The sequence below is a fragment of the Gossypium arboreum genome, chromosome 12, assembly GCF_025698485.1.
Source record: "Gossypium arboreum isolate Shixiya-1 chromosome 12, ASM2569848v2, whole genome shotgun sequence".
NCBI lineage: Eukaryota > Viridiplantae > Streptophyta > Magnoliopsida > Malvales > Malvaceae > Gossypium > Gossypium arboreum.
In genome coordinates, this window is record NC_069081.1 from 28,808,912 (window position 1) to 28,881,000 (window position 72,089).

At 37.5% G+C, this 72,089-nt stretch overlaps 1 long non-coding RNA gene and 2 other non-coding genes across 3 annotated transcripts; 1 reads left to right on the top strand and 2 right to left on the bottom strand.

The window, feature by feature from the left end:
* Positions 1-3,408: 3,408 nt before the first annotated feature.
* On the bottom strand, positions 3,409-3,515 carry LOC128286049 (small nucleolar RNA R71). Its single transcript, XR_008276596.1, has one exon. It is a non-coding gene; the product is annotated as a small nucleolar RNA R71 (small nucleolar RNA).
* Positions 3,516-19,344: 15,829 nt separating this feature from the next.
* LOC128285194 (uncharacterized) lies at positions 19,345-21,700 on the bottom strand. The gene is made up of 3 exons (XR_008275633.1): positions 21,637-21,700; positions 21,087-21,170; positions 19,345-19,711 (listed from the first exon to the last, which is right to left on the bottom strand). It is a non-coding gene; the product is annotated as an uncharacterized LOC128285194 (long non-coding RNA).
* A 37,598-nt stretch (positions 21,701-59,298) lies between these two features.
* LOC128286336 (small nucleolar RNA R71) lies at positions 59,299-59,405 on the top strand. Its single transcript, XR_008276879.1, has one exon. It is a non-coding gene; the product is annotated as a small nucleolar RNA R71 (small nucleolar RNA).
* Positions 59,406-72,089: the final 12,684 nt, after the last annotated feature.

Sequence of the window (72,089 nt, forward strand, 5' to 3'; positions counted from 1 at the left end):
GAGTGTAGAAGCTGGCTAGATAGGATCACTTGACTGCATATCTATACTGTTACTATCACTGAGATGGGCTCAGGCCCAAACTGATACTCATATTGTAATGGGCTAAGGCCCCAACTGAGACTAAACCTTTATTGAACTGGGCTTAGGCCCAGACATATGTGCCCACTGTTTGGTTTTTTCATATGGGATTACACACTGAGTTTTCATAACTCACCCATTTAATTATCTGTACAAGTAATCCCCAGTCGCAGGCAGATCGATGCTGCGAGCGACTCAAAGGTTGCCACACAACCGTACATACCTTTATGTTTGATTTATAAATTATAAGTAGTTTTATTTTGGGTAATTTTTATTGTAATAAGGCCTCTTTGAATTTTATTCTTAATTTGGGATTTTTATTTGCTTTCATTTATAACTACTAGCACTAAGAAAAGACGCGGGTTTTTAAAAAGATAAATGTTCTTCAAAAATACCACAAATACGCAACCTATTTTAAGAGCTTCCCCAAAAAATAACGTTTTATAAATTAATGATGTTTTAATATGATTAACTTTTTTCCAAACGACTTGCATTTTGAAAAATGAATGAGAGATCTAAAAAACATTGTTAAGATCACAAGAAGGTTAAATATAGATCGCATTTTTCAATGATATCTCACTTTACGAAAATACCCTTCAATGTGACATCACCATATTCAATCATAACGTCCAGGCCGAGTTTGGGGTGTTACAACATCACTGGCCTTATACTCTATTACCTCGTAGAACCAATAGTTTAACAAATTCAATTCTCAATTACTCTTAAATTCTGAAACACGGAAAGGAAACATATTGTCAAAAATATGAACCAATCAAACCGAAAATGATATGTGGTGCCAAAACACAACCACGCATTCAAAGCTTTCTATGAAATCTGACAACGTCAAACACAAGCAATTCCATTACTCTGTTAAACGAGATTTCTGTACATGCTGAAATAATTTACAGATCTCATCAATTACTCAACCATAAACCCACATAACACTTCTATTTTCTAGAGACAAGAATTGTCTCGATAAGAATTCTATAGTAATCTTTCTCAACTCCATTCTAGTACCAACACTGGCTGAAGTAGTACTGAAGACACTCGATATTCGGCTTTAGCTATGGTATTACTCCAAATATTCTTGCACAAAATCAGAGATGTCGAGTCCCAAACTCGACCACTAATATATTATTTCTATAAGTTTTCTTGCAACATTTCTGCATAGGTTCTGGGTTTTCTGTTACACAAGTCTTTACTCTAATATAATACCATTCATCAGGTCTGGCCTGAAATTTACAACCAGATGTCAACCCTCACGGTACTCGTTTAGCTTACAATTCGCTAACACTTTTCTCAACTGCACAGGTGATAAACAATAATTTATAGAAATTTTTACCCCATGTTTAATGCATTTTATGGATGATTTTCCATTAGAATTGGTGAATTCGATGCTCCTAATGCTTTAATTTCATGTTTTACACTTAGGAGAGCGAAAGGAATGAGAAACGGGCCAAAAACGGAGAAAATAGGCCAAAGTACAAAATCAACACTACTGGACCTCTTCACATGGGCGGACACACACGGTAGTGTCAATTTAAGCGTGCTCGAGCACGACTGAGTAATCGCACTGCAGGCGTGTCCTGCTGAGCCCAAGTTGAGTCCAATTCGGAAAAGGCTAATTTTGAGGGCTTTTAAGCATTCCAAAGCCTATAAATACACCCTAGAGGAGGAAGAAAAGACATACAGAGTAGGGGGTAAGGAATTACTCCAAGAAAGCCGATTGATTCATCTCAGAAGTTGGATTCATCATCAACACTGAAGATCTCTCCTCAATTCCCCTTCAGGAGTTTTGGGTTTTCTTTATGTTTTGTATTCTTTATTATTCTGAGATGTTTTCTTATTTAGTTATGAACTAAATCCCCTAAATACCTAGGGGGAATGAAACCTAAGACGAATCTTGTTATTATTTTCTGAATTGTATGATAAATATTTGACTTGTTCTTAATTATGTGTTCTTAATTCTTGTTTTGATATCCCAGGATACCGATTCAAGATAAGCTCTTATTCAGAGGAGGAATAGATCCTGTTTAAGAGTACATTTGTCATAATTAAGTGGAGTTGATTGCGCGCCTAGACATAGGGTGACAAGATTTGGCCGGATTAGCGTGAAACCTAATACGGGGATCCATAGATCGAGTTAATGCAACCCTAGAGTGTTAATTAGAGAAAAGTCTTGGTTATTCAATCTAGGGATTACACGTTATTAGTCTTGAATAGGGATAATAACATAACTTAGGAATCTCTACGGAACAAGTTAAATGAATAAATCGTCCGATTCGGAGCCAGAATAATAAGTACAGTCTAGGTGGATTTTTCATTAGGTATTGTCTTCATTCAATCGATTTTTCCAAAAGCAATTCCCCAATTCCATTCTCTGTATGTTCTTAGTTTAGATAATTAGTTAGTTAAAACAAAACCTCTTTATTCTTAGGCTAGATAATAAAAGACGGTCATTACTAGTACTTTTAGTTCCTTTGGGTTCGACAATCCGGTCTTGCTAAAACTATACTCTTGTTCGATAGGTACCTTTGGCCTACATCGCGATAATAGTTAGTTCAAGAACGAGTAATTATAAATATTTAAAACCTATCACGAAATCACGCGATCAAGTTTTTGGCGCCGTTGCCGGGAAACTGAAATATTAGGATCACTCAATTTTTATTACTTTAGCCATTTATTTTTCGTGCACTTTAATTATTATTATTATTTATTAATTTACTTTTTCCTTCTCTTGGCAAGTTTTTATAGTTTATGACTAGAAGAAATCCGTCAAGACCATTACTTTTTGACGAAGAAATCAATCGTACAGTTCGCAGAAATCAAAGAGAAATAAGGCGAAGCTTAAGATATACAGAGAACGAGCAAGAAGATGATACTCAACCCCCAACCGAAGAGATTGTTGAAAACGAAGGCAATCAGCTACCTCTTGCAATTGCAGTTAATCAAAATCCTACTCCACGCACTATGTACAATTATGCTAAACCTTCTTTAACAGGAACTGAATCGAGCATAGTTAAACCTGCTGTAGCTGCAAATACTTTTGAATTAAAACCTAACACTATTCAAATGATACAACAATTTGTTCAGTTTGATGGTTTGCAGGATGAGGATCCCAACACCCATTTAGCCAACTTCTTAGAACTATGCAATACATTTAAAATTAATGGTGTCTCTGATGATGCCATTCGTCTTCAGTTATTCCCTTTTTCATTGAGGAACAAAGCTAAACAGTGGTTGAACTCATTACCACGAGGGTCAATTACTACTTGGGAACAAATGACCGAAAATTTTTTACTAAAATATTTTCCGCCAGCTAAAACGGCTAAATTACGTAATGATATCTCTTCTTTTGTGCAGATGGATTTAGAAACACTCTACGATGCATGGGAGAGATACAAGGATCTTTTGAGAAGGTGCCCTCACCATGGGTTACAGCTTTGGCTAAAGGTTCAAACGTTCCATAATGGCCTGAATCCTTCGACTCGACAAATGGTTGACGCAACTGCTGGCGGAACCATCAATAATAAAACACCTGAAGGTGCCTATGAGTTTATAGAGGAGATGCACTGAATAACTATCAATGGCAAGTCATGAGGACAAAGCCAATGAAAACAGCCGGCGTTTATAATGTCGACTCGGTCACCATGCTCTCTAATCAGGTAGAACTCTTAAATAAAAAGAATGATGGTTTTCTTAGTTCTTCACAGGTTCACCCAGTAATGCAGTGCGAAGCAAGTGGAGGTGGAACAAGCCATTCGGAATACCAACCTTTTGGCTACAACATGGATAACGAGCAATTAAACTACATGGGTAATAATCCTCAACCTCAAAACAATCCATATAGTAACACTTACAATGCAGGTTGGAGGAACCACCCCAATTTCTCGTGGAGCGGTCAAGGAAATCAAATACCACAACCACCTTTAGGCTACCAACAACCACCCTACCAACAGGAAGAAAAGCCGAACCTTGAAGAGATGCTCTCAAAGTTTATTTCGGTGTCAGAAATGCGTTTCCAGAACACCGAGACAACACTTAAAAATCAACAAGCGTCGATCCAAGGGCTCAAAACTCAGATAGGCTAGCTTTCCAAACTAATTTCCGAATGACCTCAAAGTAGCTTGCCAAGTAATACTAAACCCAACCCAAGGGAACAACTAAACGCAATTAATATTCAAGATGAAGAAGGAGTTGTTGAGCCTGAACTAGAACCGAGGGAAGAAACTGTGGTAAGCAAAGGTCAAGGTAAGGTAGATAACAATAAAAATAAAACGGTGAATGTCGAATATAAACCTCGTGTGCTATACCCCAACGCGACAAGGAAAGACCGCTCAAATGAACAATTTGGTAAATTCCTTAAACTCTTAAAAAAATTACATATTAACTTACCATTTATTGAAGCCCTATCGCAGATGCCAAATGTAATGAATTTTTTAAAGGAACTTTTAGCAAATAAGCGGAAGTTGGACGAGGCATCGCACGTGGAGCTAAATGCAGTTTGCTTAGCTATTCTCCAAAATAGACTACCGAACAAACTAAAAGATCCAGGGAGTTTTACGATTCCTTGCTTAATTGGTAGTTTAGATGTTAATAATGCATTAGCTGATTTAGGGGCTAGTATTAACGTCATACCCTATAAATTTTTAAGCAATTAGGTCTCGGGAAACCCAAACAAACTAGGATGAGCATTCAATTAGCATATAAAACTATAAGGTTCCCTAAGGGTATTATTGAAGATGTACTAGTTAAAATCGATACATTTATATTTCCCGTTGACTTTATTATTCTAGATATAGAGGAGGATAGCAACACTCCTTCAATTCTGGGAAGGCCCTTTTTAGCAACTGCTAAAACGATTATTGATGTTGGCATAGGTGAACTCACACTATGTGTAGGAGACGAAACAATCACCCTTCAAGTTTGCAATTCTGGCAACACATCGGGAATTGAAGGTGATCGTTTAACCCATTCTCCTAGAACTGACAATATGGTACAACCTACTCTACAGGAAATGAGTTTGAAGGAAGCACACGAGTCATTCTCAAGCAATAGTAGAGGACCTGTTCATGAAGATCAGAGATTACATATCGAGGAACTCGATGAATGGCGGACGCATAAACCAAGAACAGCCGACAAACCAAATCTACGACAGAACGAGCTCAATACCTTTCCAAATCAACTTAAGATTGGAGATAGGGTCTTATTAGATGTCGCAGATCCCCACATTATTGCTACCACACCAAATGAAGAAATCCCTCTTACGGTACTTAGTATCTTTTCATTAGGTACGGTCGAGGTAAGGCACCCCAAGTTCAGCACTTTTAAGGTAAACAACACCCGTTTAAAACCTTATTTTAATGAGATTGATGACAGGAATGAGGAGTATAAACTCCTCAAAACCACCATGATTATTCAACGGAAAGGTAAGTAAAACTTAGACTATAAGTAAGTGCTTCTCGGGAGGCAACCCGAGCTGTAACACCCCGTACCCGAGTCCGTTACCGGAATCAGACACAAGGTGCACACAGACTTAACTACTTTCGCAGTCCATTTAGAAATTTCCAGACAAGCTGGTTACTGCATCACTGTCGCCTTAAAAATCATATCTTGAGTTTCAAAGCTCGAAAATCAGTTTCGTAATTTTTCCCTGAAACTAGACTCATATTTCCATCTACAGATTTTTTTCTAGAATTTTTGGTCAAGCCAATTGGTACATTTTATTAGTCAAAGACTCCCATGTTACAGGGATCGACTACACTGACATTCGTGCGTTACGAATTGGATATCTCCCTGTACAGGGCTTCAATACTGATGCCGTTTGTTTCTTTAGAAACTAGACTCAGAGAGGAATCTATACATATATGGAATGACTCCTAATTATCTCTGGTTAATTTACAATGAATTTCCAAAGTCAGAACAGGGAATCCAGAAACCGTTCTGGCCCTGTTTCACGAGAACTTTAATATCTCTTAACATATAACTCATATAACCGTTTCGTTTCTTCCATATGAAAGTAGATTCATCAAGGTTCATTTACATAATTTATTAACTATTTAATTCCATTCCTAAAAATTTTAATGATTTTTCAAATCCACACCACTGCTGCTGTCAGCATCTGTTTCAAGGTAAACTTTGCCTATTTCGCGGTTTCCATGGACCAACTAGAGTTTTGTCATACATAGGTCCACATATAATCATATTTAGCCATTCCAATGGCTGATCATTTGCCCAACACTTCCATTCAGTCCATAGTCACATCATGAAACCATACATATATACATAAACACAAATGGTCTAATGCCATACTTCACTTTTACGAGCCATTTTCGCATGGCTGTACACACGTACATCACACAACGTACTTGAAAACAGCAAAGGGTAGTCCTATACATGCCATACCCAAAGTTCAACTAAAGAGTACCAAAAAGGGCTTTGATAGTGTGGATGACTTCGACTTCGATGATCCCGAATCCGATAGCTAACGAGCAAAATCTATAAAACAGAGAGCCAAAGCAGCACGGGTAAGCATTTTAATGCTTAGTAAGTCTCAAGTAATGAAATCAGCTTTGACTAAAGTATTACATTCACATAGCTAAATGAATCACTTTATTAATACACATTCTCATAATCATACTTACTTCACATTACCGACCCTTATGTTTATACACAAAAGAACAACTTAGCCAAAGGCGGTAGCTCGTTTATCAAGCGGCGAATACTTACTTGTAAGGACTCAACTAATTCAAGCACATACGAACATACCTCATTGCTGGAATTTTCACAAGTGTATAAACTGAAACTTTTACAGCAAGATTGCTCACTTCGAATCACGTACCTTGAGATTTAACCGGATACAACCACAAGCACAATTGCCTTGGTCTTAACCCGGATTTGGTGATTTGCACAATTGCCTTGGTCTTAGCCGGATATAACAACTAGCACGAATGCCTTGGTCTTAGCCCGGATATAACAACTTCGCACGAATGCCTTGGTCTTAGCCCGGATATAATCACTAGCATAAATGCCTTGGGACTTAGCCGGGTATCATTCAAATGCTCATGTACACATATATCAATAATCACGACACATCCATATTTCATTTTCAGTTACTAAGGCTCAAACACAAAATATTTATCAAACCTTTACAATTTCCTACTCAATAGCCACACACACAAGGAGCATGATTTCAATATAATTCAAGTAGGGTCATTACTCAAGACTTACCTCGGATGTTGTCGAGCGATTTGACGGCTATTCAACTACTTTTTCCTTCCCTTTATCGGATTTAGCTCCTCTTTGCTCTTGAGCTTAATTTAACAAATAAATTGATTTAATCATTTGAGCATCGAAAGAGGAATTCAAGGTATTTAGCCCACATATTTTCATTAGACATTAAAGTCACATAGGTACGGAAATCATGAATCAACTCAACACATTAGTTAGTACTCTCCTTAGCCGAATTTTCTAAGCCAAGAATAGGCATCAATATGTTTGCCTCTAACCGAATGCATGCACACCAATTCCCTCATGTGGCGAATATGCATGTCCATGTTGAGGCCAATTATACACTTAATACCACACACAAAAAAAACAGCATACATTCTACTAACTAATGCATTCCATATTGTAACTCAATACACATCTATCATTTCCCTCATAACCGAAGCATCATCATAAGTAAGTATATACCTTGAGATAGTATATATGTTATACCAATACATCATGTGCAAACATATATACATATATATATGCTAGAGGCGAATCTCAAGTTGATTGTAACTAAACATGAACATAAATCCAAAACACGAATCTTACTTTCCATGCAATGAGCATAAATCACACTTATGGATGTACCATGGCGAATACATCTCAACACCATAATTTTGGTCATGATTAAGCAAAGAACTTAATGTCTTACTCCAAAACACTAAAAAGAAAGTCCAAGAGCCATCAATCCACCATCACATATACCATTAGCAAGCTTCATATTTAACATGCAATGGCATTAACACAAAATCCTCCTTGGCCAAATACCATCCCCATGATATAACAAAGATTTGAATCATGGGCTAATAAGAACATCAAGCTAGTAACTAAAAACATGCATGAATCTCATGGCACAACCTCAAACATACCTTAATCTTGATGCAAGTATAGCCAAACCCTTCCTAATCCTCTTCCAAACCAAGCATGAAGCAAAACTCCTTCCTTATCCTTAGTATTTTCGGCCAAAAAGGAGTGAAAAAAAGGATGAACAATTTTTTTTTCTTTTCTTTCCTTCAACTCACGGCAAGGGGAGGGGGAGAAGCCTTCACACACATTTTTTATTCCTTTTTTTTATTACCATACAACTTATTTTATTTATTCCAACATAACCCACTTACCAAACATGTTTCATGACATGTTTTGCCCATAATTCCTTGTCATGGCTGGCCACTAGCTATTGGGGGAATTTGACATGCAAGTCCATTGTTTTGCATGCATGCTTTAATTAGTCATCACACATTTCCCCATCATACTTTCAAAGTTTACTACTAGGTCCTTTCTAGTGAAATTCACATTTATAACTCTAAATCAAAACATCAAAAATGTCACACATGAGTTAACACACATTATAGGCAATAAAATAAATATTAAATTATTTTTATGCCTCGGTTTTGTGGTCCCAAAACCACATTCCGACTAGGGTCAATTTTGGGCTATCACACGAGCACTAACTATATTAACTTCTTTAAAAATTTAGTCTTCAACATCTAAATGAAGCTCTCGAATACAGGTTTTCCACAGAGACACGGCCAAGGACACGGGCGTGCTTATGGTCGTGTGAATACAAGGTAAGGATTTGCCCAAACACGGGCTACGATAAAACGTCATAGTCGTGTGACATGGCTGTGGTCGAGCCTGCCAAAATAACACGGGCATACGACACACCCGTGTGGAAGACCCATGATTGAAACTAAGAAACTAGCACGGGCGTGCGACATGCCCATGTCTAACACCAGTGGTCAAACCTAATAGATTGACACGGGCGTGGGGGAAGTGAACAACACCAGACACGGCCATGCGACAGAGCAGTGTGCACCTACACGCCCAATGAAAACGGGCGTGTACTAAATGTCAGACGTGCCCAAATTTGAAATTCGCGAATCACACGGGCTAAAATTGGGGAACACGGGCGTGTGCCCTGGCCGTGTGGCCTAAAGTCTATAATTACCCTGCACTATTCACTTTCTTCCCCATTCAAAAACCCTAACCATAGCCTCTGCAACTCCACAGGACCTCCCTGCCACACCCGTGTGCCGCTTCCCACTTTATTTTTGACGTTCAATCTCTTTCTCTTAGCGTTTATTTACTCATTTCACTTCTATTTTACTTATTTCTAATGCTTATTATCAACATAATCTTCATATCTTTTGAACTATTTTTCATTTTTCTATCATTTAATTTGCATTCTTAGGTTAGTTATCATACATTTCGTGTTAAATCAAGTTATTAGGAACACCTCATACCCATGACATTACTATGCTTATTCTCATGCTATTACCATGCCAATATCTATCATTTAATTTGCATTCCTAGGTTAGTTATCATACATTACGTGTTAAATTAAGATTAAGAAAACCTCATACCCATTACATTTCTATTCTCATTCTCATTGTTATTGTGGTTGAGTTTGCTTCATATTAGTAATCTTGGTTGAAATAATTAGTTCAAATTCATGCCTTTTACTTCTTCGGATTCATTTACCTATTATTATTATTCTTTATATTACAGGATTTTAATGTCGTCTTCACGAGGAAAGAAAACCATCGTACCTTCCTCGAAGAAGAGGAAGGGAGCGTCATCTTCTGCGGGTCCAACCACGGAAATTTGTAACCCTCTCCTGCAGTTCCCCCGAGGGCCTCAAGAATAGCTTTTCCAAATACTTCAGGCCTGACCCTTAATTGCGGGCCGCTGCATCGACTGGGCTACTGTAGAACAAGTTCAGATGGCTGATGCGATTCAGGCCCTCCTAACCACTGACCCTTGGGAGTTGTTCTTTGGGATCATTGAACCAACATACCTCGAGCTCACGATGGAACTATGCTCAACATTCCATCTTCAGACTGTAATGACAAATTACGATGATCCCGGCACGGTCCAGTTTTGCCTAGGCGAGTTAGTCCGCCAGCTAAGCGTCCCAGAGTTCGGTGCTACACTAGGCTTATATACAGAGGAGTTCAAGGAGGAAAATGAACTACATGCTCTCACTCGCCAGATACATTTTCACCCTCGAAGTGCTGGCACACTTTGGCCCCTGGCGTAGCCTCCTACAATCCTAGCCGCTCCAAGGCATCAGTTCTCCCACCATCCCTGAGGTACCTACATGTCATTTTAGCTCACACGATTACAGGGAGGCAAGAAAGCACTTGCGTCGTCAACACTCACGATGCCTACTTCTTATGGTGTATGTCGCACGGGCACGTCATCGACCTTGCCTATTTCATCGCCCTTGCGATTCAGCACCAGACGGAGCGGCATAGGAAGGTGGTCATCTCCATTGGCCCCGATATGACTCAAATGGAGCGACACTTCGGGCTCCTCAACACCGTGGCCCAAGAATCATCCCTCACCCTCATTGACTAGATGTCTCCACAAGGTATCTCGAGCATGCTTAGCATGAAGATGATCGAGAGGCGCCGAGGAATCTACCCTCCCCAATTTGTCTCGCCCAATCTACCGAAGAGGAGGCCTACGAGGACATTCATGATGATGTTCCCCCACAGCACGAGGACCCACTGACTCAGCCACCACCACCCTCTCGTCCAGTTCATGCGGTGGCTTCATATGCTGACATCTCTGGGCGCCTCACTCGATTCGAGCAGCAGTGTTTTCAACGATTTGACAACATTGATGCTACTCTACAGCAGTTTTGTCATCACCTCCACATCTCATCGCCAGTCCCACCTCACGAACCATCCAGCGATGAAGATGTTTAAAAACATTTATTTATTATTTTATGTTTTTAATTTTTATTAAAACTACTTTTTATTTTTATTAGATTTTAGAAATTATATTTTTAATTATTAATTTGGTTATTTCTTTTGAGTAATTTTTCTTCCTAATATCCCCTAAAAAGTTCCTGATTTTATCACAATTATATAGAGCTCTTAAGCTCATCATCACATAGGAACTAAAACTCCACCGGGAAAGGTTCTCCACGACTGCCGTGTCCTGCTCGCCCATGACCATAGCTACCACTAGAGATAATATCCTTCTGGCGCAGGACTTATGGCCTAATGAACCTCTACGACCGCCGGAGTATCCTCATCCACTCTCGAACCGATTACTCTCCAGAACTCCAGTTCGAGGAATTCATCATACAGGAAGTTTCACTTCTCTCCCTATCTTAATTTTATACTCTAATATCTATCTTTGTACATTGAGGGCAATGTATATCTTAAGTGTGGGGGGTATTTATTTCATTATCAGAAAAATCCCTGAATGACTGCCTTGTTCTCTTAAAAAGCTCTCATATCATATTTAGGATAAATTTTGATTGATTTATGATTTTGATTGATATATCTTGAATTAAAACATAGACATTTATGCATTGATTGTTTAAACTTTAAGACATAAGAGAATCAAGCATGATAAATTGATTTTCAAGAAATTAAAATTTTAGGTTGTTTCCCCAAAATTTAGGTATTACTTTGAGTTGGGATTCACAAGTTTTAAACATCAAAAAGCCATAATTTTTCTGAGATTTTTGAGCCTTTTGAGCATCTATTAATTCTTTCGTGATCACTTTTATTATTGCTTTGAGTGCGTCAGGAGTGAACTATTATTCTAGAACTTGCTTGATTATTCATATTGAGACCGCACCATTTGATTTGATATGTCAAAATGATTAAGGCACTTAGGATTAACCCACTCATGCCATGAAAAGCCTACCTCCACAATTAACCCCTAGTGAACCCCCTTGAGCCTAACAAGCCATTTCTTGTATTACCCTTGATATTAACCTTTAACCCATTATTTTTTAAATCCCCTAAATTAATTTAAGCCCCATTTTTGTCGAGATTTGAATTGAAATAGTTACTTAGCTATGTTTTATTCTACTCTGTAATTTAATGTGTTCTTAAAAAAAAACATGTATACATATTATTAGTGATCTTCTGTTTGTAAGCTTCAGAAGTTAAATTCCTTAGTCTGAGAAGAAGCTCTATTGTACGCAAGTGATGATTAACTCTTTTTCTAGTTAGGTAATTTTTCAATTCAATCTCGATTCTAACCCTTTCTTTCAGCTTGTGACCACACCCCCTAACCAAACCTCATTACAACCCTCTAAAGACCTTTTTGATTGATGTATCATCTTAAATTATAGTGGTGGAGATCTAATTTTCATGCAAGCCTATGGTAATGACTTTTCATTATTGACTATTGAGTGCTTCATTTATTGTCCTTAAACACCTCGAGTGATTTGAGTGAATCTGTAGAACCCTGTGATATTCTAAATCAAAGGTAATTACTTAAATGAGGAGAGACACCTATGTTCGCATGATTAAATACTCAACTTGGAATGTTTGAAACTTTTATATTCTTTTAGTTGAATTCTCAATGTATGATTACCTATTGATTATTCTGAGATATTATCGAAGGAAATTATAAGTTGAGAAGAATTTATTTTGATTATGAGTTGAGAATTTTGCTTGAGGACAAGCAAATTCTTAAGTGTGGGGGTATTTGATAAACTGTAAATTATACATATTTTTACCCCATGTTTAACGCATTTTATGGATGATTATCCATTAGAACTAGTGAATTCGATGCTCCTAATGCTTTAATTTCATGTTTTACACTTAGGAGAGCATAGGAGAGCGAAAGGAACGAGAAACGGGCCAAAAATGAAGAAAATGGGCCAAAGTACGAAATCAACACGGCCTGGACCTCCTCACATGGGCAGACCACACGACCGTGTCAATTTGGCTAGAAGTAATCACACAAGGGTGTGTCCCTGCCAAGCCCAAGTTGAGTCCAATTCGAAAAAGGCTAATTTTGAGGGCTTTTAGGCATTCCAAAGCCTATAAATACACCCTAGACGAGGAAGAAAAGACACACAGAGTAAGGGTAAGGAATTACTCCAAGAAAGCCGACTGATTCATCTCAGAAGCTTGATTCATCATCAAGACTGAAGATCTCTCCTCAATTCCCCTTCAAGAGATTTGGGTTTTCTTTATGTTTTGTATTCTTTATTATTCTGAGATGTTTTCTTATTTAGTTATGAACTAAATCCCCTAAATACCTAAGGAGAATGAAACCTAAAATGAATCTTGTTATTATTTTCTAAATTGTATGATAAATATTTGACTTGTTCTTAATTATGTGTTCTTAATTCTTGTTTTGATATCCCAGGATATCGATTCAAGATAAGCTCTTATTCAGAGGAGGAATAGACCCTGTTTAAGAGTACATTTGTCATAATTAAGCGGAGTTGATTGCGCGCCTAGACATAGGGTGACAAGATTTTGCCAGATTAGGGTGAAACCTAATACGGGGATCCATAGATCGTGTTAATGCAACCCTAGAGTGTTAATTAGAGAAAAGTCTCGGTTATTCAATCTAGAGATTAGACGTTATTAGTCTTGAATAGGGATAATAACATAACTTAGGGATATCTACAAAACAAGTTAAATGAATAAATCGTCTGATTCGGAGCCAGAATAACAAGTACAGTCTAGGTGGATTTTTCTTTAGGTATTGTCTTCATTCAATCGATTTTTCCAAAAGCAATTCCCTAATTCCATTCTCTGTGCATTCTTGGTTTAGATAATTAGTTAATTGAAACAAAAACCTCTTTATTCTTAGGCTAGATAATAAAAAGATAGTCATTACTAGTACTTTTAGTTCCTTTGGGTTCGACAATCTGGTCTTGCTAAAACTATACTACTATTCGATAGGTACACTTGTCTACATCGCGATAATAGTTAGTTCAAGAACGAGTAATTATAAATATTTAAAACCTATCACGAAATCATGCGATCAACAGGCTTGCAATGAAATTTTACTTTTTAGTCTTGAATTCGGCTAAGACCGATCTTGTCAACAAACAAATTCAACCGTGTAACCATCTTTCTCAAAGTAAACGGGGTTTTCTTAACCAAACACTTGTAACTGCTTTTAACCTTTCTCAAAGATCAACAACGACTAACTTGAAATCTTTCAATAGCTCAAGTCACTTATGCTACCATAGACTCAGATCTCTATACATGACATTGGATATTTTAATCTATCATATTGTCTTATAGTCTCAAAACACATTATAATCTACTTAATGACACATCATTGAAAAATTGAGAACTCTCTGCCTGAGTTAAGCTGAACTAAATTTAATACCTCGGTTAACAACACTTCCAACCATTTAAAACTATGCTATCATATAATAGACCTTTTTAATTTCTGATGAAAGCGATAACTTTTCAATTCAAACAATTTTAACTCATGTCATGGTCTTCTAAAATATGCATTTTTTTATTCAGACTACCCGTCTTTTTACCATGAAAAAAAGAAATTTTGTTTCCAGACCTGAAAATAGACTCGGACATAAATATCTCATTTAACCTTTCAAGCAAGTAATCCGCACAGATTGAATAACCGAATCACCCTCAATCAGAAATCACTAATAGTTCGAGAAATCCCTTCTTGCTAATAATAGAATAAGTCGAACATACAGCCCATTTATGATTCTTTTATAGCACAAATCAAAATTCACTATGAACTGGTTTCGTTTAACCAGACCATATGGTCTCTTGCTAATCCCAATAGAAATCAAGATTACCAGTAAATGAAATTCATTACACAATCTGGACTTGAGCTACCACAATCTATACGCTGGCAAATTTCAACCCTTTCTTTGTATTTTTTCTTTAAAAAAACTAGAAAATGTCACATCAATATCACCTTATTTTCGTGATCAGGCTAAAGACATAATCATAATAAACACTTTTAACTCTGACCCAAGAATATCCCATACAATGAACCATGTTCGACACATATTAACGATAGACATTTACTTCCAAGATATGAAGACATACATAATTTATGAAATCATAGTCCAGATGAAATAAATGACAAATATCTTAACGATCCCTTAGAGAAAAGAAATCCAAAAGAGGATACTACACAAACTCACTGGAATCAAATGCAACAAGGACCACATCCTATTCATACATATGTACCAAAACAGAGTACCATCCAGAAGAAACAGGATCATAGCTTCACGTACATTTCCCTCATTAACTATTTCTGTCATAAAAAATCTCATATTATTCTTTTCACTAAAGAAGATTAGTTCTGAAAAGATCTCAATCATTACATTTTCTCGACCTTGTACCTGAGTAATTCGATTTACCAAAGTAAATTTCTTCTCTAACTGTGACTGTGCAATACTCAAATAATCTTTTTGTCAACCTAACACTTTTCTAGCTCTTGCTTACTTATCAACTCATTCTCAATCTCTAATCATATTTATAGTTATTCCTCCACTGAACTCTTTGGTTTCACACTTGTGAGTTTATTCAACACAAATTTCATGAAATTCTATTACAAAACACCACTCTAATAAGGGGGTGAGGTCGTAGGGCCTCTGACTCAACTCTTATACACATATGTATATAACACAACTTTCATCATCATAGCAACATCACCAAAATCATATCATTCATTTCAGAAAAACTGACATTCATATTCGTTTTACGCCAACTTCCTAGTTATCTCATTTAAACAAGTACACTTATGCATGCACTCTATGAATTCTGAGTAACTTTACTTATCCCATTCATTTCATCAAACAAGTCATGTACATAACATCATACGAGAGCCAACAAACATGGATAAGTATATTCCAATCTATACTTTCATCTCGCACATCATCGTATGCATATCATTACAAACATGTAAATCAATGCAAGCAATTTAACACTTATACTCAGACTATGTGAACTTGCCAACCATATTCATTCAAATAAGTATACATGAACATTCATTCTACCTGCATTTTTAGTAAGTTATCTAAACACAAGCATTCACTTGAACAAAACAATCATATACACCATGGGATTGTCAATTAACCATAGATAAGCTCATTATGCCATGTACACATTCTATTTCATGTTTCTCACATCATAATCATAGACATATACATTTCACGAATTCTTGCTCCTACCTTTCTGAGTTTTAACTCTTCATAACTGCAGTTTATTGAATACTTTAGTATTATTATCTACATGATTGGGTGTAGCTCGGTTGGAGAGTACCTTGCCCACACAAGATAGTTCTCATTCGCGTAAGAAGACATCACACTATCACAAACTTGTGGCATGTATAACTAGACTCTTACATGTGCTAGGTTAGTCCGAGAACCGAGTAAACCATAGCTCTGATGCCACTAAATGCAACACCCCTTACCTGTGTCTAACGCTAGAACAGGGTATGATGCAGTACCGGACTTAATCATTCACAAACATGCAAAAACCATGCTACAAAATTTTTTTAATTCAGAACTTTTCATACACATGCATCATGTCCCATACACAGGCCTACAAAGCCCTAAACATAGATTGAAAGTAGTTAGGGACTAAACCGAGAACCTTAAAAGGTTTTGGGAAAGCTTAGAAATGTTTTCCATGACACAAGCTCACACGCCCGTATGGACATAGGAACACGCCCGTGTGCCTTCGACATGCCCGTGTCCTCAGGCTGTGTAACTCTCTTACTACGACGTCAGTGAATAATTTGAACCACACGGCCAAGCCACACGCATGTGTGCTAAGGCCGTGTCCCTTACACGATTGAGACATACGGCCGTGTCTCAACCCGTGTGGCCAACACTTAGGATATTTTCAAAGCCTTTATGTTACCTTTAATCTTTCACATCTTTATACACACCGAGGACACATATCATGACACCATTTAATGATTTAGCATCTCATATTACACACATTCGTAACATGAACACCAACCATATAAGGCCAACAAGCATAACTACATTATCTTATCACAAGAATTAGAACATAGCATAGATAGATAGGTTCACAAACCATAATCAATATGAGACACACCTCTTGGCCATATACCAATAAATCAATATAGACAAATACATTAGACTAATCATAATAACACGTCATAAAAACCTAGTCCCTATACATGCCACTCACTTAAAATGCTTAACAAATATCAATATGCCAAAGGTGATGGCTTAATAGTGTGATGCTGCCTCCGACGACCTCCAATCCCAAGCTAACCTGAAAACACTAAAGAAAAGAAAGGAAGGGAGTACGCTTTATATCTTAGTAAGACCGTATGAAAATAATAAGCAATTTATCAACTTGCTTCTCAAGGTAATACAACCATATTTGTACTTTTATTTAAGTTCAGGTTAAGCTCTTTTCTCAAGTCATAGTCATTAAATTATTTATATCTGGAGCTATGGAACTCAAAATTAAGTTCTGCTAATTTTTCATAAAAGTAGACTCATATATCTTCTTACCGTAAAATTTTCAGAATTTTTGATCTAGCCAATAAGTACAATTTATTCTTTAAAGTCACCCCTATTTTGCTGTCCAACAGTTCCGACTCCTATTCACTAAAAACTAATTATCTCACCATACGAGATTCGGATGATGTTTTTGTTTATTTATTTTGAAAATAAACTCATTAAGGATTCTAAGAATATAAATTATGATCCATAACTATTTATTTATAATTTTAATGATTTTCCCAAATTGGAACAAGGGATTTCAAAATAATTCTGACTCTGTCTTACAAAATTTCAAATATCTCATAATATGAAATTCTCTTTCATGCACCATTTCTTCTATGTAAAACTAGACTTATTAAGATTTAATTTCATATTTTATTCAGGCTCTAACTCAATTTCCAAAATTTATGGTGGATTTTCATATTCGGACTGTTGTTGTTGTCCAAAACTGTTTTAGTGTAAATTAATGATACTAAGTTTATCACACCTTATTAATTCATTTTCACCACATTGGGAAAAATACATATTTATACATCATATGTATAGACCTATAATCAAAATGTCATCACAAAATCATTCTCTTAAGCATGAATTTCCCATATACATCTTCAACAAATGTGCATCATAAATCGAAATCATTTCTCATGAGCTTGGCATACATACCTGTGTTACTCAACATGCTCATATTCATTCCTTACTAATCATACAACATGAATTGAGTTCACATCTCATCAGTTTCATGTAAGTACCTGTACCACTCACCACATGGTCATAAGTTTTCCCATTTCAATATCAATCATACATCTTCCATTGAACCATTTTGAATACTACAGGATATTCATTAGCTCCAGACATGGGATACAATGCCGATGCCATGTCCCAGACATGGTCTTACGCTAGCTAGCACATCAAAGTCGATGCCATGTTCTAGACATGTCTTACACTAACTTTCATATCTCGAGGCCGACACCTGTCCCAGACAAGTCTTACACTGGCTCTCATCTATCAGTGTCAATGCCATGTCCCAGATAGGTCTTACACTAACACACAACAAGCTGACGTCATGTCCCAGACAGGTCTTACACTAGCTTGTGTATCTCGAGGCCAATGCTTGTCTCAAGCATGTCTTACACTGGCTTGTATATCTCGAGGCCGATGCATGTCCCAGACATGTCTTACTGTAACACCCCTCGCCCGCATCCGACGCCTGGACGGGGTTCGAGGTGCTACCTGACTTTTACTAACACTTCCATCCTAAACAGGGCCATGAAATCTCAAATAATTAAAAACTTTTCTTTTCTCATGCAATCTGTCCTTTATGCGAGCTTACGAGGCCCAATACATGCATTCGAGGTGGTTCGGGACCCAACCGAGAACTCATGAAAAACTTAGGAAATCTCTTGATCAAGGCTCCACACGCCCGTGTAGGTATAGAACACACGCCCGGGTGCTAAGAACACGCCCGTGTCCCGAACCCATGTCCAAAACCTGGACAAATACAAGGCTATTTTCCAAGCCATTTTGTCACACTCACAACACATGCACGCATACTTATACAACAGCATACAACATGGCAAAATTAGGCACTTAAACCTTCCTAACATGACATGACCATGGTAATTTCACATGCAACCATTACAACAAGTTTTTCTTTCATCTTTACCATATTAATGCTATAGCTATCAACATGTCATCAAACCTCATGTCCATCACAAAGCATGCATAATCATATCCATAAACCATTCATGAAGCATTATTAACTATTTACCAATCACTTAATCCTGCATTAGTTATTAGCTCATCAATGAATCTCAATTCAATCTCTAGGCATACATGTTGTAAGCCACATCACAAGAGATAATAACATACATACATAAGAATAATCATATGGGCCCATAACGATATTAGTCGACATAGGCCAATTTACATGACTAATACTACCTTAATAACAAGCCATTGCCTTTGGCTAAATCATAATATTACATACTCACATTAAAACCCTATACATGCCATAGACTAGAATCACTTGAGTTTACTTACGCCGATAGCGTTAACTCAACAGTGTGATAATATCTCTGACGGCCTCCAACCCGAGCTAACCTGGAAACTCTAGAAAACATGGGAAAGAAGGGGGGGTAAGCTTTCGCTTAGTAAGTTCATATGAAAATAATAAGCAACTCATTAACTTGTTTTATCAATGTTTACAACATATTCTCAAGTTCACTGTAAGCTGTCTTCCTGAGCAATAGTCACTAAATTATTTATATCTAGAGCTATGAAACTCCAAATTAAGTTATGTTAATTTTTCCTGAAACTAGACTCATTTATCTTTCTTTCATAAAATTTCCAGAATTTTTGACTTAGCCAATTAGTACAGTTTATTCCTCAAGTTTGCTCCTGATTCACTATCTGACAGTTTCAACCCTTCTGTACTAAAGTTCAATTATCTCATAGTACAGGATTTGAATAATGTTCTCGTCTATTTATCTTGAAACTATACTCACATGTATACTTACTAATTTTTTTCTAGAATTTTTGGTCAAGCCATTTAGTACAGTTTATTAGTTAAAGTCTCCCTTGTTTCAGGGTATGACCACTCTGACCCTTGTGCACTACGAACCAAATTTCTCCCTGTACAGACTTCCAATGACCATGTCGTTTGTTTCCCTTAAAAATAGACTCAATAAGGAATCCATGCATGTAAGGTATAATTTTTTTACAATTTATTATGAATTTCTAAAGTTAGAAGAGGGGATCTCGAATTCATTCAGACCCTGTTTTACAAGAATTCAAATATCACACAATATAGAATTCTTTTTCTTCCCTTGTTTCTTTCATGTGAAAACAGACTCATTAAGCTTTAATCTCATATTTTATTCTGCCTCTAACTAATTTTCCACTATTTTTAGTGTATTTTCAAAGTTACACTACTGCAGTAACTCAAATCTGTCAAGGCTAAGTTACTCATTCATGATCATTGTTCACAAAATTAATACAACATCATTTCATCCATCATGGTAAGAACACATATTATGCATCATAGATCATCACATATCAAGGCATTCTCATACTCTTAATATACATACTTGCACAACTCGTAACATAAAGTGTATACTCACCAATGACTTACCTCATTGGGACCATCATCAACTCTTTCCTTGGATTACCCGTTGAACACTTGGAATACTAATTGGATACTCGGAAAAGCCTTTGCACATAAGTGCCTCAATTGTAGCTAAAGCTACCTCATATCTCATGACATTTCAATGCTCACTCTCGAGCTAGTCATCTAGACTCATAATTCCTAGTGACATGTCACTCGTATCCTATTCTATTCCTAAGGTTCAAACGGGATTTTCCTCGTCTATTAAGGCTTTGTCTTATCATATTTCTATTAATCACATACACTTAATATATGTACAATTCATGTAAGGATAACATTTAAATACATGTATAGCATGGTATTGTTTACATACAAACTTACCTCGATACCACAAAGGTGAAAAGGACATAATCATCCCTTAATCGATTTCTTTCCGTTCTAGGTCCAAATCTCGATTTCCTTGATCTATAATATCACATTTAGCCTACCAATCAGTCACAATATTCATATGGGTCTAAAAATCATATTTTACAAATTTTCATTTTGACCCTAAACTTTTGCATATTTGCACTTTTCCCCAATACTGTAAAATAATTTTTATCACATTTCTTTACTCCTTGAGTCTAGATGAACCATTTTCATAACTATAGCAACTCATAATTTCAACTATTTTACACATTACAACTCATTTTACAACTTAGCAATCTAGCCCTTTTTAAGGTGTTTTCATGCAATTTCTTTCACAAAAGTTGTTTATTAGACAACTAGGACTCATAATCTTCCATAAAAACACAGCAAACAACACATTTACTCTCATGGAAAAACCCTAGACTCTTCATCATTTTGCAAAATAGTCCCCTCTTATGAAAGCTCATGCTTTAGGGGTTCCAAAATGTAAAAATCATCAAGCAAAGACATTAAAATCACTTACAAGCAAGGGAAATATGTTGCTGAAATTTTCCAGCTTCAAAACCCTTTCTTTGCTGCATATTTCGTGAAGGAGAAGAGAAAATGATAGCTTTTCCTTTTGATTTGTTAATAATAAAACTAGTCAAAATTGGTGACCAAATTTCACCTAATTTTGACTTTTCAACAATTTTGTCTCCCATGGCCGGCCATCACACTTTCAATGGCCTAATTTCACTTTAAAGACCCCCAATTTAAGATACAAGGCAATTTAACACACCGTTAGGTATTAAACACAACTTTTACCTTTTACGCAATTTAGTCCTTTTTCAAAATTGGACTAGAAATTGCTAAAATTAACTTACCAAAATTTACATGCACTTATAAAATTATATTATAACACATAAAATAATACTAAAATAATTTTATCTAGCCTCAAAATAGTGGTTCCGAAACCACTGTTCCGACTAGGCCCAAAATCGGGCTGTTACACTTACACTGGCCCTCATAATGTGGCTGATGCATGTCTCAGACATGTCTTACACTAGCACACATATCACCCAATGTCATGGCATGAATGTCCCAAATCTATTCCTAATGTTCAACCGAAAGTCTTTATTACATTAATTCTCATATTTCACATTCCCAACACAACTCAACAATTCATGCCAAACAAATTGTATAATACATAATAACAGTTAATTTGCATTATTTACGTACAACTTACTTGTTTCAATGGAATGTCATATTCCATCAAATTTCCAATGGATTTAATCATCACAAAAATGTTATTAATGTTTGGCATCACTTTCTCATACATAACCCCATCCACATATAATTAAATGTGTGACAACCCAAAATTGACCCTAGTCGGAATGTGGTTTCGGGACCACAAAACCGAGGCATAAAATAATTAAAATTTATTTTGATGCCTATATATATGTGTGCTCATGTATGACATTTTATGATGATTGATTTAGTGTTATAAAGGTGAATTCCACTAGAAAGGACTTAGTAGTGAACTTTGAAAGTACGATAGGGAAATGTGTGATGACTAATTAAAGCATGCATGCAAAATAATGGACTTGCATGTCAAATTCCCCTTTACAAGTGATGGCGGCCATGACAAAGAGATATGGGCTAAACATGTCATGAAACATGTTTTGTTGGGCATTAGGAAGAAATAATAAACAAATAAGCATGGGTAAGAAAAGAATGAAAAAAAATGTGTGAGAGAGTAGCATTCCCCCATTGCCGTGCAACCAAGAAGAGAAAACAAAAATTTGTTCATCCTTGTTCTCTCCTTTTTGGCCGAAAATACTAAGAGGGGGAAGAGATTTTTGCTTCATTTCCTTTGTTTAGAAGAGATCTAGAAGGATACTTGGCTAAACATGCATCAAGATTGAGGTATGTATGAGGTTGTGTCATGAGATTCATGCATGTTTTAGTTGCCAACTTGATGTTCATGTTAGCCATGGTTCAAATCCTTGTTATGCCATGGAAGTGGTATTTGGTCAAGGCTGGTATTGTGATAAAGCCATTGCATGTTGAGTGTGAAGCTTGATGATGATGCATGCAATGATGGATTGTCTACTCTTGAAATTTCTTTGTAGCCATCTTGAGTAAGACTTTGAGTTTTCTTTTGTTTAACCATGATTGAACATGAAAGGGCATGATTGTGATGTATTCGCCATGATGCATTCATGAGCATGGTTCATGCTTCTTGCATGTTAGTTAAAATTTGTGTTTTGGATGGCTATATGGACACCTTGAAATTTGGCCATGCTCATATATGTATATATATGTTTGCACATGATGTTTTGGTTATGAAGTAAGTGATGAATATGTTTGTTTAAAGAAGAAGATGTTGAAGAATGTTTGTGAAATTGCAAGCACATTCTACCTAGCACACATATGAGTGCTTGATGCTATATTATAAGTTTTGAGCTACAATATGCAAAGCATTAACTAGTAAAATGCATGCTGTTTTTGTGTGGTATTAAGTGCATAATTGGCCTCAACATGGACATGTATATTCGGCCTTAGGGAGCCTATTGATGGCCTTAGCTTTTCCTTGATGCTCGAATGAATTGTATTGAATTGCTTGATGTAGTATAAAATGTGCATGACCATTGTGTATTCAAGCTAAAGGGTGGCCATATGACCATTTAAACTCCTTGTCATATTCGCCATAAGCTAGCACAATGAGGTTTTAATAAATTGAATTTGTTTGAATTAGCTCAAGAGCTTAGAGGGCCACAATTGGACAAGGGGAAGGAAAAAGTGATCGAATAGCCGTAAAAGCCGTTCGACAACATCCGAGGTAAGTCCTCAAGAAGTGACCCTACTTGAATTATGTGAAATGAAATATGGATGTGTATTGATTATTGATTTATGTGTGTATGAGTATTTGAATGATACCCGGGCTAAGTCCCAAGGCGATTATGCTTGTGATTATATTTGCGTTTGAGCCTTAGTAACGAAAATGAAATATGAATGTCTAATGATTATTGATGCATGTGTGCATGAGCAATTGAATGATATCCGGCTAAGTCCCAAGACATTTATGCTGGAAATTATATCCGGTTAAGACCAAGGCAATTGTGCTAGTGGCTACATCCGGCTAAGACCAAGGCATTCGTGCGAGTCATTCTATCCGGCTAAGACCAAGGCATTCGTGCACGTGGTTATATCCGGTTGTATTCCGAAGAAGCTTGGGCTGGAGGTGAGTGTTGGTTGCTGTAATAAATTCAATTAGTACGCTCGAAAGGCCCAAAGAATAAGGTATGTTTCTATGTGCATTGGAAAGTCGACATGTTTGAGCAACATTCGCTCAATCGACTAACAATTTCAGCTATTGAATAGGTTGATACCTTGTGAAAGTATATAATGATGAAGTGGGAAGTAAGAATGATTATGTGAATGTGTATTAATGAAATGATGCATTTGGCAATGTGAATGTATTGCTTTAATTAAAGCTGATTTTATTCCTTGAGACTTACTAAGCATAAAATGCTTACCCGTTGCTTTGGCTCTGTTTTATAGATTTTGCTCGATAGCAATCGGATTTGGGATCATTAAAGTCAAGTCATCCACACTATCAACGCCTCCATTTTGGTATAAATTTTGGTTGAACTTTGAAATGGCATGTATAGGACTACCCTTTGTCGGTTTAAATATCTTTGTGATGTATATGTGTTCGGCCATGCGAAAATGGCTCGTAAAAGTGAAGTACGAACTTAGACTATTTGCGGTTTGTATATATATATATGGTGTCATGATGTGATTATGGATTGAAGTGGAATGTTGGTCACATGATCAGCCATTGGTATGGTTAAAATGATCATATGTGAACCTATGTATGGCAAGACTAGTTGGTTCATGGAGACTACAAAATAGGTAAGACCTACCTTCAAAACAGATGCTGCCAGCTGCAGTGACGTGAATGAGAAAAATCACCAAAATTTGTAGGGATGGTATTAAATAGTGAATAAGCTATGTAAATGAACCTTGATGAGTCTATTTTCATATGGAAGAAACGAAATGGTCATAGGAGTTACATGTTAAGAGATATTAAAGCTATTGTGAGACAGGGCCAGAATGGTTTCTGGGTCCCCTGTCGCAACTTTAAAAATTTACTATAAATTATCCAGAAATAATTAGGAGTCATGCCTTATATGTACAGATTCCATTTTTAGTCTAGTTTCATTGGAAACAAACGGAACCAGTATTAAAGCCCTGTGCAGAGAGATATTAGAGTTGTAACGCGCGAAGGTCAAAGCAGTCGATCCCTGTAACATGGGTAACTTTAACTAATAAACTGTACCAATTGGCCTAACCAAAAATTCTAGAAATAAATCCATGGATGGATATATGAGTCTAAATTCAGGAAAAAATTACGAAACCAGTTTCCGAGTTTTGGAACTCGAGATATGATTTTTAAGGCGACAGTGATGCAGTTTTCCAGCCTGACTGGAAATGTCAAATTGGTGGGCAAAATATGTGGACTTGGCTTGTTAACCCTCGTGTCCCGACACGGCGATGGTCTCGGGTTCGGGTGTTACAATTTTATTGGTATCGAGCCACGGTTTAGTCGATTCTAGGACTACCGTGATGTGTTTGGGGTCTAGCTATACATGCCATTAAATGATGAATCGATAGTGTGGTGATTTCGACAATTTGACTTTGTGTTTGTTTATAGCAATGGATCCCGATCCCAACCGAAAGCGATAGCTGATGATGTGGAGAGTGTGGCGCTTGCTCCCGCAAAGGGACAGCGCCGGCGGACTCTCAACCTATGGCCAACAATCCGAATGATGAGGCTAGGCAAGCCTTTTATAGTGTGATGAACGAATGGTTTAACCAATACATTCGAACTAACACTACTGTTCCACAACCTCCATTCCCGACAAATGCAACCCCAAGACCTACAATACCTCCGTGATGACCAAATAAGGTCAAGTAAGCCCCCAGTCGATAGGATTCGAAAACATGGGGCCACTGAATTTAAAGCTACGGATGATGATGATGCTGAGCGAGCCGAATTTTGGTTGGATAACACGATTCGGGTGCTCGATGAGCTATCTTGTACACCCGATGAGTGCTTAAAGTGTACCATCTCCTTGCTACGTGAGTCCGCCTACTATTGGTGGAGTACTCTGACTTCTGTGGTACCTAGAGAGCAAGTGACTTGGGAATTCTTTCAAACCGAGTTCCGAAAAAAGTATATCAGTCAGAGATTCATCGACCAAAAGCGAAGGAATTTCTTGATCTTAAGCAAGGTTCTATGTCGCCATCGACTATGAACGAAAATTTGTGAGGCTTAGCCGACACGCGAGAATGCATTTCGTCCGAGGCTATTATGTGTAAACGCTTCGAGGATGGGCTGAATGATGATATAAGGATGTTCGTTGGCATTCTCGAAATACGAGAGTTCGTAGTACTTGTTGAGCGAGCTTGTAAAGTCAAGAGCTTAGAAAGGAGAAACAAAAGTTGATGTGGGAACCAGAGAATTCGAAGAGGTCCTCGGAAAGTCTCTTCAACAGCATCAAGAGATTTCGAGATGATGTGAGCGGTTTAGAGGCGTTTGGGCTTTTCTAGACGAGGACTAATCGACCCTGTGACCACACGAGTCACTTCGATCGCCGATGGTGGAAATGATCGCCAGAGAAGGGGCGGAGTGTCTACATTGTGGCAAATGGCATTCGGGGAGCTGTTGGTTTCGTGATCGCTCCTGCTATAAGTGTGGATCGGCCGACCACTTTATGAAGGATTGCCCGAGGATGCTTGAACAGAATGTAAGTCAGAGTGGAAACCCGGTGCTACCATCGCTCGAGGTAGGCCACCTAGAAATATGGGCAATGTTAGTGGCGGTCAGAGAGGATCTAGAGATGCTACCATCAGATCCGAGGCTCGGGCTCCTGCTAGGACTTATGCCATACGCGCACGCGAGGATGCTGCCTCTCCAGATGTCATTACCGGTACTTTCACTCTTTTCAATACTAATGTGATTTCTTTGATTGACCACGGTTCTACTCATTCTTATATATGTGAAACCTTAGCATCCAAGAAGACTTTGCCTATTGAGTCTCTCGAGTTTGTAATTCGGTGTCAAACCCTTGGGTCATTACGTGCTTGTCAACAAAGTGTGCAAGAAAAGTCCCCTAGTGTTCCGAGGTTCTTGTTTTCCGGCGGACTTGATGCTTTTGCCGTTCGATGAATTGACGTTATTCTTGGTTTGGATTGGTTGACCATGCACGATGCGGTTGTAAATTGCAAAAGCAAGACTATCGATTTGAGGTGCGCGAATAATGAGATAATTCGGGTTGAGTCTACGGACTTAAAGGGTTGCCATTGTAATATCGCAATGTTGGCCCGAAAATATGTAAGAAAAGGGTGCGGCGTACCTTGCGACGTGCTCGATGACAAAGAATCGAAAAGAAACACGAATCTGTGCCGTGGTTTGTGAATACCGGATGTTTTCCCGAAGAATTGCGGGTTTACCACTTGTTCGGAAATAGAATTTGGCATCGAATTGGTACCGGTACCACTCAATTTCGATAGCTCCGTATCGTATGGCACCAACGGAATTAAAGGAGTTGAAAGCTCGGTTGCAAGAATTGGTGGATAGAGGTTTTGCTCGCCCGAGTTTTTCGCCTTAGGGTGCGCCGGTGTTGTTCGTGAAAAGAAGGATGGAACCATGCGGTGTAGATCGACTATCGTCGACTTAATAAAGCGACGATAAAGAACAAATATCCGTTACCACGTATCGATGACTTGTTCGATCAACTCAAGGAGCTTCAGTGTTCTCGAAAATAGATTTGAGATCGGGCTATTATCAATTGCGAATCCGAGATTCGGACGTACCCAAGGCGCCTTGAGCGAGATATGGTCACTATGAGTTCCTAGTGATGCCGTTTGGGCTCACTAATGCCCCTGCGGTATTTATGGATTTAATGAATCGGATCTTCAGACCATATTTGGATCGATTCGTAGTCGTGTTCATTGATGACATCTTGGTCTATTCAAGAAATGAGACCGAACATGCTGAACACCTGCGGTTAGTGCTGCAAATTTTACGGGATAAGCAATTATATGCTAAGTTCAGCAAGTGTGAGTTCTGGTTAAGAGAGGTTAGCTTCTTGGGTCATGTGGTATCTGCGACGGTATTCGAGTCGATCGAATAAAATTTCAGCCATACTTAATTGGAAGCCTCCAGAAATATTCGAGGTTGAGCTTTTTGGGGCTTCTGGTTATTACCGACGATTTGTAAAAGGTTTTTCAACGATAGCCACGCCGATGACGAAGCTACTCCAAAAGGATGTTAAGTTCGAATGGACGGAGAAATGTCAGAAAAGTTTCGATCAACTGAAAACTTATTTGACTGAAGCCCCAATTCTAGTGCAACCCGAATCTGGCAAAGAGTTTGTCATCTATAGTGACGCCTCCCTCCTTGGGTTAGGTTGCGTATTGATGCAAGAAGGTCGAGTTGTGGCCTATGCGTCGAGGCAATTAAAGCCACACGAGAAAAATTATCCGACCCATGATCTCGAATTAGCTGCCATCGTATTCGCCTTAAAGATTTGGCGACATTACTTATTTGGTGAGAAGTGCCATGTGTACTCGGATCACAAAAGTCTCAAATATTTGATGACCCAAAGAGACTTAAATCTGCGACAAAGACGTTGGCTCGAACTGTTAAAGGATTATGAGCTGGTCATTGACTATCACCCCGGAAAGGCGAATGTGGTTGCGGATGCCTTGAGTCGTAAATCATTATTCACTTTACGAGCGATGAATGTGCACTTGTGCATTCGATCCGACGGTGTGTTAGTGGCTGAATTGAAAGCCAAACCATTATTGACACATCAAATTCGAGAAGCTCAGAAAGTCGACGACGAGTTGGCTGCAAAACGGGCTGAGTGTGTTCCGAACAAGGACTCGGAGTTTCAAATCGATGATGACGATTGTTTGAGGTTCAAAAGCCGTCTGTGTGTTCCAAAGAATTCGGAACTCATTTCGATAATTCTGAATGAAGCCCATTGTAGCCGAATGGCAATCCACCCGGGGAGTACGAAGATGTACAACGATTTGAAACGTCGATTTTGGTGGCATGGTATGAAACGAGACATCTCTGACTTTGTTTCGAGATGTTTAATATGTCAACAAGTGAAAGCGGAACATCAAGTGCCTTGAGATTACTTGACCAATCACGATACCCGAGTGGAAATGGGATCGAGTCACAATGGACTTTGTATCCGGACTGCCATTGTCAGCAAGTAAGAAGGATGCGGTTTGGGTCGTGGTAGATAGATTGACTAAGTCGGCTCACTTTGTCCCCGTACGTATGGATTTTTCAATGGACAAATTAGCCGAATTGTACGTTTCTCAGATTGTGAGATTACACGGGGTGCCTATTTCCATCGTGTCGAATAGAGATCCGAGATTTACCTCGCGATTTTGGAAAAAGTTGCAAGAAGCTTTGGGTACCAAGTTGCATTTCAGCACCGCCTTTCACCCCCAAACCGATGGTCAATCCGAGCGGATAATTCAGATACTTGAGGATATGTTGAGATGTTGCGTCCTTGAGTTTAATGGTTCATGGGAACGGTATTTGCCGTTGATTGAATTCGCTTACAACAACAGCTTTCAATCAAGTATTAAGATGGCACCTACGAGGCTTTCTACGGTCGTAAATACCGTACACCATTGTTTTGGTGAGCTTGGTGAAAGCAAGATTTTCGGGGTGGATTTGATTAGAGATGCTGAACAGAAAGTGAAAGTAATCCGTGAAAGTCTGAAGATAGCCTCCGATCGTCAGAAGTCGTACGCGGATCTGAAGCGTAAGGATATCGAGTATCAGGTGGGAGATAAAGTGTTTCTCAAGGTATCGCCTTGGAAAAGATACTCGATTTGGCCGTAAGGGCAAGTTGAGCCCGAGGTTCATTGGGCCATATGAGATATCCGGCGAGTCGGTCGATCGCATATCGTTTGATTTTGCCCCCGAACTCGAAAGGGTTCACGATGTCTTTCATGTTTCGATGCTTCGACGCTATAGATCCGATCCATCGCACGTGATTAGTCCATCAGAAATTGAAATTCAAGCCAATATGAGTTATGAGGAAGAACCGATTCGTATCCTATCACGGGAAGTGAAAGAGTTGCGAAACAAGCGGGTTCCGCTAGTGAAAGTGTTATGGCTCAAGCACGGGATAGAAGAAGCTACTTGGGAGACTGAGAACTCTCTGAAAGAGCGATATCCAAACCTATTTACCGGTAAGATTTTTGGGGACGAAAATTTCTTAAGTGGGGGAGAGTTGTGACAGCCCAAAATTGACCCTAGTCGGAATGTGGTTTCGGGACCACAAAACCGAGGCATAAAAATAATTAAAAATTTATTTTGATGCCTATAATATGTGTGTGCTCATGTATGACATTTTATGATGATTGATTTAGTGTTATAAAGGTGAATTCCACTAGAAAGGACTTAGTAGTGAACTTTGAAAGTACGATAGGGAAATGTGTGATGACTAATTAAAGCATGCATGCAAAATAATGGACTTGCATGTCAAATTCCCTTTACAAGTGATGGCCGGCCATGACAAAGAGATATGGGCTAAACATGTCATGAAACATGTTTTGTTGGGCATTAGGGAGAAATAATAAACAAATAAGCATGGGTAAGAAAAGAATGAAAAAAAATGTGTGTGAGAGAGTAGCATTCCCCCATTGCCGTGCAACCAAGAAGAGAAAACAAAAAAATTTGTTCATCCTTGTTCTCTCCTTTTGGCCGAAAATACTAAGAGGGGAAGAGATTTTGCTTCATTTCCTTTGTTTAGAAGAGATCTAGAAGGATATTTGGCTAAACTTGCATCAAGATTGAGGTATGTATGAGGTTGTGTCATGAGATTCATGCATGTTTTAGTTGCCAACTTGATGTTCATGTTAGCCATGGTTCAAATCCTTGTTATGCCATGGAAGTGGTATTTGGTCAAGGTTGGTATTGTGATAAAGCCATTGCATGTTAAGTGTGAAGCTTGATGATGATGCATGCAATGATGGATTGTCTACTCTTGAAATTTCTTTGTAGCCATCTTGAGTAAGACTTTGAGTTTTCTTTTGTTTAACCATGATTGAAGATGAAAGGGCATGATTGTGATGTATTCGCCATGATGCATTCATGAGCATGGTTCATGCTTCTTGCATGTTAGTTAAAATTTGTGTTTTGGATGGCTATATGGACACCTTGAAATTCGCCATGCTCATATATGTATATATATGTTTGCACATGATGTTTTGGTTATGAAGTAAGTGATGAATATGTTTGTTTAAAGAAGAAGATGTTGAAGAATGTTTGTGAAATTGCAAGCACATTCGGCCTAGCACACATATGAGTGCTTGATGCTATATTATAAGTTTTGAGCTACAATATGCAAAGCATTAACTAGTAAAATGCATGCTGTTTTGTGTGGTATTAAGTGCATAATTGGCCTCAACATGGACATGTATATTCGGCCTTAGGGAGCCTATTGATGGCCTTAGCTTTTCCTTGATGCTCGAATGAATTGTATTGAATTGCTTGATGTAGTATAAAATGTGCATGACCATTGTGTATTCAAGCTAAAGGGTGGCCATATGACCATTTAAACTCCTTGTCATATTCGCCATAAGCTAGCACAATGAGGTTTTAATAAATTGAATTTGTTTGAATTAGCTCAAGAGCTTAGAGGGCCACAATTGGACAAGGGAAGGCAAAAGTGATCGAATAGCCGTAAAAGCCGTTCGACAACATCCGAGGTAAGTCCTCAAGAAGTGACCCTACTTGAATTATGTGAAATGAAATATGGATGTGTATTGATTATTGATTTATGTGTGTATGAGTATTTGAATGATACCCGGGCTAAGTCCGAAGGCGATTATGCTTGTGATTATATTTGCGTTTGAGCCTTAGTAACGAAAATGAAATATGAATGTCTAATGATTATTGATGCATGTGTGCATGAGCAATTGAATGATATCCGGGCTAAGTCCCGAAGACATTTATGCTGGAAATTATATCCGGTTAAGACCAAGGCAATTGTGCTAGTGGCTACATCCGGCTAAGACCAAGGCATTCGTGCGAGTCATTCTATCCGGCTAAGACCAAGGCATTCGTGCGTGGTTATATCCGGTTGTATTCAAGAAGCTTGGGCTGGAGGTGAGTGTTGGTTGCTGTAATAAATTCAATTAGTACGCTCGAAAGGCCCAAAGAATAAGGTATGTTTCTATGTGCATTGGAAAGTCGACATGTTTGAGCAACATTCGCTCAATCGACTAACAATTTCAGCTATTGAATAGGTTGATACCTTGTGAAAGTATATAATGATGAAGTGGGAAGTAAGAATGATTATGTGAATGTGTATTAATGAAATGATGCATTTGGCAATGTGAATGTATTGCTTTAATTAAAGCTGATTTTATTCCTTGAGACTTACTAAGCATAAAAATGCTTACCCGTTGCTTTGGCTCTCTGTTTTATAGATTTTGCTCGATAGCAATCGGATTTGGGATCATTAAAGTCAAGTCATCCACACTATCAACGCCTCCATTTTGGTATAAATTTTGGTTGAACTTTGAAATGGCATGTATAGGACTACCCTTTGTCGGTTTAAATATCTTGTGATGTATATGTGTTCGCCATGCGAAAATGGCTCGTAAAAGTGAAGTACGAACTTAGACTATTTGCGGTTTGTATATATATATATGGTGTCATGATGTGATTATGGATTGGAAGTGGGAATGTTGGTCACATGATCAGCCATTGGTATGGTTAAAATGATCATATGTGAACCTATGTATGGCAAGACTAGTTGGTTCATGGAGACTACAAAATAGGTAAGACCTACCTTCAAAACAGATGCTGCCAGCTGCAGTGACGTGAATGTGAAAAATCACCAAAATTTGTAGGGATGGTATTAAATAGTGAATAAGCTATGTAAATGAACCTTGATGAGTCTATTTTCATATGGAAGAAACGAAATGGTCATAGGAGTTACATGTTAAGAGATATTAAAGCTATTGTGAGACAGGGCCAGAATGGTTTCTGGGTCCCCTGTCGCAACTTTAAAAATTTACTATAAATTATCCAGAAAGAATTAGGAGTCATGACTTATATGTACAAATTCCATTTTGAGTCTAGTTTCATTAGAAACAAACGGCACCAGTATTAAAGCCCTGTGCAGAGAGATATTAAAGTTGTAATGCGCGAAGGTCAAAGCAGTCGATCCCTGTAACATGGGTAACTTTAACTAATAAACTGTACCAATTGGCCTGACCAAAAATTCTAGAAATAAATCCATGGATGGATATATGAGTCTAAATTCAGGTAAAATTTACGAAACCAGTTTCCGAGTTTTGGAACTCGAGATATGATTTTTAAGGCGACGGTGACGCAGTTTTCCAGCCTGACTGGAAATGTCAAATTGGTGGGCAAAATATGTGGACTTGGCTTGTTAACCCCTCGTGTCCGACACCGGCGATGGTCTCGGGTTCGGGGTGTTACAAAATGCAATCATAGCAAAATAGATTTCAAGTATATTACAATAACATGGATAACATGTTTATTTAGTCACACGGACTTACCTCGAATGCAATTTCAGCTAATTACACCATTTTAGTCCATAACCTCGTACTTTTCGATTTAAGCCCGAATCTTGATTTTCTTCATCTATATAAAATTCACTACTTTAATCATCATATTAACCAATACATTCTATAATTTATACTTTGGAAAAATGATCATTTTTCCCCTAGACTTTCACAAAAAGTACGATTTTACCCCTAGGCTCGTAAATCGATTTTTATCAAATTTCCTCCCTTACCAAGCCTAGCCAAATTCTCTTTATAACTATAACAGCTCACAATTTCAATTATTTCAGACATTTACAACTTATTTTACAAACTTTACAAAATAGCCCTTTTTAGGTGTTTTCTTGCAAACTCCTTTCACAAAAGTTGTTTATTACACAACCATGAATCATTTTCTTCCATAAAAATTCAGCAAACAACATGAGTATTCACATGGAAAAGCCCTAGACTTTCATCCATTTTGCAAAATAGTCCCCTCATTAGCTATATTATGCTACAAGGGTCTTAAAAGTACAAAAATTATCAAGAAAGGCCATCAAAATCACTTACTTGCAAGGGTGAAGAGTGGCTGATATTTTTTAGCTTTCAAAACCCCCTTTTTACCGGTATTTTTGGTGGGGAAGAAGAAAGATGAAAAGATGATAGCTTTTATTTTATTTTATTTTATTTCTAGTCAAAATTAAGTTACCAACTTCAGCTAATTTTGACTTTTCTACTTTCTTTCTCTCTATGGCCGGCCAAGCACCTTTTTAGGGTCTATTTGCACTTTAAACATCCCAAATTTTCGTTCTCTAGCTATTTAACATATTTAGCTAACAAAACATAACTTTTTCCGTTCATGTGATTTAGTCCTTTTTCGCAATTAAGCTCACAAACGCTAAAATTAATTCACCAAAATTTTCATGCACTCATATAATCATGCTATAACACAAGAAATAATATTAAAATAATTTCTCGACCTTGAATTTGTGGTTCCGAAACCACTGTTCCTACTAAGCCTTATTTCGGGATGTTACATAAGCAATGACCTAAAACATATGCCTATGATGTTTGATGACATTGTAATGAATGGTAACTTGGTGTTAAAGAGTGATATAATCAAAACAGAATAAACCATTACCAAACATAACCATATCCAAACTTAGAAGTTAAGCAATATTCGTATGGCTCAAATTATACATACCAAGGTTGAAAAAAATACATATTAGCCTATACATGCCATAAGTTCAAAAATAGACTTTTAAAAGTACCGAAGGTTGACGATAGTGTGGATAACTTCGATAACGATCCCTGAGTTCGTAACTTACAACCAAAATCTATAAAACAGAGTAAGCTAACTAAACTTAGTAAGCCTTAAGGAAATTAAACAACTCAAATGATTAAATCAAACATTTCAAACAAGCCGAATTGTATCATTAATGTTATACTATAACACAAAGAAGTTACCTTGGCCGAATGTTCAAGGTCAATTATAACACCACGTAAATACTTACCTATATAACTGAATATACAAGGTCCAATATATCATCTCATAAATACTTACATGTATGGCTGAATACATAAGGTTCATTATATCATCACATATGGCCGAATATACAAGTTAGATAGAACATCACATGTAGCCAAATTTACAAATTCAATACATCATCACATATGGCCGAATATACAAGTTAGATATAACATCACATATGTACATACCTATGTGGCCGAATATATATACAAGGTTATTTAGCTCAATTTTACTTGTTCACTTTCCATAACAACTTGAAATCTTATAAGCATAGACCTAAAAATAATTCACCGGCATAAAACCTGGTAGGCATAAGCCTGAATCACACACCGGCACAAGGCCTGCTAGACCCAAGGTCTGATATTTATTCACCGGCACTAAGGCTGCTAGGCACAAAGCCCGATCAAATTCACCGGCACAAGGCTTGCTAGGCTTAAAGCCCGAATATCATAATTATAAAATCATTTCATAACAGTTCATATAGTGAATCGTCCAAATATTCCATGTAATTCATACAACTTTTAGAGGTTTTAACTCAGTCGAATAAAACTCAACCACATTAATTCATTGTTAAACCACATTCAGCTATTGTACTATACAACTATAAAATTTGAATCATCATAGTAAACCATTATATATTCGAATTAAACTATGTTTAATTACTTAAAGACTTATCTCGGATATCGACAAACGTTAAAAATCAGCTATTCAATTATTTTTGCTTTTCCCCGATCCAAGTCTGATTTTTTTGTTCCTGATCTATATAATTCCAAAATAAACTTAATTAAACACAATTTCATTCAATTTAACCCAACAACACATAAATGGGTAAATTATCATTTTACCCGTGATATTACATACTTTTACAAATTAATCCTAATTACACAAAACACAAAATACACAAAATCTCACCACATTATAGTTAGGCCGAATCTTCCTTATGTTCATACTAATCCATATATTTCATTTATTTTGCATTTTAGTTCTTCAATTTATTATTTTTGCAATTTAGTCCTAATAATTCAAAATCATCAAAAACTCCAACACAAAACATATTAAACCAAAACATATCTTTCATAATTTATCATCAAACATCACAAAACACAATTATTCATCAATGGCATAACTCAAAATGTTCACCAAAATAAAAAATTCAAGCATGGGTCGGGTAGTACTCGAAGCAACGATCTCAAAAACGCAAAAATTATCAAAAACTAAGCTAGATACATACCTTAATCAAGCTTGTTAATGGCCGAACATCACAAAACTATATTTTCTTTCTTTCTTTCTTTCTCAAGTTTCGGTAAAAACAAGAATTATGCATGCTTATTTAATTTTTATGTTTTATTATAACTTATTATAATAACCATTTAACTTAAATAACCTTTGTAAAAAAATAAAAAACCATGATTTTTTATAAGGCTACTACCGTCCAATGCATATTATCATGGGCAATTTGCAACATAAATACTCCATATTAAAAAGCCACTAACAATTCAGCCTTTATGATTTAAACTATCAAGTTTTCATTTTACACGATTAAGCCCTTTTATTTAATTAAGCACGCAAACAATCAAATTTTTATACGAAACTTTCACACATGCTAATTCACATATAATAAATACAGTAAATAATATTTAAATATTTTTCTGAATCAGATTCGTGGTCCCGAAATCACCGTTCCAATTAGGGTCTAAATCGGATTGTTACATACTGGTCACTAAGTTCATGCACATATATGAATGCATTGATCCTGGATCTATTAATGTAATCACAGAAGTATCATAAAGAGTGAAAGTACTAGTAATAACATCTGGAGACGAAGCTTCTTCCCGTTCACGAATAGCACAGGCTCTGGTAGGTGCGCGAGCCTCAGATCTAATAGTTGTATCTTTAGTTCCCCTTTGGCTACCACTCACACTACCTGCATTTCTGGGTGCTCTACCTCAAACTATATTGCCACTCGGCCTCAGATCTTGCACAATCTCTTGCTCTACAGACTCAAGACATTCACGGATAAAGTGATCTAAGGATCCACATCTAAAGCAAGCTCGGTCATTCAATCTACAACTTCCCGGATGTCTTTTACCACAGTGTCTACACTCAGGTCGATCAGATCGGACATTTCCCACACTTGCAATAGAAGTAGCTGGAGCTCTGAAACTTGAATGTGATCTAGTACGATCTCTGCTCGAATATCCCAAATTACCCTTTGAGCGGCTAAAATCATCTCAAAATTTCTTTGATGCCGAATGAAATGACTTGCTCGATGATCTTATTCGCACCTCTCTAGCTACTAGGTCAGTTTTTCTTTTCTCTTTCTCGAGTTCTTTAGCTTTACATGCTTGTTCAAAAAACACAACAAAATCTTTTATTTCCAAAATTTTGACAACAAGCGGATATCTTCATTTAAGCCGTCTTCAAACCTTTTACACATTATTTCTTCGATCGAGACACATTCTCGAGCATACTGGCTCAATCTCACAAATTCTCACTCGTATTCTGTAACAGACATACGGCCCTGTTTCAACTCAAGAAACTCTTTGCGTTTCTGATCGATGAATCTCTGACTGATGTATTTCTTTCGGAATTCAACTTGAAAGAAATCCCAGGTGACTCATTCTCTCGGAACTAATATCAACGTCTTCCACCAATGATACACCCTATCTCTCAGAAGTGAAATGGCACATTTAAGACATTCGTCCGGAGTACATGACAATTCATCGAACACTCGTATCGTATTCTCTAACCAGAATTCAACTCTCTCAGCATCATCATTAGTAGTAGCACGAAACTCTTCGACCCCATATTTTCTAATTTTATCAATAGGTGGATTATTCAACTGAATCGAATTAGCTTGTGGTATGATAGGGACTTGCGGAGGATTTAGCGGGGGTAAAGGTTGTGGAACATCCAAATTAGTTCTCATATACTGAGTGAACCAATCATTCATCATTTGGTAAAAGGCTTGCTTAGCCCCTCCCTTGTGGCTACTAGTAGCAGGTCTAGAATCAGATGACGCTGTCCCTTAAGCGGGAGCAGGCGCATTACTTTCAACATCATCAGATACAGCTCGTTCGGGATTCATTTACTATATAAAAACATATTTTCATTGTCAGGAATCATCATACTATCACAGTTTACAAATATGGCATGTATAGCTAGTCTCACATACATTACATTAGTCCTAGAATCGACTAAATCGTAGCTCTGATACCAACCAAAAGTAACACCCATAACCCGTATTCATCGCCGGACTAGGATTAAGAGGCATTACCAGACATATTGGAATATTTCGCAATCATTTCACAATCAAAAGTCATACATCATCATATTATAGTCAAATATCAACATAAAGTCTCTTTCTTAGGTCAACGAGACCTTAAACATACTTCGGAGAAGGTTCAGGACTAAACCGATCTCGTATAAAATTTCCAAAAACTTGTAAAAATTTCATGGAATCACAGGTCACATGCCCGTGTGAATAGGCCATGTGCCTCACACGACCACCAAACACGCCCGTGGCATAGGCCGTGTGAAAACAAAGTATACATACTAACTTATACCACACGGCCGGATACATGCCCGTGTGTCTTAGCCATGGTCAAAACTAACTTAGGTCACACGGCCGACCACACGCCTGTGTGTCTAGCCCGTGTACCCTTTGAAATGGCCACACACACTCATGTGCCAAGGCTGTGTGCCTCACACGGCCATCAGACACACCCGTGTGTCTAGGCCGTGCTCAAGACTAACTTTAAATTGTAGGACTACCCCAGGAGACACACGGCTGTGTAACATGACCATGTGTCACACACGACTGAGACACACTCCCGTGTCTCTGCCCGTATGGATAAAATTAGGCTGCTAGAAAAGCCATTTTGCCATCCTATATACATAAGCTTTTAAGACCACATTTCATAACCCAAAATGCAACCAAAACATTTCCAAAACAAGCATCACTCATACTTTAATATCATTAATCATTTCCATACATAATACCAACTCAAACATACTAATTCTATGTAACTAATTCATACCTTGAACACATGATTCAGATCACATTTATAACCATTTCAACCACAAAACTAACTTACCAAAAAGACCATTTCACTAGGCCATATATATACACCAAATTTACCATTTTTGCATCACATATATGTACCAAAATCAAACAATAAGTTCAACCATAATCAAGCCATATCTCATGGCATGATATACACATCTCAAAACATACCACATTAATTCTAGCCTATACATGCCATACAATGATATATATACATCTTCGAAAGGTGCCAAAATAATATTTGATAGTGTGGTGATGATCCTTGATAATCCTCGAGCTTCCAGTAGCTTCGATATCTATAACATAATGCAAACACACACAAAGTAAGCTTTTAAAAGCTTAGTAAGCCATATACAAATAAGCTTATCATTTTAAGCATATAAGCATCATAAAATACATATACTCCATAGCCAAATACTATCACAAATCACATAGTTCATATACATTTCACATATTCCCAATTCATTTGCACTATAGTTCATATACATTTCACATATTCCCAATTCATTTGCACATATAGCATAATTTCTCATACTTATATCACATATCATCTCTTCCACATAAACTTACTTCTCATTAACAAATGTTGAACACATCTCCATGTACCTGAATCGGTTCTTCATTCATTCAATCACGTATATCTCAGAATGCCTGTTGAACCGTAAGGAATTAAATAGGATACACGGATAACTTGAAAAACTCGTACAATGCCAACGTCCCAGACGTGGTCTTACATGTAATCAAATATCGATGCCACTGTCCCAGGTAGAGTCTTACACAAAATCAAATACGATGCCGATGTCCCAGACATGGTCTTACACGTAAATCTCAAATCGATGCCAACATCCCAGACGTGGTTTTACATGAAATCACATATCAAAATCCTATGTCATGACATATGTATTCCAACTATTCCTATGGTTCGTACGGGGCTTTTAGACGTCGTTACATTATCAAAATATTCTTAATTTCACATACACAAATTCTATAATCATTCATCACAATTCAATATCATATAAGCATAAAAAATAATTTCAAACACATTTATTTGTATATAGACTTACTGTAACACCCCAAAACCCGAGACCATCGCCGGTGTCGGACCCGAGGGTTAACAAACCAAGTTCACATGTTTTTGCCCACCAATTTGACATTTCCAGTCAGGCTGGAAAACTGCGTCACTGTCGCCTTAAAAATCATATCTCGAGTTTCAAAACTCGGAAACTGGTTTCGTAAATTTTCCCTGAATTTAGACTCATATATCCATCCATGGATTTATTTCTAGGATTTTTGGTCGGGCCAATTGGTACAGTTTATTAGTTAAAGTTACCCCTGTTACAGGGATCGACTGCTCCGACCTTCGCGCGGTATAACTTGAATATCTCTCTGTACAGGGCTTTAATTCTGGTGTCGTTTGTTTCTAATGAAACTAGACTCAAAATGGAATCTGTACATATAAGATATATCTCCTAATTCTTTTGGATAATTTATAGTGAATTTTTAAAGTTGCGACAGGGAACCCAGAAACCATTCTGGCCCTGTCTCACAATAGCTTTAATATCTCTTAACCTGTAACTCCTATGACCGTTTCATTTCTTCCATATGAAAATAGACTCATCAAGGTTCATTTACATAGCTTATTCACTATCTAATTCCATTCCTATGAATTTTGGTGATTTTTCACATTCACGCCACTGCAGCTGGCAGCATCTGTTTTAAGATAGGACTCACCTATTTGGTGGTCTCCATGATTCAACTAGCCTTACCATACATAGGTTCATATATGATCATTTTAACCGTGCCAATGGCTGATCATATGACCAACATTCTCATTTCCAAGCCATAGCCACATCATGACACAAAATATATACATACAACCCACAATTAGTCTAAGTTCATACTTCCTTTTCGAGCCATTTTCGCACGGCCGTACATACTTACATTACAACATATTTAACAAACAAGGGTAGTCCTATACATGCCATCTCAAGTTCAAACAAAATTTATACCAAAATGGAGGCTTGATAGTGTGGATGACTTGACTTCAACGATCCCAAATCCGATTGCCTCGAGCGAAATCTAGAAAACTAAGAGCCAAAGCAACGGGTAAGCATTTTATGCTTAGTAAGTCTCAAGGAATATAATGAACTATAATTTACAGCAATACATTCACATAGCCAAATGCATCATTTCATTAATACACATTCTTACTTCATACTTCATCATTATATAAGTTCGCAAAGCATCAATCAATTCAATAACTGAAATTCATTAGTCGATTGAGCGAATGTTGCTCAAACACGCCGACTTTCCAATGCACATATAACGTACCTTATCCTTTGGGCTGTCCGAGTGTACTAATTAAATTCATTTCAGCAACCAACACTCACCTCCAGCCCAAGATTCTTCGAATATAACCGGATATAATCAAGTGCACAAATGCCTTGGTCTTAGCCCGGATAGAATAACTCGCACGAATGCCTTCGGTCTTAGCCGGATGTAGCCACTAGCACAATTGCCTTGGTCTTAACCCGGATATAATTTCCAGCATAATTGTCTTCGGCTTAGCCCGGATATCATTCAATTTCTCATGCACACATACATCAATAATCATTGGACATACATATTTCATTTTCGTTACTAAGGCTCAAACACAATTAATATCATTAGCATATTCGCCGGGACTTAGCCCGGTGGAATTCAAATACTCATACACACCTAATCAATAATCATACACATCCATATTTCATCTCACATAATTCAAGTAAGGTCACTTCTTGAGGACTTACCTCGGATGTTGTCGAACGGCTTTTTCGGCTATTCGATCACCTTTTCCTTCCCTTGTCCAATTGTGGCCCTCTTGGCTCTTGAGCTAATTCAAACAAATTCAATTTATTAAAACCTCATTGTGCTTGCTTATGGCGAATATGACAAGGATTTTAGATGGTCATATGGCCACTCTTTAGCTTGAATACACAATGGTCATGCACATTTTATACTACATCAAGCAATTCAATACAATTTGTTTGAACATCAAGGAAATGCTAAGGCCTTCAATGGGCTACCCAAGGCGAATATTCATGTACATGTTGAGGTCAAAATTTGCACTTAATACCTCACAAAAACAGCATGCAATCTACTAATTAATGCTTGCACATTGTGGCCCAAAACTTATAATATAGCATCAAGCACTTATATGTGTGCTAGGCGAATTGTGCTTGCAATTTCACAAGCATTCTTCCACATTTTCTTCTTTAAATCAATATATTCATCACTTAGTTCATAACCAAACAAAATGTGCAATCATATATATACATATATGAGCATGGCGAATTTTCAAGGTGTCCATAGCCATCCAAAACACAAACTTTTAACTAACATGCAAGAAGCATGAATCATGCTCAAGAATGCATCATGGCCAAGTATGACAATCATGCTCCTTTTCAACTTTAATCATGATAAAACAAAGAAAACTCAAAATCTTACTCATGAGTAGAAAATCCATCATTGCATGCATCATCATCAAGCTTCACACTTAGCATGCAATGGCTTCATCACTATAACAACTTTGGCCAAATACCATTTCCATGGCATACCAAAGATTTGAGCCATGGCTAACATGCACATCAAGTTAGCAACCAAAACATGCATGAAACTCCCAACACAACCCCATACATACCTTAATCTTGATGCAAATTTAGCCAAATCACCTTCTAGATCTCTTCTAAACAAAGGAAATGAAGCAAAATCCCTTCTTCCTCTTAGTATTTTCGGCTAAAAAGATGAGAAAGGATGAACAAGTTTTTTTGTTTTCTCCTCTTGGTTGCACGGCAATGGGGGGGGGAATGCTACTCTCTCACACACATTTTTTTTTCATTCTTTTCTCACCCATGCTTATTTGTTTATGATTTTCTCCTAATGCCCAACAAAACATGTTTCATGACATGTTTAACCCATCTTTCTTTGTCATGGCCGCCATTACTTGTAAAGGGGAATTTGACATGCAAGTCCATTATTTTGCATGCATGCTTTAATTAGTCATCACATATTTCCTATCGTACTTTCAAAGTTTACTACTAAGTCCTTTCTTATAAATTAGCACCTAATTAATAAAAATCGAGACACGAAATATTTACGCATACCAATTCCACATTCAATAAGTACGGAATATAACACTTAATTATTCTTGTGACTCGGTTTCGTGGTCCCAAACCACTCTCCGACTAGGGTCACATTCGGTGTCACAACTCTCCCCACTCAAGAGATTTTCGTCCCAAAAGCTTACCGTAAATAGGTTCGGATATCGCTCTCTCATAGAGTTCTCGGTCTCCCAAGTAGCTTCTTCTATCCCGTGCTTGAGCCATAACACTTTCACTAGCGGAACCCGCTTGTTTCGCAACTCTTTCACTTCTCGTGATAGGATACGAATTGGTTCTTCCTCATAACTCATATTAGCTTGAATTTCAATTTCGATGGACTAATCACGTGCGATGGATCGGATCTATAACGTCAAGCATCGACACGTGGAAGACATCGTGAACCTTTTGAGTTCAGGGGCAAAATCAAACGATATGCCACCGGACCGACTCGCTCGATATCTCATATGGCCCAATGAACCTCGGGCTCAACTTGCCCTTACTACCGAACTCGAGTATCTTTTTCCAAGGCGACACCTTGAGAAACACCTTATCACCCACGATACTCGATATCCTTACGCTTCATATCCGCGTCACGACTTCTCGACGATCGAAGGCTATCTTCAAACTTTCACGGATTACTTTCACTTTCGCTCAGCATCCCTAATCAAATCCACCGAAAATCTTGCTTTCACCAAGCTCGGTCCAAAACAATGGTGTACGGCATTTACGCCGTACAAAGCCTCATAAGGTGCCATCTTAATGCTCGATTGAAAGTTGTTGTTGTAAGCGAATTCAATCAACGGCAAATACCGCTCCCATGAACCACTAAACTCGAGGACGCAACATCTTAACATATCCTCAAGTATCCGAATTACCCGCTCGGATTGACCATCGGTTTGGGGGTGAAAGGCGGTCTTTGAAATGCAACTTGGTACCCAAAGCTTCTTGCAACTTTTTCCAAAACCGCGAGGTAAATCTCGGATCTCTATCCGACACGATAGAAATAGGCACCGTGTAATTTCACAACTGAGAAACGTACAATTCCGCTAATTTGTCCATTGAAAAATCCGTGCGACGGGGACAAAGTGGGCCGACTTAGTCAATCGATCTACCACGACCCAAACCGCATCCTTCTTACTTGCGACAATGGCGGTCCGGATACAAAGTCCATTGTGACTCGATCCCATTTCCACTCGGGTATCGTGATTGGTCAAGTAATCTCAAGGCACCGATGTTCCGCTTTCACTTGTTGACATATTAAACATCTTGAAACAAAGTCGGAGATGTCTCGCTTCATACCATGCCACCAAAATCGACGTTTCAAATCATTGTACATCTTTGTACTCCGGGTGGATTGCCATTTGGCTACAATGGGCTTCATTCAATTATCGAAATGAGTTCAATTCCTTGGGACACACAGACGACTTTTGAACTTCAAACAATCGTCATCGTCGATTTGAAACTCCGAGTCCTTGTTCGAACACACGCAGCCCGCTTTGCAACCAACTCGTCGTCGACTTTCTCGAGCTTCTCGAATTTGGTGTGTCAATAGTGGTTTGGCTTTCAATTCAGCCACTAACACACCGTCGGATCGGATGCACAAGTGCACATTCATCGCTCGTAAAGTGAATAACGATTTACGACTCAAGGCATCCGCAACCACATTCGCCTTTCCCGGGTGATAATCAATGATCAGTTCATAATCCTTTAACAGCTCAAGCCAACGTCTTTGTCGCAGATTTAAGTCTCTTTGGGTCATCAAATATTTGAGACTTTTGTGATCCGAGTATACATGGCACCTTTCACCAAATAAGTAATGTCGCCAAATCTTTAAGGCGAATACGATAGCGCCAATTCGAGATCATGAGTCGGATAATTTTTCTCATGTGGCTTTAATTGCCTCGACGATAGGCCACAACTCGACCTTCTTGCATTAATACGCAACCTAACCCAAGTAGAGAGGCGTCGCTATAGATAACAAACTCCTTGGGACTCGGGTTGCACTAGAATTGGGGCTTCATCAAATAAGTTTTCGATTGATCGAAGCTTTTTGGCATTTCTCCGTCCATTCGAACTTAACATCCTTTTGGAGTAAGCCGTCATCGGCGTGGCTATCGTTGAGAACCCTTTACAAATCGTCGGTAATAACTAGCAAGCCCCAAAAACTCGAACCTCGTTAATATTTCTGAGGTTTCCAATTAAGTATGGCTGAAATTTTATTCGGTCGACTCGAATACCCGATCTGAGATACCACATGACCCAAGAAGCTAACCTCTCTTAACCGTAACTCACACTTGCTGAACTTAGCATATAATTGCTTGTCCCATAAAATTTGCAAAGACTAACCGCGGTGTTCAAGATGTTCGGTCTCATTTCTTGAATAGACCAAGATGTCATCAATGAACACGACTACGAATCGATCCAAATATGGTCTAAAGATCCGATTCATTAAGTCCATAAATACCGTAGGGCATTAGTGAGCCCAAACGGCATCACTAGGAACTCATAGTGACCATATCTCGCTCAAGGCGTCTTGGGCACGTCTCAATCTCGGATTCGCAATTGATAGTAGCCCGATCTCAAATCTATTTTCGAGAACACCGAGGCTCCCTTGATTGATCGAACAAGTCATCAATACGTGGCAACGGATATTTGTTCTTTATCGTCGCTTTGTTAAGTCGACGATAGTCGATGCACAATCGCATGGTTCCATCCTTCTTCTTCACGAACAAAGACCGGCGCACCCAAGGCGAAAAACTCGGGCGAGCAAAACCTTTATCCACCAATTCTTGCAACCGAACTTTCAACTCCTTTAATTCCGTTGGGGCCATACGATACGGAGCTATCGAATTGAGTGGTACCGGTACCAATTCGATGCCAAATTCTATTTCCGAACAGTGGTAAACCGGTAATTCTTGGGAAAACATCCGGTATTCACAAACCACGGGCACAGATTCGGTTTCTTCTCGATTCCTTGTCATCGAGCACGACGCAAGGTACGCCGCACCCTTTTCTTACATATTTCGGGCCAACATCGCGATATTACGGTGGCAACCCTTTTAAGTCCGTGGACTCAACCCGAATTATTTCATTATTCGCGCACCTCAAATCGATAGTCTTGCTCTTGCAATTTACAACCGCATCGTGCATGGTCAACCAATCCAAACCAAGAATAACATCGAACTCATCGAACGGCAAAAGCATCAAGTCCGCGGAAAACAAGAACCTCGAACACTAGGGGACTTTTCTTGCACACTTTGTTAACAAGCACGTAATGACCCAAGGGTTTGACACCGAATTACAAACTCAGTAGACTCAATGGGCAAAGTCTTACTGGATGCTAAGGTTTCACATATATATGAATGAGTAGAACCAGGGTCAATCAAAGCAATTACATTTGTATTGAAAAGAGTGAAAGTACCGGTAATAACATCCGGAGAGGCAAGATCCTCGGCGCGCGTATGGCATAAGTCCTAGCAGAGCACGAGCCTCGGATCGATGGTAGCATCTCTAGATCCTCTCGACCGCCAACGACATTGCCCATATTTCTAGGTGGTCTACCTCGGCGATGGTAGCACCGGGTTTGCACTCGACTTGCATTCATTCGTGCATCCTCGGGCAATCCTTCATAAAGTGGTCGGCCGATCCACACTTATAGCAGAGCGATCACGAAACCAACAGCTCCCGAATGCCATTTGCCACAATGTGGACACTCCGCCCTCTCGGCGATCATTTCCGCCACCGGCGATCGAGGTGACTCGTGTGGTCACAGGGGGTCGATCGCGTCCTCGTCTAGAAAAGCCCGAAACGCCTCTAGACCGGCTCGCATCATCTCGAAATCTCTTCGATGCTTGTTGAAGAGACTTTCCCGAGGACCTCTTTCGGAATTCTCCAATCCCCACATCAGCTTTTTGTTTCTCCTTTCTAAGCTCTTCGGCTTTACAAGCTCGCTCAACAAGTACTACGAACTCTCGTATCTCGAGAATGCCAACAAACATCCTTATATCATCATTCAGCCCATCCTCGAAGCGTTTACACATAATAGCTTCGGACGAAATGCATTCTCGCGCGTACCGGCTAAGCCTCACAAACTTTCGTTCGTAGTCGGTAACGGACATAGAACCTTGCTTAAGATCAAGGAACTCCCTCCGCTTTTGGTCGATGAATCTCGATCGATATACTTTTTTGAACTCGGTTAGAAAGAATTCCCAAGTCACTTGCTCTCTAGGCACCACAAGTCGAGTACTCCACCAATAGTAGGCGGACTCTCGTAGCAAGGAGATGGTACACTTTAAGCACTCATCGGGTGTACAGGATAGCTCATCAAGCACCCGGATAGTGTTATCCAACCATAATTCAGCTCGCTTCGGCATCATCATCATCCGTAGCCTTAAATTCGGTGGCCCCATGTTTTGAATCCTATCGATCGGGGCTTACGACCTTATTGGGTCACCACCGGAGGTATCGTAGGTGCGGGGTTGCATAAATCGGGAATGGAGGTGGTGGAACAGTAGTGTTGGTTCGAATGTATTGATTAAACCATTCGTTCATCACACTATAAAAGGCTTGCCTAGCCTCATCATTAGGATTACTGGCCATAGGTTGAGAGTCCGGCGCTGTCCCCTTGCGCGGGAGCAGCGCCACACTCTCCACATCATCAGCTATCGCTTCGGTTGGGATCGGGATCCATTGCTATAAACAAACATGAAGTCAAATTGTCGAATTCATCACACTATCGATTCATCATTTAATGGCATGTATAGCTAGACCCCAAACACATCACGGTAGTCCTAGAATCGACTAAACCGTGGCTCGATACCAATAAAATTGTAACACCCCAAAACCCGAGACCATCGCCGTGTCGGACCCGAGGGTTAACAAACCAAGTTCACATGTTTTTGCCCACCAATTTGACATTTCCAGTCAGGCTGGAAAACTGCGTCACTGTCGCCTTAAAATCATATCTCGAGTTTCAAAACTCGGAAACTGGTTTCGTAAATTTTCCTGAATTTAGACTCATATATCCATCCATGGATTTATTTCTAGGATTTTGGTCGGGCCAATTGGTACAGTTTATTAGTTAAAGTTACCCTGTTACAGGGATCGACTGCTCCGACCTTCGCGCGGTATAACTTGAATATCTCTCTGTACAGGGCTTTAATTCTGGTGTCGTTTGTTTCTAATGAAACTAGACTCAAAATGGAATCTGTACATATAAGATATATCTCCTAATTCTTTTTGGATAATTTATAGTGAATTTTTAAAGTTGCGACAGGGAACCCAGAAACCATTCTGGCCCTGTCTCACAATAGCTTTAATATCTCTTAACCTGTAACTCCTATGACCGTTTCATTTCTTCCATATGAAAATAGACTCATCAAGGTTCATTTACATAGCTTATTCACTATCTAATTCCATTCCTATGAATTTTGGTGATTTTTCACATTCACGCCACTGCAGCTGGCAGCATCTGTTTTAAGATAGGACTCACCTATTTGGTGGTCTCCATGATTCAACTAGCCTTACCATACATAGGTTCATATATGATCATTTTAACCGTGCCAATGGCTGATCATATGACCAACATTCTCATTTCCAAGCCATAGCCACATCATGACACAAAATATATACATACAACCCACAATTAGTCTAAGTTCATACTTCCTTTTCGAGCCATTTTCGCACGGCCGTACATACTTACATTACAACATATTTAACAAACAAGGGTAGTCCTATACATGCCATCTCAAGTTCAAACAAAATTTATACCAAAATGGAGGCTTGATAGTGTGGATGACTTCGACTTCAACGATCCCAAATCCGATTGCCTCGAGCGAAATCTAGAAAACTAAGAGCCAAAGCAACGGGTAAGCATTTTTATGCTTAGTAAGTCTCAAGGAATATAATGAACTATAATTTACAGCAATACATTCACATAGCCAAATGCATCATTTCATTAATACACATTCTTACTTCATACTTCATCATTATATAAGTTCGCAAAGCATCAATCAATTCAATAACTGAAATTCATTAGTCGATTGAGCGAATGTTGCTCAAACACGTCGACTTTCCAATGCACATATAACGTACCTTATCCTTTGGGCTGTCCGAGTGTACTAATTAAATTCATTTCAGCAACCAACACTCACCTCCAGCCCAAGATTCTTGAATATAACCGGATATAATCAAGTGCACAAATGCCTTCGGTCTTAGCCCGGATAGAATAACTTCACGAATGCCTTTGGTCTTAGCCCGGATGTAGCCACTAGCACAATTGCCTTCGGGTCTTAACCCGGATATAATTTCCAGCATAATTGTCTTCGGGCTTAGCCCGGATATCATTCAATTTCTCATGCACACATACATCAATAATCATTGGACATACATATTTCATTTTCGTTACTAAGGCTCAAACACAATTAATATCATTAGCATATTCGCCGGACTTAGCCCGTGGAATTCAAATACTCATACACACCTAATCAATAATCATACACATCCATATTTCATCTCACATAATTCAAGTAAGGTCACTTCTTGAGGACTTACCTCGGATGTTGTCGAACGGCTTTTTCGGCTATTCGATCACCTTTTCCTTCCCTTGTCCAATTGTGGCCCTCTTGGCTCTTGAGCTAATTCAAACAAATTCAATTTATTAAAACCTCATTGTGCTTGCTTATGGCCGAATATGACAAGGATTTTAGATGGTCATATGGCCACTCTTTAGCTTGAATACACAATGGTCATGCACATTTTATACTACATCAAGCAATTCAATACAATTTTTTGAACATCAAGGAAATGCTAAGGCCTTCAATGGGCTACCCAAGGCGAATATTCATGTACATGTTGAGGTCAAAATTTGCACTTAATACCTCACAAAAACAGCATGCAATCTACTAATTAATGCTTGCACATTGTGGCCCAAAACTTATAATATAGCATCAAGCACTTATATGTGTGCTAGGCCGAATTGTGCTTGCAATTTCACAAGCATTCTTCCACATTTTCTTCTTTAAATCAATATATTCATCACTTAGTTCATAACCAAACAAAATGTGCAATCATATATATACATATATGAGCATGGCCGAATTTTCAAGGTGTCCATAGCCATCCAAAACACAAACTTTTAACTAACATGCAAGAAGCATGAATCATGCTCAAGAATGCATCATGGCCAAGTATGACAATCATGCTCCTTTTCAACTTTAATCATGATAAAACAAAGAGAAAACTCAAAATCTTACTCATGAGTAGAAAATCCATCATTGCATGCATCATCATCAAGCTTCACACTTAGCATGCAATGGCTTCATCACTATAACAACTTTGGCCAAATACCATTTCCATGGCATACCAAAGATTTGAGCCATGGCTAACATGCACATCAAGTTAGCAACCAAAACATGCATGAAACTCCCAACACAACCCCATACATACCTTAATCTTGATGCAAATTTAGCCAAATCACCTTCTAGATCTCTTCTAAACAAAGGAAATGAAGCAAAAATCCCTTCTTCCTCTTAGTATTTTCGGCTAAAAAGATGAGAAAGGATGAACAAGTTTTTTGTTTTCTCCTCTTGGTTGCACGGCAATGGGGGAATGCTACTCTCTCACACACATTTTTTTTCATTCTTTTCTCACCCATGCTTATTTGTTTATGATTTTCTCCCTAATGCCCAACAAAACATGTTTCATGACATGTTTAACCCATATTTCTTTGTCATGGCCGGCCATTACTTGTAAAAAGGGGGAATTTGACATGCAAGTCCATTATTTTGCATGCATGCTTTAATTAGTCATCACATATTTCCCTATCGTACTTTCAAAGTTTACTACTAAGTCCTTTCTTATAAATTAGCACCTAATTAATAAAAATCGAGACACGAAATATTTACGCATACCAATTCCACATTCAATAAGTACGGAATATAACACTTAATTATTCTTGTGACTCGGTTTCGTGGTCCCGAAACCACTCTCCGACTAGGGTCACATTCGGGGTGTCACACTTACCTCGTACGAAAATGAATGGAAACGAACGGCTATTCAATGACTTTCGACTTTCCCGATCTAATTTCGTTTTCTTTGGTTCTTGATCTATACAAATTCAAATTTAAATCTTTTATTCAACAAAGCATTCAATTTAATCCATATAGACATATTTAGGGCATTTCACAAAATAGCCCTCATATTTTCACATTTTAACACTTTAGTCCCTATTTCATAAAATCACAAAATATGCATAATTTCCTCTCACACTTGCCTAGCCGAATTTTCCTTTAGCTCATATAAGCCCACAGATTTCATTTATTTCACATTTTAGCCCCTCAATTTCTCATTTTCACAATTTAGTCCAAATACTCAAATTCATCAAAAATCCCAATACAAAACATAGTAATTGATCGCGAGGTTTCGTGATAGGTTTTAAATATCTATAATTACTCATTCTTGAAATAACTATTATTGTGATGTAGGCAAGTGTACCTATCGAATAGTAGTATAGTTTTAGCAAGACCGGATTGTCGAACCCAAAGGAACTAAAAGTACTAGTAATGACTGTATTTTTATTATCTAGCCTAAGAATAAAGAGGTTTTATTTTAATTAACTAATTATCTAAACTAAGAACTCACAGAGAAAAGAATTGGGGAATTGCTTTTGGGAAAATCTATTGAATAAAGACAATACCTAAGGAAAAATCCACCTAGACTTTACTTGTTATTCTGGCTCCAAATCGGACGATTTATTCATTCAACTTGTTCCATAGATATCCCTAAGTTATGTTACTATCCCTATTCAAGACTAATAATGTCTAATCCCTAGATTGAATAACTGAGACTTTTCTCTAATTAACACTCTAGGGTTGCATTAACTCGATCTATGGATCCCCTTATTAGGTTTCACCATAATCTGGCAAAATCCTGTCACCCTATTTCTAGGCGCACAACCAACTCCGCTTAATTATGAAAAAAGTACTCTTAGACAGGGTCCATTCCTCCTCTGAATAAAAGTATGTCTTGAATCAGTATCCTGGGATATCAATACAAGAATTAAAAACACATAATTAAGAACAAGTTAAATATTTATCATACGATTCAGAAAATAATAACAAGATTCGTCTTAGGTTTCATTCCCCTTAGGTATTTAAGGGTTTTAGTCCATAACTAAATAAGAAAACATCTCATAAGAATAAAGAATACCAAACATAAAGAAAACCCAAAACTCCTGAAGGGAAATTGAGGAGAGATCTTAAGTCTTGATGATGAATCCGGCTTCTGAGATGGATCAATCGGCTTCCTTAGAGTAATTCCTTACCCCCTCTTCTCCGTCTCCCTTTTTCTCCTCTTATAGGGTGTATTTATAGGCTTTGGAATGCCTAGAAGCCCTCAAAAGTGGCCTTTTCCGAATTGGACTTAACTTAGGCTTGACAGGGACATGCCCGTGTGACACGCCCATGTGCGATTACTTCTGGCCATCTTCGAGCCTATTAGAATGGCACGGGCGTGTGCTATACCCGTGTGAATTGTGCTCCAATTCTACCAGATTGACACGGCCGTGTGGTCTGTGCTTGTGACGAGGTCCAGCCCGTGTTGATTTCGTACTTTGGCCCATTTTCTCCGTTTTTGGCCCGTTTCTCGTTCCTTTCGCTCTCCTATGCTCTCCTAAGTATAAAACATGAAATTAAAGCATTAGGAGCATCGAATTCACCAACTCTAATGAGAAATCATCCATAAAATGCATTAAATATGGGGTAAAAATATGTATAATTTATGTTTTATCAAATACCCCCACACTTAAGCATTTGCTTATCCTCAAGCAAAATTCTCAACTCATAATCAAAATAAATTCTCCTCAACTTACAATTCCTATCGATAATATCTTAGAATAATCCATAGGTAATCATACATTGAGAATTCAACTAAGAAGAACACAAAAATTTCAAACATTCCAAGTTGAGTATTTAATTATGCAAACATAGGTGTTTCTCCGCATCTAAGTAATTACCTTTGATTCAGAATATCACAGAGTTTCACATCCTCACTAAAGATTCAATCAAATCACTCGAGGTGTTTAAGGACAATAAATGAAGAACTCAATAGTCAATAATGAAAAGTAATTACCATAGGCTTGCATGAAAATCAAATCTTCACCACTATAATTTAAGATGATACATCAATCAAAAGGTCTTTATAGGGTTGTAACGAGGCTTGGTTAAAGGGTGTGGTCACAAGTTAAAAGAAATGGTTAGAATTAAGATTGAATTGAAAAATTACCTAACTAGAAAAAGAGTTAATCTTTACTTGCATACAACAGAGCTTCTTCTCAGAAAATGAAATTACAGATATGTATACATAGTTTTGTTTTTTTTAAGAACAAGTTAAAATAATATAGACTAACTATCAAGAACAAAACATAGCTAGACAATCCATTCAACTCAAATCTCGACAAAAAAATAGGGATTAATTTAAGGGATTTCAACACTAATGGGTTAAAGGTTAATATTAAGGGTAACACAAGAAATGACTTGTTAAGCTCAAGGGGGTTTACTAGGGGTTAATCGTGGAGGTAGGCTTTTCATGGCATGATTGGGTTAATCCTAAGTGCCTTAATCATTTTGATATATCAAATCAAATGGTGTGGTCTCAACATGCATAATCAAGCAAGTTCTAGAATAACAGTTCAATACTGACACACTTAAAGCAATGATAAAAGTGAGCATGAAAGAATTAATAGATGCTCAAAAGGCTCAAAAATCTCATAAAAATCATGGCTTTTTGATGTTTAGACTCGTGAATTCCAATTCAAAGTAATACCTAGACTTGGGGAAACAACCTATAATTTTAAATTCTTAAAAATCAACTTATCATGCTTGATTCTCTAATATCTTAAAGTCTAACTAGTCAATGCATAAGTCCCTATGTTTTAATTTAAGATATATCAATCAAAATCATAAACCAGTCAAAATTTATCCTAAATATGATATGAGAGCTTTTCAAGAGAACAAGGCAATAATTCAGGGATTTTTCTGAAAATGAAATGAATGCCTCCCCCCAAACTTAAGATGTACATTGCCCTCAATGAACAAAGAGAGGTATTGTAAAATAAAAATAAGATAGGGAGAGAAGTGAAACTTCCTGTATGATGGATTCCTCAAACTAGAGTTTTGGAGAGTAATTGGTTCAAGAGTGGAGGAGGATATTCCGGTTGTCATAGAGGTTCATTAGTCCATAAGTCCTACACCAAAAGAATATTATATCTAGTGGTATCTATGGTCGTGGTCGAGTGGGACATGGCAGTTGTGGAGAACCTTCCCGGTGGAGTTTTAGTTCCTATGTGATGATGAGCTTAAGAGCTCTATATAACTGTGATAAAATCAGGAACTTTTTAGGGGATATTAGGAAGAATAAATACTCAAAAAGAAATAACCGAAATTAATAATTAAAAATAAAATTCTAAAATCTAACAAAAATAAAAAGTAGTTTCAATAAAAATTAAAAACATAAAATAATAAATAAATATTTCTAAACATCTTCATCGCTGGATGGTTCACGAGGTGGGACTGGCGATGAGATGTGGAGGTGCTGAAAAATCTGCTATAGAGTAGCATTAATGTTGTCAAATCATTGAAAACACTGTTGCTCGAATTGGTTGAGGCGTTCAGAGATGTCAGCATATGAAGCCACCGCATGAACTGGACGAGAGAGTGGTGGTGGCTGAGTCGATGGGTCCTCGTGCTGTAGGGGGACATCATCAGGAATGTCCTCATAGGCCTCCTCCTCGGTAGATTGGGCGAGACGATACTTGGGAAGGTAGGTTCCTCGGTGCCTCTCGATCATCCTCATGCTAAGCATGCTCGAGATGCCTTATGGAGACATCTGGCCAATGAGAGTGAGGGATGATTCTTGGGCCGCGGTGTTAAGGAGCCCAAAGTGCCATGCCAGCCTAGTCACGTAGGAACCAATGGAGATGACCCCCTTCCGATGCCGCTCTATCTGGTGTTAAATCGCAAGGGCGATGAAATAGGCAAGGTCGATGATGTGCCCTTGCAACATGCACCATAAGAAGTAGACGTCGTAGGTGTTGACAACGCCAGTGCTCTCTCGCCTCCCTGTATCGTGTGAGCTAAAATAGCATGTAAGTACCTCAGGGATGGTGGGAGAACTGATGCCTTGGAGCGACTAGGATTGTACGAGGCCGCGCTAGGGGCCAAAGTGTGCTAGCACTTCAAGGGAGAGAAATGTTTGTGGCGACTGAGAGCATGTAGTTCATTCTCCTCTTGAAACTCCTCCGTATATAGGCCTAGAGCAGCACCGAACTCTAGGACGCTTAGCTGGCGGATTAATCTACATAGGCAAAACTGGATCGTGCCAGGATCATCATACCTTGTCTTTACGGTCTGGAGATGGAACATTGAGCATAGTTCCATCACGAGCTCGAGGTATGTCAACTCGATAATCCTGAAGAACAGCTCCCAAGGGTCGGTGGTTAGGAGAGCCCAAATCACGTCAGCCATCTAGACTTGTTCTACGGCAGGCCAGTCGATGCATTAAGGGTCGGCCCGAAGTATTTGGAACAGTTCTTCCTGGGGCCCTCAAGGAAATTGTAGGAGAGGGTGACAGATTTCTACAGTTGGGCCCGCGGAAGAGGACGCTCCCTTCCTCTTCTTCGAAACAGGTATGATGGTTTTCTTTCCTCTTGAGGATGACATGGTACCTGCAATTATAATCATCAAGTCATCTTGATAAGCGGTCGAAGTAAAAGGAATACAATTTCCAACTAAAAAGCAGACTTTCAGCCACAACCAAACATAACTAATATAATAATTTCGTGACTTTGCCATTGTATGTAATAATGGCATGTGTAAAAGACTGAAGCTTTCCTAACAACATGAAATGTATAAGAAATAATTGAACAATGCAAATTACATGAGAGATATTGGCATGGGAATATCATGAGAATGAGCATGGTAAAATCATGGGTATGAAGTTTCCTAATCACTTGATTTAACATGCAATGTATAGTAACTAACTAAAACTGCAAACTAAATGATAAAGTAATGAATAGAAATGGAAGATAGTTCAAAAGAAATGGAAATTATTGTAATAATAAGCATTAGTAATAAGTAAAATAGAAGTGAAGAGAGTAAACAAACACTAAGGGGGAGAGATTGGGCGTAAAAAATGAAGTTGAAGGTGGCGCAGGGGTGTGGCAAGGAGCCGTGTAGGGTTACAGCAGCTAGGGTTAAGGTTTTTGAATGGGGAAGAAAGTGAATAGTGCAGTGTATTTATAGATTTTGGGGCACACGGCCATGGCACACGCCCGTAACCCCCAATTTCAGCCCGTGTGATTCGTGAATTTCAAATTTGGGTGCATCTGACATTTAATACACACCCGTGTTCCTCGAGCGTGTGGGTTCACACGACCATGTCGCATGACCGTGTCTAGCTTCATTCGCTTCTCCTATGCCGGTGTGTTCAATCCCCACGCCCGTGTTAATTTAACAGGTTCAACCACAGGTGTTAGACACGGGCGTGTCGCACGCCCGTGCTAGTTTCTTAGTTTCAACCACGGCTCTTCCACACAGACTGGTCACACGCCCGTGTTGTTTTGGCAGGCTCGACCACGGCTATGTTGCACGGCCGTGGCTTTTTATCGTAGCCCGTGTTGGTGAAATCTTTTGCCCTGTTTTCACACGGCCTTAAGCACGCCCATGTGCTTGGCCGTGTCTCTATGGAAACACCTGTATTCAAGATTTCTACTAGTAGGTTAGGAGTTAAATACCAAAATTTAAAGAAATTAATAATGTTAGTGCTCTGGTTACCTCCCGAGAAGCGCTTATTTATAGTCTAAGCTCGACTTACCTCTTCAGTGAATGGTCATGGTGGTTTGAGAAGTTTATACTCGTCATTCCTACTATCAATCTCATCAAAATAAGGTTTTAATCGGGTGTTGTTTACCTTAAAAGTGCTGAACTTGGGATGACTCACCTCTACCGTACCGAATGGAAAAATACTGAGAACTGTAAGAGGGATTTCCTCATTCGGTGTGGTAGTGACAATGTGGGGATCTACGGCATCTAGTAAGACTTTATCACCAACCTTAAGTTGACTTGGAGAGGTATCGGACTCGTTTTGGCGTAGCTTCAGTTTATCATGTGTTCTCAATTTATGTACTCGCCATTCATTTAGCTCTTCTATCAGTAGCCTTCGTTCTTCATGAATGTGTCCTCTATCATTTCTGGAACATGGCTTGTGAACTTCTTTGAAGCTCAATTTCTGCAAAGTCATATTGTTAGTTTTAGTAGATTGGTGTGGACTATTACCTTCAATGTTCGATGTGATGCCAGAATTACGAGCTTAAAAAGTGATCGTTTCATCTCCCACACGAAGTGTAGGCTCACCTGTGCCAACATCAATAATTGTTTTAGCAGTTGCTAAAAAGGGCCTCCCTAAAATCAAAGGGGTGTTATTATACTCCTCTATGTCTAGAACAACAAAATCAACGGGAAATATGAACTTATCTACTTTCACTAGTACATCTTCAATAATACCCCTAGGAAATCTTATAGTTTTATCTGCCAATTGAATGCTCATCCTAGTTTGTTTAGGTTTCCCAAGACCTAGTTGTTTAAACATTTTGTAAGGCATGATGTTAATACTAGCCCCTAAATCAGCTAATGCATGACTTATATCTAAACTACCAATTAAGCAAGGAATTGTAAAACTCCCTGGATCTTTCAATTTGTGGGGTAGCTTAATTTGTAAATAGCTTATCAGACTGCGTTTAGCTCTACATGCGATGCTTCATCCAACTTTCGCTTATTTACTAAAAGCTCTTTTAAAAATTTCATTGCATTTAGCATCTGCAACAAAGCTTCAATAAACGGTAAGTTAATATGTAATTTTTTCAAAAGTTTGAGGAATTTATCGAATTGTTCCTCTAAGCGGTCTTTCCTTGTCGCGTTAGGGTATGGGACACAAGGTCTATATTCTTCATTCACCATTTTTTTATGACTTACCTCACTTTTACCTTTGCTCACCACAGTTTCTTGCATCAATTTTGGCTCAGGCGCAATGAATCCTTCCTTATCTTGAGTACTAATTGTGTTGAGGTGTTCCCTTGGATTAGGTTCAGTATTACTTAGTAAGCTACCTTGTGGTCATTTGGAGATTAGTTTGGATAGCTGGCCTATCTGAGTTTCGAGCCCTTGGATCGATGCTTGTTGATTCTTAAGTGTTGTCTCGGTATTTTGGAAACGGGTTTCTAATACCGACATGAATTTTGAGAGCATCTCTTCAAGGTTCGGTTTCTTCTCTTGTTGATAAGGTGGCTGTTGAAAACCATGAGGATTTTGTCGCTTTTGATTCCCTTGACCACCCCAGGAGAAATTTGGGTGGTTCCTCCAACCTGTATTATAAGTATTATTGTATGGGTTATTTTGAGATCTAAAGTTATTGTTACCCATATAGTTAACTTGTTCCTCTTCAGTTGTAGGATTGAAGGATTGATATTCTGTATGCACACCTCCTCCACTTGAGTCACACCTCATTACTGGATGTACCTACATAAAACCAAATAAACCATTAATCTTTTTATTAAGAAGTTCTACCTGATTTGACAGCATAGTAACTGAGTCGACGTTATAAACGCCGGCTGTTTTTGTTGGCTTAGTCCTCATGACTTGCCACTAATAATTATTCAGTGACATTTCTTCAATGAATTCATAAGCCTTTTCAAGTGTTTTGTTGTTGATGGTTCCTCTAGCAGTTGCGTCAATCATCTGCCTTGTCGAGGGATTCACACCATTGTAAAACATTTGAACTTGCAGCCATAGAGGTAACCCATGGTGAGGGCACCTTTGCAATAGATCCTAGTATCTCTCCCATGCATCGTAAAGTGTTTCTAAGTCCATCTGCATAAAAGAAGAGATATCATTACGTAACTTAGCCGTTTTAGCCAGCAAAAAATATTTTAGTAGAAATTTTTCAGTCATTTGTTCCAAAGTAGTGATAGACCCTCATGGTAATGAGTTTAACCACTGTTTAGCTTTGTTTCTCATTGAAAAAGGGAATAACCGAAGGCGAATGGCATCATCAGAAATGCCATTAATTTTGAAAATGTCGCAAAATTCCAGAAAATTTGCCAAGTGAGTGTTGGGATCCTCATCTTGCAAACCATCAAACTGAACAAACTGCTGCCTCATCTGAATTGTGTTAGGTTTCAGTTCGAAATTATTTGCAGCAATAGGTTTCAGGTCTAACTATACTTCACTCAGTTCCTGTTAAAGAAGGTTTAGCATAGTCATACATAGTGCGTGGAGTAAGATTTTGATTAACCGCAATTGTAGGAGGCAGCTGATTGCCTTGGTTTTTAGCCATCTCTTCGATTGGGGGTTGAGTATCATCTTCTTGCTCGTTCTCTGTGTATCTTAAGCTTCGCTTTATTTCTCTTTGGTTTCTATGAACTGTGCGATCGATTTCTTCGTCAAATAGTAATGGTCCCGATGGGTTTCTTCTAGTCATAAACTATGAAAACCTGCCAAGAGAAGGAAAAGGGAAGTTAATAAATAATAATTAAATTAAATTAAATTGAAAGAAAAATAAATGGATAAAGTAATAAAAATTGAGTGTTCCTAATATTTCAGCTCCCCGACAACGGCGCCAAAAACTTGATCGCGAGGTTTCGTGATAGGTTTTAAATATTTATAATTACTCGTTCTTGAACTAACTATTATCACGATGTAGGCAAGTGTACCTATCGAACAGTAGTATAGTTTTAGTAAGACCGGATTGTCGAACCCAAAGGAACTTATAGTACTAGTAATGATTGTCTTTTTATTATCTAGCCTAAGAATAAAGAGGTTTTATTTTAATTAACTAATTATCTAAACTAAGAACTCACCGAGAAAAGAATTGGGGAATTGCTTTTGGTAAAATCGATTGAATGAAGACAATACCTAAGGAAAAATCCACCTAGACTTTACTTGTTATTCTGTCTCTGAATCGGACGATTTATGTGACACCCCTAATGTGACCCTAGTCGGAAAGTGGTTTCGGGACCACAAAACCGAGTCACAAAAATAATTAGATGTTATATTCTGTGCTTATTGTATGTGGAATTTGTATGTGTGAATATTTCGTGCCTTGATTTTATCAATTAGGTGCTAATTTATAAGAAAGGACCCATGTGATAGGACTTGAAAATGTGATAGGTGAAATTTAAAGTGACCAAATAATGCGTGAGCTATTGACATGAGGGACTTGCATGTCAAATGGACCACTTTTAATTTAGTGGCCGGCCATGAGGATGGTTGATAGATATTATATGCATTTTATTTTAGCATGATAATAGTTAATGGCTTTATAGTATGGAAGAAAGAATAATTAAAAGAATGGAAGAGTGATAGAAACAAAGTATGTTCATCCTCCTTTTCCCCCATTGCTGTACAAAAAAGAGAAGAAATTGAAGTTAAGGCCTTGGTCATCTTTAAGGAAATAAAGGTAAGAGTGTTCATCTTCCTTACCTTCTTGCAGTAGAAACAAAAAAAAGAAAGAGGAAGGAACTTGTCTAGGGCATTCGGCTATCTTGGAGGTTAAATAAGGTAGGAGTTCATGTTATTTCTATTGATTTTATGAGAATCTAGCTAGTAGTCAAGCTCTTATTGCAACCCATATGTTGATTTTTCTTTAGTTTTGGTGACAAATTGTGCATACGGTATTATGGGGTAAATGCAAAAAGGATAGTGTTTTGATGTTTTGGATAGAAATATTAGAAAGGGAAAATATGAGCTACCTAAATAGATATATGTGAATTTAAAAGATGGTATGAACAAATGTGGAGTTTTGCTAGTTTAGGATTATTCGCCGGTGTTTATGTGGTGGAAATTAAGTGTTAAATGAAATGAAAATGATATTATATGGGGTATGTATATTCGCCATATGAGTAAATATGATAGGCATGATTTGTGTTTTGGAGATGTGTTGTGATGTTGATTATATGATTCAAAAATGAGGTATGTTAATGATGAAATATAATCGGCCATGGAAGTAGCTCATTTTGGAAGTATGATTCGTGGATGTTTTAGATTTGGCCTAAGTGTTTTCGTCATTAACATATATATATATAATGTCAAGGTATGCGGAGGAATTGGTTAAGTACTTTGTTGTTAAATGCTTGTTGTTTTGTATAATTGTTACCTAGCTACTAAATGAACTTAGGATATTATGGATAAGTTCAAGAGTGACAAAATTGAAATGAAGTAGGCTTGTGCGAATAAGTTTGTTGGCTAACAAAAATTGTTAAGTGCTTAGTTAATGTGCATATAAGTAAGTGAAGTTATGTTATAGAACTAAGTGTGGCTAGTAAAGCCTATTTAGTTTTCTTGCCATGTTTGACCGTAAATATGATGCATATTTAAATCTATTGTTCTAGATATAGATTAAATGATATGTGATTGCCAAATTTGATTGTTAAGTGAATAATATTAGTTAAGTACCTAAGCAAATCTATTGTTTTACTTAAGCTTAAACGCAAAGAGGACCAAAGTTGGATAAGGAAAGGGAAAAAGTGATCAAATAGCCGCCGAGATCGTTCGACCACATCCGAGGTAAGTTTTAAGTGATCAAACGTTGAGTAAATTCAATCAAAATAGGACATAATGAGTTGGTTTAATAAGATATGATGTGGTCATGATATGTTTAAAACTCAAATGGTAAGTTCATAAGTGTTTGGACTTGAAAATTTAAGAGCAAATCGTAATAATTTGCTTAGGACAGCAGCAGTAACGTGATTTTAGAAAATCACCATAAATTGTTGGTGTGGAATTATAGGCTGAATAAAATATGTAATCAAAGCTTAGTTGGTCTAGTTTCTTATAAAAGAGACCGTGGAAGCAAAGAAATTTCCTATAAAGAGATATTTAAAGTTGTGCGGGACAGTGTCGGAATGACTCCAAAATCCCCTGTTCTGTTTTTTGGAAAATCATTATAATTTGTACAAAAATGGTTATGAGATAAGATTTATATGCTTAGACTCCTTAATGAGTCTAGTTTCAAATGGAATTAAATAGAACACATTATGAATTCTGTACAATGAAAAATTTGATTCGTAGTGAAGTGTGGTCAGATTAGTCAAACAGTGAAACAGGGGAACCTTTAAGAAAAATTTGGTATTGATTGGCCACACCTAAAATTCTGAAAATTTTATGGATGAAAGATACATGAGTCTACATTCGGGGAAATTTAACGGCAATTGATTTTGAATTTTGTAGCTCCAGTTATAAACAATTTAGTGACTGTTGCTCAGGAAAACTGCTTGTAGTGAATATATGATGTTGTTGTAAACTTTGATGAAACTATTTGAGTTGCTTATAAGCTATTGCTGAAATTGATGTACAAGAAAAATATGAAATATGTATGAGATATATATATGTGATAAGGCCAAATGGCCGATGTGATGAATGTGAAAGTGTATATATATGTGATAAGGCCTAATGGCCGATGTGATGAATGTGAAAGTGTGTATATATGTGATAAGGCCTAATGGCCGATGTGATAAATGTGAAAGTGTGTATATATGTGATAAGGCCTAATGGCCGATGTGATGAATGTGAAAGTGTATATATATGTGATAAGGCCTAATGGCCGATGTGAAGAATGTGAAAGTGCATATATATGTGATAAGGCCGAATGGCCAACGTGATGAATGTGAAAGTGTATATATGTGATAGGGCCGAATGGCCAATGTGATGAATGTGAATGTGTATAAATGTGATAAGTTCCGAAGGGCATTTATGACGAGATTATATCCGGTTAAAACCCCGCAGGCTTTATGCGAGAATATTATCTTGATTAATGTCCGTAGGCTTCGTGCTCGTACTATATGCGAGCTTTAAAGACCCGACGGCTAAATGCTAGGATTCAAGTAAGACTTTGATATTGAGTATCTGAATTAAGTTACCATCAAATAAGTATTATGTATTTAAGATGTTCAGGTACGTATCACTTACTCATCGGTGGAGCGGTTTCAAGGTGAATTATCAGTATCAAAGAGGTAGGTAAATGTGATTAATATTATAACTCCAAATATGAGAATGATCTAATTGGTAAGGATTATGATTTGTAAGCTTAAGTATGGATGTGATTATGAACAAGTGGAAAGGATTATTGAAAGCTGATAATCGATGAAGAATGTGCTTTGGAAATATTTGACCATCTAGGTCATTATTATTCGAAAGTATATATGTGGCAGCCAAGTGTTGCGTTTAATGACATTATAGATCGAGATGAAGCTCTAGATTAACTTCATCGAACAGTTGAAATGAATGACCAATGATAGTGATTGAGAACACTTTGTTTTGCTTAAAACTTACTAAGCATAAATTGCTTACTCCGTTTCTTTGTTCTCTATTTTATAGATTTTGGCTCGTCAGCTATCGGACTCGGGATTTTAAGAAGTCGAAGTCTCCCACACTATCAAAGCCCCCTTTTTGGTACATTTTGGTTGAACTTTGAAATGGCATGTATAGGACTACTCTTTCATTTGTTGGTCATAGACCCTCTGATTTTGTATAAATTTGGATAGCCATGCGAAAATGGCTTATATACACTTTGGCATGGTATCATAATCATTTTGTATGTTGTTCATTAAGTGATGAGGAAATGTTTGGAACCGATTAGCCCTTAGAATGGTTAATCGTGATCATCTTTTGTGCCATGTATGTTAAAAGGGCTAGTTGAATCAAGGAAGTTATGAAGTTGGTAAAATCTGCCTTAAAGACAGAGGTTGACAGCTGCAGTGATGTGGATGTGAAAAAAAACACTAAAAATAGTAGGAATGGAATTAAATAGTGAATAAATTATGAAAATGAACCTTGATGAATCTATTTTCATAGGAGAGTAATGAAACGATCATATGAACAGTATTCTAAGAGATATTGAAGTTTTCGTGAGACAGGGCCAGAACAGTTTCTGGATTCCCTGTTCCGACTTTGGAAATTCATTGTAAATTAACCAGAGATAATTAGGAGTCATGCCATATATTTATAGATTCCTATTTGAGTCTAGTTTCTATAGAAACAAACGGTATCAGTATTGAAGCCCTGTACAGGGCGATATCCAAGTCGTAACGCGCGAAGGTCAGTGTAGTCGATCCCTGTAACATGGGAGACTTTAACTAATAAACTGTACTAATTGGCTAGACCAAAAATTCTAGAAAAAAATCTGTAGATGGGCATATGAGTATAGTTTCAGGGAAAAATTACGAAACTGATTTTTGAGTTTTGAAACTCAAGATATGATTTTTAAGGCGACAGTGACGCAGTAAGCAGCTTGTCTGGAAATTTTTTTTATGGACTGTGAGAACAATTAAGTTAAGTCTGTGTGCACCTTGTGTTCGACTCCGGTAACGGACTCGGGTACTGGGTGTTACAATTTATTCATTCAACTTGTTCTGTAGAGATCCCTAAGTTATGTTATTATACCTATTCAAGACTAATAATGTCTAATCCCTAGATTGAATAACCGAGACTTTTCTCTAATTAACACTCTAGGGTTACATTAACTCGATCTATGGATCCCCTTATTAGGTTTCACCCTAATCCGGAAAAATCTTGTCACCCTATTTTTAGGCACGTAACCAGCTCCTCTTAATTATGACTAAAGTACTCTTAGACAGGGTCTATTCCTCCTGTGAACAAGAGCATGTCTTGAATCAGTATCCTGGGATACCAACACGAAAGTTAAGAACACATAATTAAGAACAAGTTAAATATTTATCAGACGATTTAGAAAATAATAACAAGATTCGTCTTAGGTTTCATTCCCCTTAGGTATTTAGGGTTTTAGTTCATAACTAAATAAGAAAACATCTCAGAAGAATAAAGAATACAAAATATAAAGAAAACCCAAAACTCCTGAAGGGAAATTGAGAAGAGATCTTCAGTATTGATGATGAATCCGACTTCTGAGATGGATCAATCGGCTTCCTTGGAGTAATTCCTTACCCCCTCTTATCCGTCTCCCTTTTTCTCCTCTTTTAGGGTGTATTTATAGGCTTTGGAATGCCTAGAAGCCCTCAAAAGTGGCCTTTTCTGAATTGGACATCACTTGGGCTCGGTAGGGACACACCCGTGTGACATGCCCGTGTGCGATTACTTTAGGCCGTGTTCGAGCCTATTAGAATGGCACGGGCGTGTGCTATAACTATGTGAGTCGTGCTCCAATTCTGCCAGATTGACACAACCGTGTGGTCTGCCCATGTGAGGAGGTCCAGGCCGTGTTGATTTCGTACTTTGGCCCATTTTCTCCGTTTTTGGCCCGTTTCTCGTTCCTTTTGCTCTCCTATGCTCTCCTAAGTATAAAACATGAAATTAAAGCATTAGAAGCATCGAATTCACCAACTCTAATGAGAAATTATCCATAAAATGCATTAAACATGGGGTAAAAATATGTATAATTCACGGTTTATCAATAATATAACACATACCTTTCATTCTTTATCATCAAACTTCATAAAACTCACATTATCAACAATGGCACATCTGAAAATCATAATCAAATTCAGAAATTGAGGCTTGGGCTTGAAAGATTACTAAGCAACTCAAAAACTGAGTAAAAACCATAGTTAATCAAGTAATCAAAGTACCGAACCCTAGCAAGCTTATTTTCCTTTCTTTTTCTTTGTATTTTTGGCAAGGATGAGTGAAAATAAAGCTTGAATTTGATTATGTTTTATTATAAACATTATAATAGCCACTTTACCAATTTAACCTTATTATAATAAACATTTAAACTTATAATGGATGTCCAACAATGTCATTTAATATCTTAAAGGTCTAATAACATAATAAGGACCTCACATCGGCACTTTAGTAAATAGAACACATCTTTTGCATTTTCTGCGATACGGTCCTTTTATCGAATTAAGCAGACAAACAATCAAAATTCACATGAAATTTTCACAGATATAAATTCACATATTATAAGTACGGAAAATAATATTAAAATATTTTTGACTCGGATTTGTGGTCCCAAAACCACTATTCTGACTAGGGTCTAAGCCGGGATATTACATTAATTTGAGAAGTTATCAAAGTAACAAAGTTTTGTCATGGATAAATATGCTGAAAATTTAAAATTTATGGTAGAAAATGAAAGGTTGTTGATAAATAAAAAAAACTTTTACAAAGAGAATTTTTATGAAATCATGATTTAGGGACTAAATTGAAAAGTGGTTAAACCCATGGAAAAATTTTGAATTTTATGAAATACAAGTGCTGCAAATGTTATATGAAAATTTTGGTTAGGCTTGGAGTAAGGATTAAATTGCATGAATTTCATTTTTCGAGCTTAAGGACGAAATTGAAATTTATGAAAAATTTAGGGACAAAATGGTAATTTTTCCTAGAGTGTAAATTGATTTAAATTGAATATGAAATGTGATATATTGATCATTAAATTCATTTATATAGATCCGGATAACTCAAATTCGAAGCTAGATCGAGGAAAAGAAAAAGTTTTGGATTAGTAGATTTTTATACACAAACAAGTGTCAAGGTAAGTTCGTGGAACTAAATTTTGTTCATTTTCATACTTGAATTGAATGTGGTATGTTATTTTATGGATTATATAAATGTTATAAATAAATGAAATAATCGCATATTCAATCAAGTTTAGAAAATGTTAAGTTCTATTTGAATTATGAATTTCGATGGATAAATATGATTTCCCATATTGAATATGGTCCTGCATATGTTGCGGACAGAATATAGCTCGGATGAGTAATCCTGTTAAAGCCCTCTCGAGCATTCTTTTAAATAGTTCTTGCGAGCATCCTGATTGGTAGTGATTATGCATGCGTTGCACACTACCGCAACTCTGTGTAAGCGTCCTGTTACATGATTCAACCGGTTGTGATCTAGCATATAATGCGGACACAAACGCAGCTCTACGTGAGCATCTTGATATAGGCTCTTATGAGCTTCCTGATATGGCTCGCTTGAACTCCCTGTTACCTTATCTAGTGCTCCCTGATATTAACTCTTAGGAGTTATCTACTAAGCTCTATGAGCTCCCTGAATAAAACTCTTATGAGTTTCCTGTTTAGCCCATATAAGCGTCATGTTACATGGCTCAACTGAGTATCCTGATATGTTGCTCGAGAGTGTGCTTCATGATTAAGTGCCCTAAAGGGTACCCCTGATTATGAATTGATAGTTTACTATTTTGTACACCTTATGTGTACTACCTGAGTATCCATCGATATTTCAATAATTCAACGGAAAAAACTTCTGACATGAGAAATTATAAGATTAAAAGAGATATATCTCGAATGTTTCTGAAATAATTGAAAGTTTGTAACATGATGAGCTCATCCATGCTTACTTGATGTACATGTGAATTATGTGACTAACTTGCTTATTTGAGTGTATGTGATTAGGCACATTTGCTAATTTGTTGGAAAGCATGATCTTGTTATGCTTATTTAAATGAATATGATTGGTAAGTTTACTTCCTATTATACGAACTTACTAAGAAATAAATGCTTACTAGGTTTTATTCTCTCTATTTTATAGTGCTCAGAAACTCGCAAAGGTTGGAGATTGGTCAGAGTATTATCACACTATCTACCAGCTTATTTTGGTAAAAATAGTAAACTTATTTTGGTATGATGGCACGTATAGGTTAACTTGGCCTATGTTGGCATGTAAATAGTTTTGTAACTTAGCCATTGGAATGGCAAAAAATGGATTGTTTTGGTATGTTATTATAAGTTTATATATCATGTTTAGCTTATATGTATGTGGTTTGGTTCAATTGTATTAGGGTAAAATATAAATCATCACAAGAAGGTAAGTTTGATCATATGAATATGTGATACTATTTCATACATGTTAATGATGTTTGCTTGATTTATATGACTTGAAATGGTTGGCAAATATATACAGATGTTTTTGTAGGTTGAAAGTTAAATTTTGGGTGAGAAATAAAGTTAACAAATGGCTTTATTTTTCCCACACAGGTAGACACACGGGCATATGCCTTGAACGTGTGTGACACACAGCTTGGCACATGGGCATGTGGTTTTGGCCGTGTGTCCCTTGCATCTTAAAATTGAGAAAAAGAATTCTCAGAATTGGGCACATGGGTAGAGACACGGGTGTGTGTGTCAACCGTGTGTGTTACATGGCCTAGAACATAGGCGTGTTTCTTGGTCGTGTGAAACCTGCACCTAATTTGTAAAAATTAAATTGACCACACGGCCTGGCACACGGGATTATGGCAAGCCGTGTGGCACAAGTCAGAGAATTACACAGGTAAGGACACGGGCTGGGACACAGTTGTGCTCCTCACATCGAATACCCACATGGCCTGAGACATGGGCATATCACTTAGCCATGTGAACCACACAGCCTACTCACACGGGCATGTGACCCCTGTATATAAGAAAAGTTTTGAAATTTTGCAAAAAAAAATTTGAGCTCCCGAATTAGTTCTGACTTGATTCAAATGTTTAAATTGGGCCTCGAGGGTCTATTCTGTAACAATTCGATTTTAGGCCTAGTCAGAATAGTGGTTTCGGGACCACAACTCCAACGAGGAAAAATTTATTTTTATTATATATTTATGTTCTACAATTTCACAGAATGATTTCATGAAAATTACGTTCGAAAATTTTGACGTTTGGGCACTCAATTTAGTTAAAAGGACTAAATTGTAAAAATTGTAAAAGTTGAGTTCTACATGTTAGAGGTGTCCAATTGTTATGAAATTTTAAATTGGAGGTAATTAAATGATAATTAGACCATTGGTTAATTTTTTGGACAAAAATGGACATGAAATAGGTGAAATAAAATATTTTTAAGTTAGGGGCATTTTGGTCATTTAGAAATAAATGATTAAATAAACAAAATAAAAGCCAAACTTTTGTCATCTTCAACCCCTTGGCTGAAATTTTGAAGACCACCATGGCTAGGGTTTTATTCAAGCTTTCCAAGCTCTATAGTAAGTCCGTTCTTGCCCCGTTTTTAAGGATTTTTACGTTTTTGAAATCCTTGTAACAAGATCTACCTATTTCTACCATTTATTTGAGTTATGATAAAGGTTTAGGGTTTGAAGCATGTTATAAATTTGTGCATTTTGATGCTTAATGGTAGATTATGCATGTTTATGGTTGGAGAAACAACTTTTGCTAAGTGATTTCGGTGAAAATGCTTAAAAGGACTAAATTGTAAAAGTTATAAAATATGTAGTAAAAGTGAGTTCTAGTGGAAATTGTGGGCTTTTATAGTTATGAAAATGATTCGACTAGGCTTGTATGTTAAATAAATAGAATGAAAATCATTTTACGAGCCTAGGGGAAAAAGTGTAAATATGACAAAGTTTAGGGGCAAAAAGTGTAATTTTTCCATAGTATAATTTTTAAATCACATTGACTAATGTGACTAATAAATAGACTAAATATGATATTATAGATCAAAGAAAACGAGGTTCGGACCTAGAACAGGAGAAAAACGAGAAATTAATGTTAGGTCCCTTTTTGCAATCTTGGTGTCGAGGTAAGTTCATTTGCAAATAATGCAACATGTACCACACTTTAAATGCTTAAATATTGCATGTATGATAAGTACTTACATATTTGATATGTTGTTGTATCATGTGTTTCATGAATTATACTTTGATTATCCTATGAATATGTGATTGGTGCTATGAGCATTGAAATTGACATTACGAGCAAGTTCGATAGAAATATGGTATCGAAGAATCCCGTTTGAACCTTAGGAATAGTTTAGGATACAAGTGACATGTCACTAGAAACCATGTGATCTGAACTCATTGAGTTGTGGTCTGAGTTCTTGATATATGTGACATCTAAACTCATTGAGTTGTGGTCTGAGTTCATGATGTATGTGGCACATGTTTTGGCATCCCAGTACTGGTCTCGTATATTCTACCGGTGGCTGGGTAGTCCAGCATATGTTGCAGATACCCAATAGCCTATGTGAGCAGACTCGTAAGTAGCTCCAAAGCGAGCAACAAGTGATATGTGATATGAGGTAGCATTGGCTACATATGAGGCACTTAGGTGCAAGATTCCATTGTATCCGATAGTATTTCAAGTGTTCAACAGGTAGTTCGAAGAGAAGTTCAATGGTAATCTTGATGAATACATCAAAGACGAGAAAGTAAGTTATTATGTGCAAGTGGCACAAGTATGTACATCGAACTCATAAGAATGACATGAGATATGACGAACTTGTGGTAATAATATATATAAAGAATAAGTTTAAGTGATTTGATAATAAAGTGCAGGTTTATGTTCATTAAGTTAAATGTATGATTAATGCTTGTTTAAATTGCATTATATTTGCATGTGAACATACTAAACTATGAAGCTTACCCCCTTCCTTTCCCACCTCTTATAGGTTTATTCAACTAGCTCGGGTTAGAGATCATCGGAGATTTTATCACACTAGCAAGCTATCATTTGGGGTATAAGTGAATGTAAGTATGTTAAGTCTATGGCACGTATAGGGACTTAGTCATTTTGTGTATGTGTCATTATGATATGCCAAATGTATTGGCTTGTAATGAATAAGGATTTGACTAGGTATGTAGCCATATAAATTGGCTTATATTGGCTAATGGGTTGCAAGTATATTAATTACTCATATGCCTATGCCAATGTCATTGTGTGATGTGGTTTATAATGATATGTTAATGAAAGTTAGTACAAGGGAATCATGAAGGAGTAAAATTAGCATTAAAATAGTTTTGGACAGCAGCAGTAGTAGTATAACTTTGAAAAATCAACAAAAATTGTGAAAATCAAATTAGAATTGAATAAAATATGAAATTAAAGCCTATTGAGTCTAGTTTTACATAGAAGAAACGATGTAATCAAAACAATTTCATTTTATAAGATATTTGAATTTTTATGAGACAAGGTTAGAATGATTTCGGGTTCCCCTATTCTGAATTTGAAAAATCATTAAAAATTGTATAAAAATATTTTGGGGTTAAAATTTATATTTTTAAATTTTTAATGAGTCTATTTTTAATAGAAATAAACAGGAACATCATCCAAATCCCGTACTAAAAGATAATTAATTTTTAGTGAAGAAAGATCAAAAATGTCAAATAGCAAAACAGGGATGAATTTGAAGAACTAACTATACTTATTGGCTAAACCATAACTTCTGAAAATTTTATGGCAGGGAGATATTTGAGTCTAGTTTTGGAAAAATCAAGCAGATCTTAATTTAGAGTTTTGTATCTCAAGATATAATAATTTATTGACTATGACTTAAGTGGACAGTTTCGTTATGAACAGTAAATAATTGTTTTAATATGTTTAAGCCTTGATTATGGTTGTGTTGGTAGCTTAATTGTGCCATGTTAAGTGCCATTGAAATTATGTATGTGAGTGTGCAAATGGGGGTGGAAAATGTCTTGGTAAATAGCCATTTTCTTGGCCACACGGGCAAAGACACGGCCGTGTGTCTCAGCCATGTAAAGGACACGGACCCGTGACACGGGCGTGTGACTTGGCCGTGTGACCTCAAATTGTGCATGACGTCATAAACAGAGAGTTACACAGGCTGAGGACATGGGCATGTCCCAAGCCACAC